Below are 72,089 nucleotides of genomic sequence, written 5' to 3' on the forward strand. Positions count from 1 at the left end.
AATACTATGTTCTGTTGTTCCTTGTTGTTCTAATGAATTTCTCACGCATAATAGTTTTCCCAACTCAAGGGCTTTGTCAGAGTTCCTGTGCAATTAGGAGCATTGCTTTCTGAAGTCCAGGACCTCTATAGTTTCTGGGTTTAGGTCAAAGCTGCCAAAGCCCGTATTTTAGTGTATTAGCACTAAAGTGTATGCACAAGTATTATATATTAGTTATATTAATAAATATTTATATGATGAATATATAACAGTATGGCAAGCATGTGCTTAAGTGCTTTGCTGAATCAAGACCTACATTGGTGTTGCTCCACAGAGTTACTTCAGCTGAGATCTGGCTCCCTGGGTCTAACTGCATGGTGCTCAGACATCTCAAAATGCCCTAAAATAGTTTATCTGTAAGGGTGAGACATATTTAGGTAATGTCTGTTATTCCAGGCTATTCTAGAGATAGAAGTAAATGCTAGATCCTGCTGGGAATCTCCCTTTGTCCAACAGTATAAAGCTATGGAGCAAAACCTTATAACTGTGTCTCAAACCCCATATTGCCATGGGATATCAAGTTTTCAAGTTTTGACATTTTATGTCTGGAAGAGATGTTGCTCCACCACTTAATCTTGCACTGAGCATGCTCAGTGAATCCCTCTATGCCATTCCAGTTGACCTCAATTGCCATCTATAGCAATTAGGCTGAGCAGAATGGACTTAAGTCATAGGAAAGGGCAAGCATTAATGGCTGTATAGTTATGAAATAGGTACTGTGCACTTGCTACAGGTGGGGAACTCTCTTTTTCCTAAGGTTTCCTGGAGTCTGACTTCTCCAGGCTCTCTCAGGCCCTGGATGTCTGAGGGCATGTTCTAAAAGGTCAAGAAGCTTCAGACTGCAGGAATGAATTAATTTCAGTGTTAGGGGAGGAATGATTTAACACAGAGAAGATATTGTATCCTGGTCTCCTGTATTTATAAATATGTATATCCTCAATATCAGATAGCAAAAGCAAAAAGCTTTTTTCTAACAGAGAAACTGCACCCATCCTTCAGAACTCCAGAAAACAACTTTATCCCTGCCTTCAGTCAGACTGTACTCTCAGCCAGTACACTCACTGATTCTGCTGTTTCCCAAAATCCCTTCAACAGCTGTCACTGGCAGAAGGGGGCCTATACTACCTCGCGTGGCTAACACTTTAGAATACCCAGGCTTTAGGACAATCAAGATTTTCATTATTATGATTATTAATTTGTACTGTGGCAGCACTTAGGACCCCCAGTCATGAACAAGGATCCCATTGTTCTAGGTGCTGCATAAACACAGAACAAAAAGATGGTATGAACATGCTACTGTGGTGTCTTAGTGCCCCCAAAATTCATTTTTGGCAAAAAAAAAAAAAAAATTATTGAGGGAGGAGAAAGATTTTTTTAAACGTGTGAGACAGGAAAAAGAAATTCAAAATGAGATGAAAAATTATGTTTCAAATTTTTTAATCAAAACCATCAACAATTACTAAATGATACTAAACTGTTCGTTCTCTTTGGACATTTTTTGTACACATGGACACGCATGCAGTTGACCAACTCTAGCTAAAACTCTTAAATACAGTCAAAATGTCTTTAACCAGCCAAAATAAACAAGCATCCTAGGTCTTGCATGTGTTTTTTCTTTTCCAGTTTTAGCCCCGGCTGACCCTGGGGTACATGGGCTATTTATAACTTCAGCTGTACTCCATAACTGCCCCCTTACCCCATCTGAGGGAAGAAAAAGTGTGGTAACAAAATTAAACTAATATTTTCACATATATGAAGCTACTCATTTAATTTTTATTGAGCTTTGCAATGATATCACTGCGTTGTCTGTTCGTTTTCTTTGATCACTTACTTGCAGTCACTCGCCGTGTTTTACAATAAACCCACACAATACTGTGAGGAGCAGCACCATAACAATCTGGATATAGAATATTTATTTATTTCCCCTTCACATCAGACTGGGCAATGGCTAATTCATTTTTTAAAAAAATGTAACTACTAATAATTTGCACTTATAAAGCACCTTTCAAATCTCAGTGTGCTTTACAAATTAGTTAATTAAATGACCATTACTTATCAAATTACTAAAACTAACACCCCAGCTTCTCAGAGGGGGAAACTCAGACACTGTTTCAGTGACTTGCATGAGTCAATCACTGAGTCACTGGTAAATGTGGGAATATGAAATCCTGATTTCCCCCTCTGAAGTTTGAATCACTTGCATAAACTACCTTTCTCCTGAAGGATATTTAAAAAGAGCAATAGCTAGCCTTTATCATTTGTGACAAATCAAACCTGAGCAGACTGAGGTACATTCAGCACTCTCTGTGAAAGATGTTCTGTTCTCCATTTGGTGACTCCAGTGATAATACCGTGTAGATTAACCAGATGTTTTTCTAGATATTGGCATTAAAATAAAAAGTGAATTGTTGATCCCAAGTTTTCAATAAATCTAACAAGGAAACAAAGGCCAAGTATTGTGTACTATTGTTTGTTTCCACACAATTGCTATTATCATCCATAGCTCTGTTTTGTAATGTACTTGGTTTGAAGGGATTTACGTTTTTTTGATTAGTTCAGTGCTATTGCACTGAATGAAATCATAAGTGGGTCCAGATGAGCCTTGAAGAGGAAAATGGATATTTCTTTGCGCCAGCATGTTTCAAAACATACTGTAAAGATTCTGAATAAAGGAGTAAGCCACTGGGAAACAGGAAGGCTCCTGAGTTCTTATCCTAGTTTATGCTACAGATTCATCATATGACCTCAGTCACATTACTTAACCTCTCTGCATCTCAGTTTACCCAAATGTTGTGACAGTTTCCTGGAGGCTTAATATTTGTAAAGTGCAATAGGATCCCTGGATGGCAGCTGCTGTCTACGTGCTAGAATTATTATGATAATAAATAATATAAAATAAAACTTGTAAATGTGAAACTCAGATAAATAAGGTCCATATACTTTAAAAATATGTTAAAAGGAATTAAAGAAAGTAGGGATCTGAGTCTGCAGACACTTACCAGGTTGTGTGTCTTAAAAACAAACCACAAACCCAAGAACCCAAGTAAATCTGTGTGAAATTGGTTGAGAAACTTCCTCTTGCTCACTCTTGTTTATGACATCAGTACTCGGCCCATTTGGCTTCCTGTTTCTCTTCTTTAATCTGAGATGATTAGCCTAAAATCCCTATCATCTCATAGTGATAAATCTTTAGGATTTTTTTTTTTCAGTTAATACTCTTGCTCTTTTTGCACTTACTTAGGTTGTCCAGTATGTTTTTTTCTTTTATATTACCCTCAATTTGCACCCTCTGCTTTGAATGGTATCATGTACAGGCTCTTGAATAACTTTGTGGCCAGGACCTCTTTCCCTTTTGTAAACTTCTCCTCCAAACCCACCATACAGAATCAGCACTGTCATAAAAATCAAGTGGATAGAAACCTAGCTCTGGATTTTTGGTTTTGGGGAGCTCTTCATCAGTCTGGCCTTGGGTTGGGGTGCCAGGTGGGGATGAATTTGTTTCTCCATCAACTCTGCACATCTCCCTACTGGAGTCTGACTAATTATTATCCAAATGGATGCTAAGTGGAGTTTTTATTGTCTTTTTAAACTAGATCAAATTTTCTTTCTTTCTCTCATTTGCCTGAGCCACATGACATAATGGCTCATATGAAGAAAGTACTAGGATGGAGTCCAAGCATGGCAGAACATTAAACAAATCAGAAATTAATTCTACTTATATTCCCATTTGACTGTGTGCATGTTTGTTCTGTTTATGAGCTAAACTGACAGACAGAAATCATTGAGTCACAGAGGAGAAGACAATATGCAAAATGAAAAACTCAAAAGGAACATTCTAAGGCTGTGAGTTGCATACAATAAATAAATAAATAAAAGCCTACCCAGAAAACAATTTGTAAATTATACACAAACTATTAACTCATGCAGTAATTTGGGCAAAATTTTCAAAAAATACATATATCCTGTATGACTTGGGTTCCAAATGACTTTTAAAAGTTGTATTTTTGGTCAATGCTCACAAATCAAAGTTTATGGTTAATGAGAATATACTGTATGTGGCTGTATGTTTAACAAATGTCTGGGTACTTTCAAAGATATAATAACTATTTAGTCAGATAGCAGCATGTTCTTTGCTTGAAAAATAGCAGGTACTCAGAAAAAGACTCATAAGAAAAGTCTGAATTGCCAATCAAAGTTATTTAGGTATTGTTTATAAATCCGTGAAACAAAGGATCTGCCAGCAATCTAAGCACCTCTTTTCTTCCAAAAGGGAAGCTGTGTTATGTGATAGAATCTTCATATGTATTAAAATGAGTTTAAATAGGTATTTAGAAACATATTCAGCAAACATATTCAACTGAGGCCAGTAACTGCATCTATAACATGCCCCACCCGCTTGTCAATGAACAGCAACATTAAGAATTAACGGTAAAGAAATGTCAATATTTCTGGCAAGCACAACATAAACATTTTGGTTCCTATCGGAAACTAAATAAGCTTATTGGCCTCTGTCTTTGAGGATGCTTAAAGTAAACCCCAAACATCAAAGCTAAAGAATGTTTTTTGCTTTAGCTTAGTCACATTAGTGATCAGCACTTCAAAGGGTGCTGGGTTTCTTAATGTTTAACTTATATTTAATAAATGGAATTGGGAGCTTCAGATTTTGAAGGAAAAATTTAAAATAGTCCAGCAGCATGAATAAGCACAGTAGCTTGGTTAGAAGAAGGTTTTGAGAGGACAAGTTCCAGTCAAGTAGCAAATCCTATTCACCTTACTTCTCTGGGGTTACTAACTTGAATAAGATGAACAAATTTGGCCCCAAGTCCTATAGTATTTAGAGTACTTAAAATATGTATATATTACGGGGGTGCTTACATCCTCTTTCTTTTTTCCATCTAACATAAATGATCCCAGTTTACCTGCTATGTAGGCCCATGATGACAGTTAATAACATTGCAAGGGGATTTAAACATGGGTATGGTATCTCCAGAAAGTCCACATGGGCCTTTGTAATTAATAGCAAGGCCCAGGCACGAGAAGTAGAAGAAATAAAAATATCTTGAGCAGGTTTCTCCCTGAATTTGACATTATCATTATGATAAGGTATAGTCCCAGTATATTTGGTTGACTTGAGTTTCCTGAACCACGTAGCAAGTATGGCATATTCTAGTTGCACCAATAATCAAAAGAGATGAAGTATTCCTAACACAATAGTGCTGGATTCTAAGGAGCAAACAGATCACTCATCTTCTGTATTGTGCTCATTTAAATCTTGAAATTGGAGGCTCACTCATTTTTGACTGCATATTCAAGTTGCCCTCTCATCAGCATGCTGATTTTTGGAGAGATATCCTTGAACTGCAGCCTACCCGCTCTGATCAAGAATGCAAAGACTAAGGATTTTTTTTGTTTGGTTCATCAAAAAGAAAGGGAGAAATGTTTATCTTACCCCACTATGCTGGAAAGTAGGACTAAGCAACTTTGTTGAAATACAGTGTTGGATTTGAAGATGGTTATCAAAGAGACTACTTCTGTAGTTTTTATTTTAAAAGCTTTATACAAAAAGAAGTGAATAAAGATGGCTAAGTGGTTAAACAGCCCAAATAAAGGTAGCTGTCTTAATTGCATGTTCTGATGCAAAACTATGCTTAGTTCCATAGAAATAGAATAAGACAGAGAGAATCTTTACATTTCAGATAAAAGATTACCAGTTACAAAGCCCATTTCGACACTCCTGCTTAAAAGTAAATTAGTTCCGACTGAATTTTTCTCTTTTTGTAATGTGTTCATGCAAATACTGTTCACTAGCTAAGGAATATTACCTTCTGATAGTTTGCCTGTGAACCCTATTCAAAACTGGAGATGATAAATAACTTATTAGAGCAAGCACATCATGGGCGGTGCATAATGGAGGCTGGACAAGGCTAAGCCTCATGCTGCTGGGGGTGGGGGCCATTGAGGATTACTGCATGCTCCCATGGGCCCATGCCCAGGGGCTCCAGCAAATTTGGGGCCCCTGAAAAATCTCCCCCCTCACCATGGCTCTGTGGCTGGAGGAGCTCTCGCTCCCCACTGTGGCCACAGAGCTTTTCTGGTCTTGGGGCTGCAGCAGGGAGGGGAACAGGGGAGTGGGGCCTTGGGGGAAGAGGCGGAGTGGGGGTGGAACAGGAATAGGGCTGCGGAGGAAGGGGAGGAATGGGAGAGGGCTCAGAACTCCACTGCTATGGCCCCAGCAGTGGGAGGGGCTTTGGCGAGCTGACAGAAGCAAGTGGGGCGTGGCCTCAGCCGGAAGAAGCGGGGCTAGCCTCCCCAAGGAGAAGCTTCCCGCGCCGTCCATGAAGCACAGACATTTTTATTCAGGCAAAAATGTCTTCACTGTTTCTTCTTGCTTATCTTCCAGGTTTAGCTGAGGCCTTCTGATGAATCTGCCTTCCTTCCAGCACTTCCATGGGACTCTACTGTTTTTCTTGAACCCTCATTGGGAATCAGTTCCTTCTATTGAGGTCAATAGGACTTAACTTTAAGTTCATGCTTAAGTGCTTTGTTGTACTGGCTCCTTAGGAAGAGCATGGGGGAGAGAAGAGGCTCTGAAGTTGACACCAGTGCAGAGAGCCTATGGGGCAGAGAGGATGATGTAATTGTTGACAGTTATGACGAAAGGGGAGTGAAGGAATTGGGAGGAAAGATGAAGAGTTCAGCGTCTGACATGTTGAGTTTCAGTTTGGCAGCAGGACCTATCTAGAGGCAATTCAAAATAAAAGTGTGATCAAAGGGGGGAGTGATTGGGGTGGAAAGAAATCTGGACCTCATTGATTTAAAGTGATTTAAAGTCTTGAGACAATGGATGAGGTTACCCAAGGGCAGAGTGCTATTATGTGCTTACTGGGCTTTTAAAAAACGTTTCCTTTTATTATTATTTGTATGTGAAATGAAATCATGGATAACCCTGAAACACATGCAGATACACCGTAGAATTCTATTTTCCAAACTGTGGTTCCCAATTCTGATTTTGAATATTCCAAACACCCCATAATTCCTGTTATGTCATTTAAGCTATAGAATGTTTCTAGGGTTTTAGAGAATTAAACTGTCTCCATTAGGGAAGATTTTCCTGTACACACATAAGGGAACATGGGACATAATATTTAGATTTTAGGAAGAAAGCTAAATAGTTGCAAATAATGGTTAATTTTTTTGCATTTTTGCCTTAAACAAAACCCTACAGTAAGAGTACAAGTTCTTTTTAAAATGTGTTTTTTTTACACCAATCCTCTGAAAAGAGTATATAATTTTGAGTTTCGCAAGCCCAGACATCATTGTGAACGCCCAGTGATAAAAGCCATGCTGGATACTGACATAACCGGGTCTACTGTAGTTCATCTTGTGCTGACGCGTTAGCCTGTTGGATTAAAAAAAATCAGATGTTCAGAGCACTTCAGTTAGTAATAAATAGTATTCTGAAGAGTGAGTGTGTGTGTGGTGGGGGGAATTAAACAGGATATGTTTCTTTACCAAGTATTCACATTTTGTTGTGGGGGGGGTTTTAGATTTGCCGCCTCTGTTTAGAACTTGGCCCATCTCTTTATGACATAAATGTAAAAGATAGTATAATTTTTCTTACATTAATTTTAAAGTAACGTTGGGGTGTCACCTTTTCACTGCTGTTTTATTCCCATCATTCCTAGAAGTATTATCTTCCAATGCCTTATATTAATTTTTGTGTCTTGCTAGGTTGTCTTACATGTTTTAGAACAGGTACATAAACAGTTGGTAATAGTATGTCTCATCTGATGCAGGGTTAATTCTCATTAAATGCCAGACTCTAGGGAAATACTGGCTTTCCTAGTTCTCAGCATTTGTAAATCCATATTCACATATTATTTTCTCATTTTAGTTCTTCTGTAATATCCCTTACTGTCTCCCTCACAGTCCTGCTGAATGCTTTTGTCTGGCAAAAGATGCTTTATTTTTTTCTTGAACCCTCATTGGGAATCGGTTCCTTCTATTGAGGTCAATAGGACTTAACTTTAAGTTCATGCTTAAGTGCTTTAATAAAGATTAAAAATAAGCACAATCAAGTAAGGAGTCAGTTGTGGAATTGACTCAAGGCTGTCTTCTGTCTTCATTTACAATCACAGAAATCAGTGGGAGTTCATGGGGAAAAGAAGGGCTGAATGTAGCCCTTAGTAAACATAAATGAGACAGTGGCCCTTGATATGACCATAGTCATTTTCCTTTATATAAACATGAGTGAAAAACCCTGAGTTCCCTGCTGTCCTCTAACATTCTTAAATCTACCAGGGATTGGTAATACCAGAAATGAGCCCAAGCTGCAAAGTTAAGATCCAGATCAAAATTTTCCTGCAGTGCAAGTATTCAGTTCCACATCTGGATCCAAACTTGCCCAAAGTTTGTGGTGTTGGCCATCGGCCATTGCTAGTCTTTTGTAGCATTGATTCCCGTTTCTTTTTTTCTGCATCTGGCAGAAGGGCTCTTAGGAAAGCTGCCACAGTACTTATAAATACAGTACTTATATGAAGCTTATAAATGAAATCTACTTTATCTATTTATAGGTTTACATAAAGTGGATTGGTTTCATTACCCTTCAAAATAAAACTTAAATCTCACTTCAGATATTTATTTATCTGACTGGGAAAGGTGTTCTATTACATTTTCTTGAAAGGCACTATGTGGAGAGAAACTGTGGAGCATTACTCTGTTGCTCTTGTGTGGTCCGGGATGATGTTGGTTTGATGTAAGAAATACACAAGAAGGATTTTGTACAAACACTTGGATCTTCATTGTCTTTTTAACTGACCAACAGCATCTTAGAATACTCATTGAAGCAGTTTATGCAGTTTTGGTGCACTCAGAATACTTTTTGGGTACTGGCATGTGGGCAGATATCTTCAGTTGTCCCACAAGGATTTGTTGTCCTGGTGGCTGGCATGGTGGGGGGTGGGAGAAGAGCAGATCCTGCTGATTAACACCTATGTCTGTCAGTATCTGGGAGGACTCTGGCTGCACTCTGCTTCTTTCTAGGAGTTCATTGGTCCTTGCTGGAGTTGATTATATACTGTTATTGATGTTTGTACAAAGCAATAGTCGAATAGACTCTATTTCAGGAATTTCTAAATAGTAACAAGGATTGTGATTGAAACAGACATATTGATGTACCAACACCTAAATATTGTGCTACGTAGTGCCATCTAGCTAACTTCCAAGATAACTCACATCACCACACTGCTCAGCCTGGACCAAAAACCCATTGTCTGGTCTTGCATTATTGAATATACAAGCGAAAGAACAGCCTAGAGCAGAAGTCACTTTCTCTGCAGAGTACAACAGCCGTTCATTCTTCCCATCAGTCTGGCAGCTGCTGTTTCTGGCACCAAAACAGTTCCACTTACGTCCCTGGAGGTGGAGGGATTGGGGTTAACATGCTGGGCGAATCAGTCTACACAACAAAATTGTCTCTCTAATTCTTTGTTCCCTGAAATAATTCACTTTTTAGTTTAGATCTGTTTTGAATTTCCCATACAGATGGGGTCAGCTCTGGAGTTGCACTTCCCCAAAAGTCTGTGTGTGTTGAGACCTGGCCATTTGTTTTAGCCTCCTGTAGAGAAGAAGGACATGTGCAAAGTTTAGTTTTGATCCAAACTTCCCCAAATTTCAAGATGTTCATATACAAAGTTTTATTTCTGACTTGTCTCTTATTTTTCAGTTTAGTTTTGTTCTATTTTCACTTCTCCTACCTACTGAGATTTCTCTGAACTATCTAGCCTATTTTGGGTTTATGTAGTTTATTACTCTCTCAATTCCCATTCAGTTACTTAATTTCAAGAAAGATTAGATACATAACAATCAGGGAAAGGAATTGCATTCAATTTCTTCTTGTGAATATTAAGTGTAAAGTGCAACTAATATATATATATAAAATAAAGAATGGTAATGTTTTTTATTGTGCAGAATCCTTAAAGCTACCCAGTACTGCACCCCATGTACCTTCTCTTTATTTCTTGGTGGTGAAGGAATAAGCCTTTTCCTTTGCTTGTCTTTGCATTATTCATTAGATCAGAGTGGGAACTTTGCTAGGTGGGGTGGGTGGGGGGGAGAAAAATCTGCAATTGTATTAATTCCAGAGCTCTCCTCATGAGAAGAAAAGGACAAAATTTCACTTCACTACTCAATGTGAAAGTGGAGCAAACCCTACCCCCACCCCCCAAAAAATTGCCTGCAGCTGTTTTTCAGAATTCAAGGCCACACCTGGTTTGAGCATTACAGTTTGTACAGTTATGAACTTCTGACTAAAGGAAAAGGCAATTCATGGGGGAAAACAAATAAACAAACCTGGCTACATCTTTGGGTGTTATTTCTGGCCATATCAGCATTTCACAGGTGCACTAACACTATTCTTGTACTCCCAGGGTAACACGCTGCATGTAAGGATATATAGCAAATGACAGCGCTCGCTCAGGAATCCTGAAGTTAGGAGTTCTAGTTCAGGATGCTTTTGCATATAGTTAGATGCCATTTTGTTACTTAACAGTATCTTTCCATAAAATTAAAGGAGATGGGAGGAAACACAGTAACAATTCAGTGATGATAAAGGAAATAGAAGAAGTACTTGGAGTTATTGACTGGCTGGGAGGAGCACCTTTAGCCAGTAATCCTAACTAGTGATTAATTCCCAGGAAGATTCCTGTGTTGGGGTTATTGTTGCTATTATGAATTAAAAATAAACAAAATAAATCATAAGGGTTGCTTTAGTGAGCTATGCGGTTTCAGTTGCTATTTAGAGAGCATTTACTGAGAACCAATGCCCTGTACATAAGTCAGGCTTGTGTATAGAGTAGGGGATAGAAGTTAGAACTTTTTGACTTTTCTGTTTCCACCTCTGCCATTCTCTTCTGGGGTAGCCTTCTGTAAAACCTAACTTCTATGTCTCAAGCCACCTACCTGTAAAATGGGTATAAAAATGCCCCACGCTCAGGGAATGAAAATTCAGGATTCTAAGGTGCATTGCAACTGTCTGATAAGAGGCACTGCAGTAGGGCAAAATGTTGGTATTAACACAAGTGCTAACTGTGATGGTGGCTTTGTGATTTGAACATGCATTCATTGGGAACTAAACTAAATTCTCAAACTCATCTCTCACAAGTCATAACACTTCAGTTAAAAAGTAATTTTTGGTGATAATGCTGACTGGGCAGGATTCCAGCTGCTCACCTAGAGGAGAAGAGTCACAGTGTCAATTCCCAGATGTACATTAAAGCTTATCTAACGCTGGAATTTCTGATTGCTCTTTGCTCAAGACTCCTGTAGCCTTTGACAATCACTTCAAATAAAACACAGTTCCCTTCAGATCTTGGGTCAAGATAGACAATTAGGGAAATATCTTAGCTTCCAACCTCATAATTGCTATTAGCTCAGCTGAGACAGGCATCCAATGCCTCCTTTGGACTCATATTCCTGTCTTCTCTACAACACCACTGAAGAATTCTCTTTGTTGTCCTCTTTCATGTTTTGTTACTGTTTGGATGTAGTAAGTTGCTTATTATTTAGTCTTTTTAGGCATGTTTAGAGCAATTGTATAAATACCATTTAGTCTTTGGATTTGCGACCTCTTTCATGGACTTCCATCTGCTCATTTCATACGCATTTAGGGCTGGCCCTGGCTACCCTTGTATTTAAACAGCTGGATGAGACTCCCTTTGGAGTCCATCATGGCTGGTTCTTAGCTAGTCTCTGTTCAGGCATTAAATCCCTTGAAGGGGCCTAATGTATTGTTTGTGCAGTAATCTCAGCTCCCGTGGGCCTGGGGAGCAAAATACCAAGATTAAGAATCAAGTATTTTATCCTTGGTCCATGTCTTTTGTTTATAATCAGTGGAAGAGTTTACCCCTAAGCATTTAGGGCCAATGCAGAATGGATGTTATTGACTCAGTGCTACGAAGGTCAATAGGGATGCATTTGCTTATACCAGGTCTGTTTTTGGCCTTGAATGTTCCATTCCAGAAACGTATGCTGCACCCAAATGTATGTGCTGAAACATGGCAAGTGGTAATGTCATATGTAATCTATTATAAGATGAATGGCATGTTGAGAAATGATTCAAGTTGGCTTATGTACAGGACACTAATTCTCCAGCAATGCTCTGTACATGCCAACTGAAACAGTATGCCCCCATTAGAACTCCATACAGACACACACACACACATACATATATATTTCTCTAATAGCAATGATTGAGGTGCAGGGTGTTTCCTGGGGATTAATGACTGGCTGGGATTCACAGCCTGAAGCTGAGCCGAGGGCTATCAACTTCTACCAGCTGGTCATTAATCCACAGGAAATGACCTGTGCCTTGATCATTATTAATTAATTGAAATTTTCCCTGCTACTAGAATTCCAATTACATTTTCTTAAGCTCTCAATAATTATTAACCTTGCATATAACATAATTGTTTATAACGAAACACATAACCCTTAGCGATGTGGAGGGTTTAATGTTAATAACCTTGCATAGTTTATCGAGATGAAGAGCTGCGTTAACTCCCAGAGTTCGGTTTGTAAACTAAAGTTCTGTTTCTAAGTTCAGCAGACTTGTACTATCAAAGTGAGCGTTTCATCCTTCTCCTTTCACAGCCCAGTGTTCCCTCACCAATGATATTTCAGTGATAAAGCTGTATACAGTGCTATGCAGACTGTGACTTTTTTATGTATCCTTTTAAAAGTACAGGTTGCAACCTCTTCCATTGACTCCTGGGAGTGGATGAATAATAAAGAAAGGCATAGGAAATGTCAGAGGAAGGTGCATCCGGGGAGTGTATTTGTCCATCCCTTTCAGGAAGTGACAATCTAGTCCTCTATCATGTCAGTCGGTTTAAACCCATTTGATGTGGCCAGTTTCCTCCAATTCATGGCTGTGTAAGTAGAGTGCTGATAGGCGTGCCTCTTCTAGGTTTCAAAGCCCCTTCTAGGAAAAAAAATTGCCATCATTCTACCATTTCCTGCTATTGTTCTACCTCAAGCTGAAAAAGCTCTGTCTGTAACTGGGAAAAGGCTGGATCCTGGACCTCTTCATTTCCTTTGTCACCTGAATTATTGCCAAAGTGAGAGGGAGGGGACATAATAAACTGTAATATCTTTATTGATAATGGAATTTTACAGAAGGATGTTAAACCTGACAGCCAACTGAATGACAACAATTTGAATATTTCTTTCCATTCATGGAACTGTCGAACATAGAGGGTTACAAAACAGATTTGGAGAAAATGTTGGTATCTTTTAGGTGGTAATGTAACACGTCAGGGTTTAAGGTTATTTCAGTAGCAAACTTGTCAAGACAAATATTTGAAACCCCAACACTTCTCATTCTAATTCTGCTTAGCAGATTGAAAGCACTGATGCACTGCTATGCTTCTGGCAGCCTGTGTGTCTATTACATATTGTAAGAGAAGTACATACTATCATGTTACATAGCAAAAAGGTAAACCTCCATTCCCCATACCAGAGAGAGAGTAGAATCTCCATTTCAGGCCTGCCCTTGTTGTAATGCCAGTTTAAATGGAGACGTTTCATACAGTGTTGTTGTAGCTGTGTCAGTCCCAGGATATTAGAGAGACAAGGTGGGTGAGGTGTGATATCTTTTATTGGACCAACTTCTGTTGGTGAGAGAGACAAGCTTTTGTGCTTACATAGAGCTCTTCTTCAAGGTCTGGGAAACATACACAGAGTGTCACAGCAAAATACAAGGTGGAACAGATTATTTAGCATAAGAAGTTAATGCATACTTCTAGGGACCATTCATGGTGAAGTGGCTCATTAACGCCCCTCCAGTCATAGGGGGGATAGTAAGGGGGGAGAAAGGCAGCCAAGGGACAGGATGGTGGGGCTCACTGGGTTACAGATTGTTCTAATAAGCCATAAATCCAGTGTCTGTATTCAGTCCATGATTTTTAGTGTTTAGCAAAGTTATGAATTTAAGCTGCCAGGCTTGTCTTTTGAAAATGTTGTGCATGTTTCCTTTGAGGGTGATGACTGATAGGTCATATATAGAATGATCGCTTTGTGAAAAGTGTACATTTCATACACTTTATCCCAGCACAGGCATTTAAGCAAGCAAAGGACAGTGAATAAATGTCCATGTGACTATAGTGTTAATAAAATAATCGGAGTTTGGAATCGAACCTGAACTTTCTTAAAGTTTGGGTTTACTCAGAAGGGTGAGTTTGGTACAGGCCATTATAGAAATAAGGGCCAAATGCAAATTTACGCAACGTTTGGGTATATTGGGATCCAAGATTTTGGTTAGGGCCTATCCCTAAGAGTCAGTAAAAATTCTCAGGATTAATACCTCAAAAATTAAAAACAAATAAACAAAAACAACCTCACTAGCTAAAATTTAAATAAACTGTCAAAAGTGAGATGCCAGCCCAGACCTCCAGAGGTGAAATGCATATCCAAACCAGATGTCCAAATGTCACAAGGTTTGGAGGTCTGGTTTGGATAAGCAGCCAAAAGTTTAGACACTCATCCAAAGTTCATGACAATTTATATGAAACTCCTTTGATCTGAAAATCAAGTTAAAAATTTCAGTAGGGCTGTGGCTTGCAAGATTTCAAATACTCTCTAGTTCTGGCAGGCCACACTGAAATACAGTGAGAACAGCCTTTTTCATAGTGGTTATATTTCATTTTTTTTCTACTTTTAGTCCTGATTGAAATTCAAATACACTTTAATTCAAGCTTTTGCTGAAGTTTCAGAATTATTGTTATTTTAAGCTAATTCACTTATCCCTAATTAGTAAACACAATTTATAAGGCTCTCCAAGTTAGGGAATATCTTGATGTTAGTCTCCATTTTCTCTTCATAATGGTTAAATGTGAAGAACAGAAACCCTTTGTCATTTTCCTCTTTTGATTTTTCTTTGTTGCAGGGCATAAACATTGGTTGCTTTACCTACTAAGCTTTAAAATTTCTGTGGGTATTCGGGTTGTTTAACATTTTAAAAGGAGAATTGTGGTGTAGTTCAATATTATAGGTTAATGGTAGAAAGGTAACTTCTAGTTTTGTTAGAGAAATACAAAAGGAAAATGTTCATAGTGGTATCCTGATAAAGCTCTTATCTAAACTAGCCAGCAGGGAGCAGTATCTTTCTTGGCTTCAATTTTGATGTTCAGGATATTTGCTGTCTGTGCTGTAGATCACTTTTTCTTTTGTCAGCCACTTTGCGAACTCTTGGGAACAGACATCCTCACCAACAAATTGTCATTGTGAAAGATGGATTCCATGTTGGCACATCAGCAGAACAGATGGGGATTCAAAACAGAACAAAAGAAAAAAAAATTAGGAAAAAGTTGGCATTGTATTACTTTTTATTCATAGATTTGCTCTGTTCCTTGCTATCAAGAACACTTAGTGGCCTTATAAATTCAGCTACGAAAATCTACATTTAGGCCCCAGTTCTGCCAGTCTCTCAGGCACGTGTCTAACTGTGAGCATGTGAGTAGTCTCATTGACTTAAATAAGAGTACTCACTTGCTTAAATACCTTGTTGAACCAGTAGGTCCTTGCTCTCAGTTTCTGGACTCTTTGGGATCAGTGGCAGGTTTCCCTGTTTGTGGACAGGAGAACTTAGGGTGCAGAAATGAAGAAATTATTTATTTTTTTTTTAAAAAAAGCAAAATAGAATTTTCTAACCCAAATAGAAAGTGAGTGTTAAGATTTGATTTTGGGGTTTTTTTTTATCTGACTGAGTTCATCCATGCTTAACCTTAAAGGGACACCCACTTAAAATTCGTTCTTCTGTCTTCAATAGTTTGTTTTAACATATTATTGTTGTAAGTGACAACTAAAATTAATATAAATGAAATTTTTATGAAACAAATCCTCCTTTTCCCCCATTTGTTTACTTTGTATGTTTGACATTGTATTTTGTATGGGCTCTTTCACCGTTTCTCCTCTGTAGTCAGATCAGTCATTTCCTCCTGTTTGTGTGGACCTTTAAAAATTGACAAAGGGACCCAGGGGCAAAGATAGTGACTGAAACACCATTAATTCATTTTTTTGGAATAGACTAGATTTCAAGATGATTATAATGCTATGAGTTTTTGCTTTTTTATATTTTCTAGTTTCTTTTTAGCAATTTTTGATAATTTAATTCTCATTAATAGCAACTTTTTGTAACTTATATTTGTGATCTATATTAAATCAACATAGAAGAAATCGACCCCATCTTCTCAAATTCTCTCATCCTTTTTTCTTCTCTTCTCTTCTCACTTTCTTCTTTCATTTTATATTTCCCTCTTTTCTTGTTTTTTTCCCTTCTAGCCGCTGAACTTTTCTTGTTTTTACTTTCATTCTCTTTGCACTTCCATTTCCCCCTTTTGTTTTTGCTTTCTCATTTTTATTAAGTCTTTCTCCTGTTCCTGTTTTCCTTTCCCAGTCACTTTTTCTCTGCCTCTCCAGTCGGTGCTACACTTCCTTTGTTCCTTTATCTCATGCAAATTTTAAAGGCTACCTTCTCAGACAAAAAGAAAAGGAGTACTTGTGGCACCTTAGAGACTAACCAATTTATTTGAGCATGAGCTTTCGTGAGCTACAGCTCACTCCATCAGATGCATACCGTGGAAACTGCAGCAGACTTTATATATACACAGAGAATATGAAACAATACCTCCTCCCACCCCACTGTCCTGCTGGTAATAGCTTATCTAAAGTAATCTTCAGGTTAGGCCATTTCCAGCACAAATCCAGGTTTTCTCACCCTCCACCCCCACACACAAATTCACTCTCCTGCTGGTGATGGCCCATCCAAAGTGACAACTCTTTACACAATGTGCATGATAATCAAGTTGGGCCATTTCCTGCACAAATCCAGGTTCTCTCACTCCCTCACCCCCCTCCAAAAACCCACCCCCATACACACACAAACTCACTCTCCTGCTGGTAATAGCTCATCCAAACTGACCACTCTCCAAGTTTAAATCCAAGTTAAACCAGAACATCTGGGGGGGGGGGGGTAGGAAAAAACAAGAGGAAATAGGCTACCTTGCATAATGACTTAGCCACTCCCAGTCTCTATTTAAGCCTAAATTAATAGTATCCAATTTGCAAATGAATTCCAATTCAGCAGTTTCTCGCTGGAGTCTGGATTTGAAGTTTTTTTGTTTTAAGATAGCGACCTTCATGTCTGTGATTGCGTGACCAGAGAGATTGAAGTGTTCTCCGACTGGTTTATGAATGTTATAATTCTTGACATCTGATTTGTGTCCATTTATTCTTTTACGTAGAGACTGTCCAGTTTGACCAATGTACATGGCAGAGGGGCATTGCTGGCACATGATGGCATAAATCACATTGGTGGATGTGCAGGTGAACGAGCCTCTGATAGTGTGGCTGATGTTATTAGGCCCTGTGATGGTGTCCCCTGAATAGATATGTGGGCACAATTGGCAACGGGTTTTGTTGCAAGGATAAGTTCCTGGGTTAGTGGTTCTGTTGTGTGGTATGTGGTTGTTGGTGAGTATTTACTTCAGATTGCGGGGCTGTCTGTAGGCAAGGACTGGCCTGTCTCCCAAGATTTGTGAGAGTGTTGGGTCATCCTTTAGGATAGGTTGTAGATCCTTAATAATGCGTTGGAGGGGTTTTAGTTGGGGGCTGAAGGTGACGGCTAGTGGCGTTCTGTTATTTTCTTTGTTAGGCCTGTCCTGTAGTAGGTAACTTCTGGGAACTCTTCTGGCTCTATCAATCTGTTTCTTTACTTCCGCAGGTGGGTATTGTAGTTGTAAGAAAGCTTGACAGAGATCTTGTAGGTGTTTGTCTCTGTCTGAGGGGTTGGAGCAAATGCGGTTGTATCGCAGAGCTTGGCTGTAGACGATGGACCAGGCTGAGGTTGGTGGTGGGATGGAAATTGTTGAAATCATGGTGGAATTCCTCAAGGGCTTCTTTTCCATGGGTCCAGATGATGAAGATGTCATCAATATAGCGCAAGTAGAGTAGGGGCTTTAGGGGACGAGAGCTGAGGAAGCGTTGTTCTAAATCAGCCATAAAAATGTTGGCATACTGTGGGGCCATGCGGGTACCCATAGCAGTGCCGCTGATCTGAAGGTATACATTGTCCCCAAATGTGAAATAGTTATGGGTAAGGACAAAGTCACAAAGTTCAGCCACCAGGTTAGCCGTGACATTATCGGGGATAGTGTTCCTGACGGCTTGTAGTCCATCTTTGTGTGGAATGTTGGTGTAGAGGGCTTCTACATCCATAGTGGCCAGGATGGTGTTATCAGGAAGATCACCGATGGATTGAAGTTTCCTCAGGAAGTCAGTGGTGTCTCGAAGGTAGCTGGGAGTGCTGGTAGCGTAGGGCCTGAGGTCCAGTCCACACAAGAGATCCACTTCCTGGACACTACAGTGCTAATAAACAATGGTCACATAAACACCACCCTATACCAGAAACCTACTGACCGCTATTCCTACCTGCATGCCTCCAGCTTTCACCCTGACCACACCACACGATCCATCGTCTACAGCCAAGCTCTGCGATACAACCGCATTTGCTCCAACCCCTCAGACAGAGACAAACACCTACAAGATCTCTGTCAAGCTTTCTTACAACTACAATACCCACCTGTGGAAGTAAAGAAACAGATTGATAGAGCCAGAAGAGTTCCCAGAAGTTACCTACTACAGGACAGGCCTAACAAAGAAAATAACAGAACGCCACTAGCCGTCACCTTCAGCCCCCAACTAAAACCCCTCCAACGCATTATTAAGGATCTACAACCTATCCTAAAGGATGACCCAACACTCTCACAAATCTTGGGAGACAGGCCAGTCCTTGCCTACAGACAGCCCCGCAATCTGAAGTAAATACTCACCAACAACCACATACCACACAACAGAACCACTAACCCAGGAACTTATCCTTGCAACAAAGCCCGTTGCCAATTGTGCCCACATATCTATTCAGGGGACACCATCACAGGGCCTAATAACATCAGCCACACTATCAGAGGCTCATTCACCTGCACATCCACCAATGTGATTTATGCCATCATGTGCCAGCAATGCCCCTCTGCCATGTACATTGGTCAAACTGGACAGTCTCTACGTAAAAGAATAAATGGACACAAATCAGATGTCAAGAATTATAACATTCATAAACCAGTCGGAGAACACTTCAATCTCTCTGGTCACGCAATCACAGACATGAAGGTCGCTATCTTAAAACAAAAAAACTTCAAATCCAGACTCCAGCGAGAAACTGCTGAATTGGAATTCATTTGCAAATTGGATACTATTAATTTAGGCTTAAATAGAGACTGGGAGTGGCTAAGTCATTATGCAAGGTAGCCTATTTCCTCTTGTTTTTTCCTACCCCCCCCCCAGATGTTCTGGTTTAACTTGGATTTAAACTTGGAGAGTGGTCAGTTTGGATGAGCTATTACCAGCAGGAGAGTGAGTTTGTGTGTGTATGGGGGTGGGTTTTTGGAGGGGGGTGAGGGAGTGAGAGAACCTGGATTTGTGCAGGAAATGGCCCAACTTGATTATCATGCACATTGTGTAAAGAGTTGTCACTTTGGATGGGCCATCACCAGCAGGAGAGTGAATTTGTGTGGGGGGGTGGAGGGTGAGAAAACCTGGATTTGTGCTGGAAATGGCCTAACCTGAAGATTACTTTAGATAAGCTATTACCAGCAGGACAGTGGGGTGGGAGGAGGTATTGTTTCATATTCTCTGTGTATATATAAAGTCTGCTGCAGTTTCCACGGTATGCATCTGATGAAGTGAGCTGTAGCTCACGAAAGCTCATGCTCAAATAAATTGGTTAGTCTCTAAGGTGCCACAAGTACTCCTTTTCTTTTTGCGAATACAGACTAACACGGCTGTTACTCTGAAACTTCTCAGACAAAGATTCAATTGTTTCTGACCATTAAGAAGCCATGGGAGGGAGCGGAGGGGCAGGAAACTGAAGTTCCCCACGTAGAATTTCCAGGTAGTTAGCCATTGGATGGGATGTTTTTTGCTATTTTCCTTATTTATGTGTTTGTTTATTTTGAGATGGGGTAATGGGAAAGGTGAATTCTGGGAATCTGCAAGAAAGGGGATTCTTTAGTGCTGCTGGCCCTTCTACACTGCTCTTCTGCTACCTCTTTCACTTGTAGGAGGTAGGGATGGGTTGAGAAATCTCTGCAGGGGAGGGAAATATTAAAGCAGTAGCTCTCAACCTTTCCAGATATGGTACCCCTTTCAGGAGTCTGATTTGTCCTGTGTACCCCCAAGTTTCACCTCACTTAAAAGCTACTTGCTTACAAAATCAGACATCAAAATACAAAACTGTCATAGCACACTATTAGTGAAAAAATGCTTACTTTCTCATTTTTACCACATACTTGTAAAATAAATCAATTGGAATATAAATATTGTACTTATATTTCAGAATATAGAACAGTATAAACAAGTCATTGTCTGTATGAAATTTTAGTTTGTATTGACTTTGCTAGTGCATTTTATGTAGCCTGTTGTAAAACTAGGCAAATATCTAGATGAGTTGATGTACCCCCTGGAAGACCTCTGTGTATCCCTAGGGGTATACGTACCTCTGGTTGAGAACTACTGTGTTAGAGGATCCAGATTGAGGTGTCTGTGCAGGAGGGGAAAAGACACATTAGGAGCTGGCACAGAAGAGACACAGAACTCTGAGTCTCTGGGGCCTCAGTGGGAGAAGAGGAAAGACACTATTGGGAAGGGATTACTGCAGGGAACAGGAAAAAATTTGGAGTGGGCTCCTCAGGGAAAAGTTTGGGCTGAGTTCTGTGTTCGGAAATACCTTCCATATTACGGGTGCTACTAGAAATAAATAATAATGAATAAAAAATCTTTGAGAAGTTGCGTTGAGGAAAGAAGTAGCAAGGGGTAGCAAGGTATTATAAGTCAGAGGCACCAACTTCCTGAGTTCCCGGGGGGGGGGTGCTTGACCCCTGCTCTGCCCCAGGCCATGCCCCCACTCCACCCCTTACCCCAATTCCCCCACCCTTGCCCCGCCTCTTCCTGCCCCTTCATCTACCCCTCTCCTCCCCTGCCAGCATCTCCTGCACGCTGCTGAACAACTGATCGCGGGCATGAGGCGCTGGGGGGAGGGGGAGGAGCTGATCCACGGGGCCACCAGTGGGTGCTGAGCACCAACTATTTTTTTTTCCCCGTGGGTGCTCCAGCCCCGGAGCACCCACGGAGTCGGCGCCGATGCTCTAGCAGTTTACAAAAAAGCTCACTCTCAAGAGAGGGGTCTAGTTGTTTGGGTGAACCAGGTTCAGAGGCAGGAACGTGCGAGCATTGTCTGAAGAAGTTAGGCCTGCCTATCTCACTGTCTGGGGAAAGGTAGGACATTAAGTAGGATAGGCATGTTGGTTTAAAATCCTTTTTATCTTTGTTCCTACTGTTAAAATAAACAATACTTTGGATATACCAAACCAAATACCATTTGGCATATCAGAGGAGGCCCTCTGATAGTTTTATAATTGAATCTTTTACATGCGCATACCACTCTCAAAAGGGGTGGAGTGTCCATGAACAGCTTTGCCCTCACACGAGCAGCCTGTGTAGGCATATTAGGGGAAGCCTGCTTCTTGTATTATGGAATGCGAGTCAGAGGGCCTGTGTTCTCTGGAGGGACTGTTATTTATGGGATACTAGGAAAACAGGGTTTAATAAAGTTGCATTGGTTCAACTTAACCTGCATTCAGCGGCTGAGCTGTGAGTTCTCTGCAGAGCAGCAGCTGGCAGTTTGAACTGTGGAACTTGGTCTGAAGGTCCCAGGAGCCCTGGATTTTGCAGACACAAACCTAGCGCAGTGGTGGACCCAGTGGAAAGAGGAGTCTGAGCAGTACGAGGAGGAGAACGACATGCAGGAGGACGATAACAAGAGGAGAGCCAAACTGTTGTTTTATCCTGTTGGGGAACAAGGCAGAGAGATCTGCATCACTCTGAAACGCACCATTGCCACAAGCCTCACAGCAGGCCTAGGAGCCCTGGGGACCTATTGCTCCCCAAAGCAGAATGAAATGGTGGAGCACCACAGGTGTTTCACTAGAGACCAATGAGAAGAGAAGAGAATTCTTAGAGCCAATGCAAAGATCTCTGTGTTACAGCCTCACACACCCTGGCTGCTACATGCAATTTCAGGGACTTCACAGACTCCCTAACTTGGGACAGGCTAATCTACAGCACTTGGTACAGGAGTGAAAGTAACTTAAAGGACTTACTGGTACGCCGGAGTCCTGAGCAGGGGGCGTGGCCTTTAAATACCCCAGTCCTTTAAATCAAGAATTAAAGGCCCCTGGGCTCCAGCTGCAGCTGGGAGCACCGGGCCCTTTAAATCACCCCTGGAGCAACCAGCTGCAAAAGAAGCTGGGAGCCCCGGGGCTCAGGGGCAATTTAAAGGGCGCAGGGCTCCGGCTGATGCTACCTCAGCGGAGCTCCGAGCCCTTTAAATCGCTGACGGGGCTCCGGCAGCGGGGCTCGGAAGGCGATTTAAAGGGCTTGGGGCTCCGGGCACTGCAGGAAGCCCCGGGCGCTTTAAATCACCAGCTTGGGAAAGCTGGTCCATTTGGGCACGGCATATCAGCTTACTTTCACCTCTGACTTGGTACCACCACCAGCAGGAGCAGCTTCTGGGAAGGCGATATATTTGTGTCTGCATCTGTAATTTTCACTCCATGCATCTGAAGAAGTGGGGTTTTTACTCACGAAAGCTTATGCTCAAATAAATCTGTTAGTCTTTAAGGTGTCACCGGACTCATTGTTGTTTTTGAAATTAGACAGATGCTTACACATGGGGCATGTAGCGGGAGCCTCAAGGGAAAGGTGCAAGTCCTAAGAGGCACCACAAAACCAGAAGTGCGTGCAGTGAGACAACAGCAAAGGGGAGCAGGTGGCCAGGGTTCCATAACCATAGTGAGATGCATTTACCGTGGGAGACAGCATGAGCGGGTAAAGGAGACGTGTTCTGCACTAGGACAGCATTGTAAAGAATCTGGGAAGTTGAACCATTTTAGCAGTGTGTGCAAGAGCAGAGGAAGGCCTCTTACAGATTGAGTCAGACTTGTGCAAGGTGGGAAGGGCACATCAGACAGAAGTGATGACATCATGACTCTCTCGTTGAGTCTGAGTGTTTAGCAGGTTCAGGCTATTGGGAGAGGAAAGCAACACAGGGCAGTGCCAACCTCTATGCATATAACAGTGGTAATGGGGAAATGCCATGTGCAATTTCAGCTGGATAGGAGGGCCTCCTATAATGTGATTTCTCTGGGTGAATTGGATTCGAACATACCCATTACAAAGAGCAGTAGCAATCTAATAATGTACAATGAGAGCATAATGCAGTCTATAGGAAAATGTGACCTCATAGTACCTCACCTGAGAAGTTGTCCACGATCCACTGCTCACAATTGATGACATCTTGCCAGAACATTCCAAAGCCAGAATCTTTATGGTCTGTGATGTGAGGACAGGTATAGGCACAAAAGCCTGGATAAAGAGTCTAGCATGCTGACAACTTAGATGGCACGCATGCCAATGTGCAAAAGCCCTGCACTAGAGGAGTTCCAGAGAGGACTCACCCAAGTGCTGGAAGGACTGTCCGTGACCTATCCATAACTTTTACTAAAATATGCATGACAAAATGGGGAGCTGCAGGCTCCCCACACCACTCAGGGGGCCTGAATCGGAGGTGCAGGCTCCAAGCTCGGAGTACCGCCACCTATGGTGCTCAAAGCCCCCAGGTTCCCCCTCCGCCCACGGTGGCTCTCTGCTCCAGGGCATCCTGGCTACTCCACAGTAGCTCGCCCGGCCGCCCATGGTGGCGCCGTGCTCCAGGGCGCCCGTGGCAGCTGGGAGCTGCAGGGTGGCCCTGCTGTCCACAGTGGCCAGGAGCTGCAGAGCACCCCACTGCCCGTGGTGGCTGGGAGTTCCCAGGAGCCCTGCTGCCTACGGCGGCCAGGAGTTCAGGTCTTCCCACCACTGGGAGCTCAGGGCACCCCTGCCTCCCCCCCTGCAGTGGCCTGGGAGCTGTAGGGTACCCTTGCTGCCCTCTGTGGCTGGGAGCTTGGGCCCCCGCAGTTCCCAGAGGTGGCGGGGGACCCTAAAGCTCCCAAGTGCCAGGGGCTCAAGTTACAGAGGTGTCTGGAAGTCACTGATTCCGTAACTTCTGTGACCTCTGTGACAAAATCGTAGCCCTAGTTATGATAGAGAAGCTGAACCAGACCCATGACAAGAACTATAAGCTTTTCTACAGTGATGCAGGAACAAGAACATAAAACTGAACCTAGACAAAATACAACCCAAACATCATTAGATGACACACATTGGATATCTACTCACAGCAGAGGGACGAAAAGTAGATCCCAACAAGATCAAGGCAGTCAGAGACATGCCAGCTTCAATGGATGTGAAAGAAGTACAGCACTTCATAGGAATAATTATTTTCTGTCCAAGTTCTATCCACACCTGTGATGGAACCATACATCAGCCCTCAAGAAAGGATGCTGAGCGGCACTGGACAGGTCCAGTCCAAGCATTTGATACACTGAAACAAATGATAATGGATGCCCCTGTCCTGATGTATTACCAGCAGGAGAGCCACTGACACTCCAGTGGGATGCATTGGAGAAAGGACTGGGAGTAGTGCTTTTCCAGGAACAGCCTGTCACTTATGCCAGCAGAGCCCTGTCAGAGACTGAACAGGGCACATCTAAATAGAAAAAAAACTTCTGGCTGTGGTATTTGGAGTGAAGCGATTCCATTTGTACACCTATGGCCACCCAGTAATAGTGCAGTCAGGCTACAAACCTCTAGAGACATTCATGGCAAAGCCCCTTCTTAGTGCTCCAAAGAGATTTCAGCATATGTTGATGCACCTACAGCGCTACCAGGTAGAGATCAGATACTGGCCAGGACTATTCGTAGTGTTAACTAACACCCTGAGCAGGGTGTATGGACCCAGCACCAACGAGTTGGGGGGGAGGGGATCAGGGTGTTGAATCCATGAACATGCTGCACTATTGCCCAGTTTCAGCAGTGAAACTGATGGAAATCAAGGAGGCTACGGAAAAAGATATTGCAGGATATTGAACCAGTATGGTGGCCAGAAGGCAGAAGCCAAGACCAGTAGGAGCAGAACCATATTTTCAAATTAAAGATGAGCTGAGTGTGCAGGATGGAATCCTATTTTGAGGAGAGAGAGCTGTTGTCCCTGCCTCATTATGTAGCGATGTCTTGCAAAAAATGCCTCACACCAGGGCATTGCTAGCTGTCTTAGACAGGCTTGTTTACTGGCTGGGCATGAATACGCAGCTCCATTCGTTGATAGAAGTGTGTTACACCTGCTGGTCATGCCACATGAGCTGCTCACCCGACCATGGGAAAAGGTGGGAAAAGACTTTTTTACCTTCAGTGAAAAGCAATGCTTGATTATGGTGGACTGCTGTGCACATTTTGGGGAGATCGATGCTCTGTTTGTGCAGTTGGTGCAAGAAGCAAGTCAATGTTTTGGGAGATCGATGCTCTGATTGTTTGTGCAGACTGGTACAAGAAGCAAGTCAATGTTTAGCAAATTCAAGGCCCACTTTGTGACAGATGACATTCCGGACACTATACTCACTGACAATGCACCCCAATTTATTGGATGGGGTGGGGGGGAATTAAGAAGAATTCAAGGAATGTGTGTGCAAATGGGAGTTTTATCACCACATCTTCTCCTCAGCATACCCACTGAGTAATGATGTTAGGTGGAACTAGTCAAAACAGCTAAGAGACTGTTAACAAGGCTGTTTCTTGTGGTTTGGACCTTTTATTAGCATTTTTGGCATATGGGAATACCCCATTACGGGGTTGCCAAAATGGTCCAGTGCAGGCACTGGTGGGATGAAGAACCAAAACCCTGCTACCAGTGAGGGGAGACCTGTTGTAGCCAAGCAAATGGAGATACTGTTGAGAGATGGCCAACAATCAGAGAAAGCAAGCACAAGAGCACGACATGTCAGCCAACGGCTTGCTGGCCTTGGAGACCTGCACTCCTGTGAGGATCCAGCCATTAGAGAGACACCATAAAGAGTGGACTGAAGGAGTTGTGAGGGGTGCAGTTGCACCAAGGTCACAAGAGATGACTACACAAGAGGGACAAGTGATCTGAAGGAACAGGAGGCACTTATGAGTCAGCAGACAACATCCAGAGAGAGCCTACAGAGATACAGAACTCATCACAGAATGGAGAGACAGAGACCTTCTGGAGGCCAACCCCACAGGGAGGGAGGAGACTCCACAGATAATTTACTGGAGTCTGAGATAAAGTGACAGGGAGACAGAGACAGGTCACTTCAAGTGTGGTCGCCTGTTGACATCAAACTATCTCCAAGACAATGTCATCTGCTGAGTCTGTGATAATGATGAGATGCTATCTTGACTATGTTCTAGCAACCTCTGGCCGAAAGGACATGGGACGGGGGTCTAGGCATCAATTATTATTTTTCAATGTTTATGTTAAAATGTTTGTAGAACAGGGAAGATGAACTGTGATCAGTGGAACTGGAGTCAGAGGGCCCATGTTTGCTGGAGGGATTTTTATGGACAGGATACCAGGAAAACAGGGAATGTGAGGCATTGGGCTGGAAGCAACATAGCTGCATGGATGGAGCAGTGCCCACAGTTTAACAAAATTCCACTGGTTTAATTTGGCCTAATCATTCTAAACATCCTCAACGGTGAAGCACAGTTATATTACATAGGCCAAAGACAATTTTCATGTTAGCTGTTTTCTACCCTTTGGCTTCCGATTTCTTGGATACCAGCTGCATTCAGGGAAAGAAAACCTACAAATCTTCAAGATGATTTATCATGGAGTGGTTGTGAATTTGGTTTTAATTTGTTTAATTGGCATCAGTGCCCGGCACCCTTTGTGTTTTAAGTCCTTGTTATCTTAGACATTTTTTCTTTACTTTCAGAGGATGCTAATTTACATGCAGCTTGGGAGTATTTCAACAGTCTGCTAAAATGTAGCCAACACACGTTGTGCAAGATTGGAGTCACTTTCATTGTTTTTGGAAAGCAAAACATATCCTCCAGCTGCAATGGACACCCCTTGATTTCCTCTCTCATCCACATTTCTTTGTCAGACTGAATATGGTAACTGCACAAATGCTGTGAGAAAGAGGAATGAAAAATGTAATGTCTTTATTTTGAGAGACAAGGTGGGTGAGATAATATCTTGTATTGGACTAACTTCTGTTGGTGAAAGAGGCCTTTGAGCTATACAGAGCTGTTCTTCAGCTCTGGAAAAGGTTATCAGAGGGTATGTCTACACTGCAGCTAAACACCTGCAGCTGGCCCTGTCAGCTGACTCAGGTTTGCAGCGATCCAGCTATGTGACTGTGATGGGTTGGATCACAGAAACCCCCTTGGGGCTGCCAACTGATGTGCCAAGACTACTTCTGCCCCTGCTTTCCCTGCCAGCTTGGGACTCCAGCACCCTATCTGAGCCAGACACGCCAGTCTGCTCCAACACAGACCCAGGGTCTGAACCACATGCCCTAAAGCTGCAGACTTAACTGAAAGCAAGTTAAGAAGTGTTCCTGTCTTTAACACTCAGATGCCCAACTCCCAATGGGGTCCAAACCCCAAATAAATCTGAGAGTGAGTTTGTGTGTGGGGGGGCGGAGGGTGAGAAAACCTGGATTTGTGCTGGAAATGGCCCAACTTGATGATCACTTTAGATAAGCTATTACCAGCAGGAGAGTGGGGTGGGAGGGGGTATTGTTTCATGGTCTCTGTGTATATAATGTCTTCTGTAGTTTCCACAGTATGCATCCGATGAAGTGAACTGTAGCTCACGAAAGCTCATGCTCAAATAAATTGGTTAGTCTCTAAGGTGCCACAAGCACTCCTTTTCTGTTTTACCCTGTGTAAAGCTTATACAGGGTAAACTCATAAATAGTTTGCCCTCTATAACACTGATAGAGAGATATTCACAACTGTTTGCTCCCCACCCCCAAGGTATTAATACATACTCTGGGTTAATTAATAAGTAAAAAGTGATTTTATTAAATACTGAAAGTAGGATTTAAGTGGTTCCAAGTAGTAACAGACAGAACAAAGTGAATTACCAAGCACAGTAAAATAGAACACGCATGTCTATGTCTGAGAAAACTGAATACAGATAAAAACCTCACCCTCAGAGGAATCCAGTAAGCTTCCTTTTACAGACTAGTCGCCTTCTAGTCTGGGTCCAGCAATCACTCACACCCCCTGTAGTTAATATCCTTTGTTCCAGTTTCTTTCAGGTATCCTTGGGGGTGGAGAGGCTATCTCTTTAGCCAGCTGAAGACAAAATGTAGGGGTCTTCCAGGGGTTTAAATAGACTTTCTCTGGTGGGTGGACAGCCATCACTTCCCCTGTGTAGAATCCCAACTACAATATGGAGTTAGGAGTCACATGGGCCAGTCACATGTCCATGCATGACTCAGAACTTGCAGGTAGCAGCCATGGGTCACATGCCACCTTGAACGTTCTCAAGTAGACTTCTTGTGTGGATTGGAGCATTCCAAGATCCATTGTCCCTTAAGTGCTTCTTGAATGGGCACTTAATTTGCAAATTCCTTTCTCAAGAAAGTGACCAAATGCTTTACAAAGGCTACTTAAAAATCAAGCCAGTACATAGTCAATATTCATAACTTTGAATACAAAAATGATACACAAAAAAGAAGCTTACAAGAAGTGGAAGATTGGACAAATGACCAGGAAAGAGTATAAAAATATTGCTTGGGGATGCAGGAGTGAAATCAGGAAGGCCAAATCATACCTGGAGTTGCAGCTAGCAAGAGATGTTAAAAGTAACAAGAAGGGTTTCTTCAGGTATGTTAGCAAAAAGAAGAAAGTCAAGGAAAGTGTGGGCCCCTTACTGAATGAGGGAGGCAACCTAGTGACAGAGGATGTGGAAAAAGCTAATGTACTCAATTCTTTTTTTGCCTCTGTCTTCACGAACAAGGTCAGCTCCCAGACTACTGCACTGGGCAGCACAGCATGGGGATGAGGTGACCAGCCCTCTGTGGAGAAAGAAGAGGTTCAGAAGTATTTAGAAAAGCTGGACGAGCACAAGTCCATGGGGCCGGATGCACTGCATCCGAGAGTGCTAAAGGAGTTGGCAGATGTGATTGCAGAGCCATTGGCCATTATGTTTGAAAACTCATGGCGATCGGGGGAAGTCCCGGACGACTGGAAAAAGGCTAATGTAGTGCCCATCTTTAAAAAAGGGAAGAAGGAGGATCCTGGGAACTACAGGCCAGTCAGCCTCACCTCAGTCCCTGGAAAAATCATGGAGCAGGTCCTCAAGGAATCAATTCTGAAGCACTTAGAGGAAAGGAAGGTGATCAGGAACAGTCAGCATGGATTCACCAAGGGCAAGTCATGCCTGACTAATCTAATTGCCTTCTATGATGAGATAACTGGCTCTGTGGATGAGGGGAAAGCGGTGGACATGTTGTTCCTTGACTTTAGCAAAGCTTTTGATATGGTCTCGCACAGTATTCTTGCCAGCAAGTTAAAGAAGTATGAGCTGGATGAATGGACTGTAAGGTGGATAGAAAGCTGACTAGATCGTTGGGCTCAACGGGTAGTGATCAATGGCTACATGTCTAGTTGGCAGCCGGTATCAAGTGGTGTGCCCCAAGGGTCGTTCCTGGGGCCGGTTTTGTTCAATATCTTCATAAATGATCTGGAGGATGGTGTGGATTGCACCCTCAGCAAGTTTGCAGATGACACTAAACTGGGAGGAGTGGTAGATATGCTGGAGGAGAGGGATAGGATACAGAGGGCCCTAGGCAAATTAGAGGATTGGGCCAAAAGAAATCTGATGAGGTTCAACAAGGACAAGTGCAGAGTCCTGCACTTAGGACGGAAGAATCCCATGCACCGCTACAGACTAGGGACCGAATGGCTCAGCAGCAGTTCTGCAGAAAAGGACCTAGGGGTTATAGTGGACGAGAAGCTGGATATGAGTCAACAGTGTGCAGTTGTTGCCAAGAAGGCCAATGGCATTTTGGGATGTATACGTAGGGGCATTGCCAGCAGATCGAGGGACATGATCATTCCCCTCTATTCGACATTGGTGAGGCCTCATCTGGAGTACTGTGTCCAGTTGTGGGCCCCACACTACAAGAAGGATGTGGAAAAATTGGAAAGAGTCCAGGAGAGGGCAACAAAATTGATTAGGGGACTGGAACACATGACTTATGAGGAGAGGCTGAGGGAACTGGTATTGTTTAGTCTGTGGAAGAGAAGAATGAGGGGGGATTTGATAGCTGCTTTCAACTACCTGAAAGGGGGTTTCAAAGGGGATGGCTCTAGACTGTTCTCAGTGGTAGCAGATGACAGAACAAGGAGTAATGGTCTCAAGTTGCAGTGGGGAAGGTTTAGGTTGGATATTAGGAAAAACTTTTTCACTAGGAGGGTGGTGAAACACTGGAATGCATTCCCTAGGGAGGTGGTGGAATCTCCTTCCTTAGATAATTTTAAGGTCAGGCTTGACAAAGCCCTAGCTGGGATGATTTAGTTGGGGATTGGTCCTGCTTTGAGCAGGGGGTTGGACTAGATGACCTCCTGAGGTCCCTTCCAGTCCTGATATTCTATGATTCTATGATTCATGCATACAAATAGATGAATAGATTCAGTAGATCATAACCTTTACAGAGATATGTTACATGGCATATGTAGCACAAAATATATTCCAGTTATGTCATAAATCTATCAGAGGGTATGTCTACATATAAGCATATTTCATTAGAGCCTTATGGGGGGCACTATCACAGTGACTGTTTAATTGTGGTGTAGATGTTTAGGCTTGGGCTCTAGCCCAGGATCCCAGAGCCCATGCTGAGCCCTGGGACCCTGTGAAGGGGGAGAGTCCTATAGCTCAGGCTCTATCCCAAGTCCAACCGTCTAGACTGCAATTAAATAGCTCCATAGCCTGAGGTCCGTGAGCCTGAGTCAGCTGGCATGGAACAGCTGGAGGTGTTTGATTGCAGTGTAGACATACCAGGGAGTCACAGCTGAATACCAAGTGGAACAGATTATGTAGCATAAGGGGTAAACGCATGTTGCAAGAAACCATTTAAGATGAAGTGGGTAAATTACACATCTGCAGTCATAGCATAAAGAAGGGTTAGTGGGTCACAGATTGTTGTGATGAGTCATTAAACCTGTATCTCTGTTGTATCCATGATTTTTAGAGTCTAGCAGAGTTATCAATTTAAGCTCCCAGGCTCATCTTTTGTGCAGGTTTCTTTTTGAGGACAAAGGTTGAGAAGTTAGATATGGAGTGATCACTTTATGAAAAGTGCTCACTCATGGTTGATACAGTGTTTTTTCTTTTGTCATCTTTCTGTGAGAGTTTATTCAGAAGTGTAGCAATTGCATGGTTTCACCCACCTGATTGTTGTTGGGGCATTTGATCCACTGGATGAGGTATACCACATGTTTTGATAGGCATGTGTAGGCCCATGGATCTTGAAAGGTGTGTTGGGGGGCATTGATCATTGTAGTAGTGGGGTACAATGATCAATTTTGCACTGTTGTTCTGGCAGAGTCTGGTGCCACTTTGAGTTGTTGGGTCCAGGTCTACAGGGAGCTTGCTTCTAATGATGAGCTTGGAGAGGTTGAGGGATAGTTTGAAAGCCAGAAGAGGGGGGCTGGGAAAGATTTCTTTCAGGATGTGGTCCCCATCAAGTATGGATTGTAATTGTTTAGTGATTTCCCATAGGGGTTCCAGTATGGGGTGGTCGGTGGCAACTACAGTTGTGCACTCTCTGGGTTGTTTTTCCCCCCTGTATTGGAGCAGGTTCTCTCGGGGGTTTTGGGTGGCCCGTTCAATGATGTGATCTACTTCTCTGGTAGAGTGTCCTTGTCTGGTGAAAGTGGTTTTAAGTGTGTTAAGGTATGTATCTTGGTCTTTCTGAATGGAGCATATACTGCAGTATCTGAGTGCCTGCCTGTAGATAAGATTTCTTAGTGCGTCTGGAGTGGCTACTGGATCTGTGGAGGTAAGTTTGGTGATCTATGGGTTTCTTGTATATAGTTGTCTGTAAGGTTCCATTGCTGAAGCTGACTGTGGTGTTCAGGAAGTTGATGCTTATATGGGAGAATTCTAGAGAGATTTTGGGTCGGTGGGCGCTAGTCATTGAAGTTGTGGTAGAAACCTTTGAGAGTGTTTAGGTTGTCTGTCCAGAGGATAGAAACATCATTGAGGTATCTTAGGTATATTATTGGTTTTGTGGTGTTCTTTTTCCAGAAATTCCTCCTTAAGGTGACCCATAAATAAATTGGCATATTGGGGAACCTGCCTAGTACCCAGGGCTGTTCCTAACCTTTTCTAGACCTGAAGAAGAGCTTGTTGTAGCTCAAAAACCTCTCTGTTTCATCAACCAAAGTTGTTCCAGTAAAAGATGTTACTTCATGCATCTTGTGTCTTCATATTCTGGCACCTACACTGCTACAGCAACACTGTCTTTAGTTGAATTTTTTCATAAAATATGATGGGCCAATTTCTCTAGTGATGTAAATTTGATGTCTCCATTGAAATCAATGGAATTGCTCCATTGCACAAACAATTTAATCCTGCTGCCTTTTTCTCTAAATATATTCAGTAAAAAGTAGTTGTTATCATCTCATTTAACATTTAAATACTGTCATTAGCAGCAGAATTCTTGAATCTTTCCAACATACTGTATAAATTACTGCCTGAAAGTCATTTTTGATTCTATAGAGACAAGGACCAAAATTTATCCATGGCATAAATGGGCACAGTTCCCACTGAAGTCTCTGCTAGCTGTTCCTGCTTACACCAGCCCTGAATTTGGTCCATGACTCTTTAGTTTAGACTTATACTCTAATTAAGCTAACAGCAGCAGCCATAGCATGTGCTCAATACAAGAAAACTCAGAGGAGCTGCTGGGAGAAAACTATCGATAGCTTTTCACAATGGGAGGAAGAAGTGATAACATTCCTGTTTGCAACCAGATGTATGGTCATTGCTTTTGATAGATAACTTCAACTGCAACGTCTCCCCCAGTAGCTCTCTACAGGCAAAAGACCATGGCCATTTTCTCAGAGAATCATTCGGGATTCACACTATTTTCTGCAATTTTATTGAAACTTTCCTAAAGAAACTATTTCCACAATATCCTGGTAGAGAAATGAAGCTCACGTATATTCCGTAAACCAAAGAAATCTCCTGGACTCTGACAATAGTTTATTTGGCTACAGCGGAACATCAAACCCTTAATATGGCAATAGAGGAATGGGTGACAAGCATATCCACACATCTGGGTGGGAAGTGAAAGATTTTTACACTTTATTATGAACAGGTTTTAAAATTCAGATTTCAAATACATAGATTTACTGAATACAATGATGGTCAGCAATTTTAAACTACAACAAAATATGTATGATATTGCTTGTTTACTTCTCTCATCAAAAATAAAAGATGTTGTTTTTAAAAAGTTACTCGCATTACGGGCCACATTTTTAACATTGTCTCAAACTTTGCCGCTGCAGCTAGTGATGGATGCAAAATTATGGTCCTTTAATTGTTATTTAATTGTCACAGACCTTCTGACCGCCACCACAGACTAGGCAGTTGGACATTTAAATGCTATAAATTGCTCCAGTAAATATTTGTTATTGCATAATCAGAGGCTGGTTCACTTGTCCCAAGAAATGTGTTCACGGTTAAGAGTGTAGAATGAAATCCTTTTGTTAGATGAGCTCTTATTCCTGTTGCTGATGCAGCAAATTTCCAGATTTTGACTGCTCCAGCATTTGCTTTTGGGAGGGAAATAAATTCTGACTAACCAAAGAAACAAGAAGTTTCTGCAGGAACATGAACATGAAGATCCTGCATCTTGGCAGGAGGTTAGAATAGTTGACCCGTGCAGTCCTTCTAACCCTATGGTTATATGATTCTAAGTTCTGGCTTAAGACGTGAGTGAACATCTGCTTGAATCTAGTTAGCTAAGTCCAACAGCAGGGAAAGCCATTGCCCATCAGCCAGGTCTCCCTACAAACGGTATATCTATATTTAATTTATCTACCTTGTAAATATTGTCTCGGTTATTTTATATTGAAATGTCACTTCCACCGTTATCATATTAGAACGTTGTTGGTATTGATTTGATTCTTCAATGAGGTGGTTTGGAGGTGATAAAGGGTTAATTTACCTTTTTTTATTTCAAATATTGTTTGGTCCCAAGTGAAATTACCGGTAGTTTAGTTGTTTTGATTTGTAATTAATATGTTCCAAAAAAAACCCCACTTGATCTTGGGCTCTCTTGCCTTTGCCAGACATTGAAAATAATCAAATCAAAAGTAAACCAAACCAGATAATAATCAACACAAATGCATCAGTGCTTCTATCCCATCCATAGTGTCTAGGTTTATGCACATCACAAGCTATCAGACTGTAAACGTTAACTTCAACTTCCTGCCAAAAATGAAAAATCATATAATGTAAATTACACTTTAAAGCACAGAAGAATCTTTCTTGATTATATGACTCAAATAGTTGCTTCCATCTCATTTTTGTCTGTAAAATAAATATGATAAAAATCAATGTGTAGAATGAAAACTACAGGCAAAATGCTGGCCCCACTGAAGCCGGTGGTAAAACTCTCATTGATTTCACCCTTTGTTTTGGATACTAATTAAGCCTTTTTAAATTAAATTAAGCCTTTTCTAATTATGTATTAAGGCACCAATATGTTTCAGGCCCCCTAAGGAAAGGCACAAATCTAAAAGACATTGGAATTGCACAGAAAGGTCCTTTCAGCCCCAGGAAACACGTCTTTTGTTAAAGAAAACAAAAAGAACTATTTCAAAAAGTATTTTTTAAAAAATGAGTTGATCACAACAGTCATGAGAGATTGATGAGTTAAGTGGGGATTTTGATCTGGGTATTTCAAGACTGAACATACTGTATTATAGACAATTATAATAGCAAACAAGCCTGTTAACAGGCATATGTTCTTAAATGTTAAGTAGAAAATGAACATTAGAACAAAGGAGGCCTTTAAATAAACATATCTTGGGTCAAACTTTCAGCCCAAAGTGCAGCAGTTTCACTTGTAAATTTTAGCATTTGCATACCCACTAACTTTTGCATGTGCAATTGGGTAAATCTGCATCTAACTGCCTGCTTTCATGTGGATTTCCCCAATTTGTGCACAGAAAGTCTGTTTGGGAGATCAAAGCCAGACTTCAAAGAAACACATGGGATATGTACATTACTCTAGATACATCTAATGTATATGTGATGAAAATGAGATTGATTTTTTAATAATTTTAAGAGATAAAGGGCCACAGACCTCTGCCTCTCTCCCTTTAATGGTAGCAAGCAGACATGGGCGGGCACAGAATGGAGAGTATGTTGTAACCTCTTCAAGACTGTTGTGCAGATGCACTGGGCTACACTGCCTAGGGGTCCCTTGAAGAAGTCCTGGCTGAATCAAACAGAATTCCTCAGAATTCGGACTCCAAATGCTGTGTAGCTTGTCAGGCCCTGACTGTGCATAGGGAAGAATCACTGCCACTATAAAGTGCTGTGTGCGTGCTGCTGCAGCTCTTGGCAAAGGAGGCGGTTTGGTTGGGAGCTGTGCACTTGCTGAGTGTGGTGCAAAGTGTACCGTGCTCAGAATTAGTGCCTGCCCCCACGACCGTTCCTATATGGGGAAGGCTTTGGTTGCGAGACTGAAGATGTGGCATGCCTGACGCTACGGTAAAATGTAAGCAAGTAAAATCCATTTATTCAGGTCTGAGTCTTGGTGAAATTGTAGCAGAAGTTTTGGAAGCCTTCTTGAGCCATCGCTAACTTTGAGCACTCATCAGCTGCCCTCCCAGTGACCTGCTGCACACCGTCTATCCATCTCCTCACTGGTAGTCCCCTACTACGATGACTTACTACCATTCCTTCCATGCTAAAGTCTCAAGGTTATTTCCATCCTTATGACTGATGTGACCAAGGACATAAATTTGCTCCTGGTGATTTCTGGCAGGGGGGTCTGCTTCTTTCCAATAATATTTCTGACATAAGCATTTGTCTGCTTTGATGCTGAGCGCTTCTCTCTATTATGGTAATAAAACAATGATCATGATCACTATTAAGTGGGCAGGAATACGGTATGCTGCCCCACTGGAATGGGATGCAGAGGTAGAAATACCATATTGTTTAGCAGCAGATATTCTTAAACTGTATTGCTGATGGGCTCCGGAGCGAGTCCTACTGTACTGCTCCCAACTGTGGTTTGAAGCATCATGGGTGGGACTGAAAAAAGGGAGCATTTGGCTTTTGAAGTGAGATGGGGGAAGAAATCTGAGAAAAAAGAATCAGCTGAGGAGTAGGAGAGAGAGAGAGATTTTATGGAAAATGTAAAATGTTTAAACATTTAATCTGCATGACGCAAGGATTTGTCACACTGCGGTGAGACAGAACAAAGCTGTAATTGAAGCTGTTAAAAATGAAGAGTCACACAGTGGTTACTGCTTGACAGATAGAATTTGATCCAATTTAGCCGCCGAAAAGAATATTCCATACTAAACCCAGAGTAGATGTGGCAGTTCAGCTTTTGGATTAAATTATCCTTGCTGATGCATCTGCAAACTGCATCTCTACATGTTATCTTGGCCATTACACCCCAAGAAAGATTCACTGGTGGGCAGTGTTCCCGCTAATGTGCGGAATAAATGTTATGTGCACTGTGGTAATATGCAGATGTGCGCCACCAGTAGAAACAAAAAACCTAGATATAATATATATTTTTAAAAAAGTTACTCCAGCCAGGACAGGTGGGGCATTTTAGAGCTTGCTACTCAAAGAATTAAATGTAAGTGTAAGAGAGAAATAAAAATTATGAAATGCATAGACCAGTCAAAACGCTAAAATAACACACTTTGAAAGAATAAAATTACAGAGAATATATATGCATTGCAGGAAGTACTAAGAAGTAACAACAATGATAATACAAGTGTGTGTGTGTCTGTGTGAGAGAGAGAGAGAGTGTGTGTGTGACTGACAGACTGACTGTGTGCTGGCTGCTGGGGAAATTTCTGAGATGCTGTGTCCTCTCTTTAAGACATTCACTGAAAGCTCTCTTGCTCCTGAGCCATGTCCCCTCTCACCCGCTCTGTGCAGATGGGGTATAAGGGCAGGGGGGAGCGGGAGAGACAGAGAGAGTGTCTGTGTGTGTGAGACACAGAGACTGAGATTGTGTGTGCTGGCTGCTGAGGAAGTTTCTGAGAGATGCCGTGCTCTCTCTCTTTAAGGCACTCACTCACTGCCTGGAAGGCTCCTTCAGACCTCAGAGCTTCTGCAAGTCCTGAGCCCTGTCCCCTCTCCTCTGCTCTGTGGAGATGGGGTGCAGGGAAAGGGGGACACCCTCACACCAGCACCCTCCACAGTCAGCAGGAGGGTCCCAGGAGCAGCTGCAGGAGCAACGTGGCTGCAAAGCAGCCTGCGGTGGGGGGAAGGAGCATGCATGGCTCTGCTAATCAAGTGCAGGGCACTTGAATCTCTCCTGCACGGCCACCCAACTGCGCAGCTTAGAGAGTTCATGGCTGGTGGGGTAGGGCAGACGGTTTTTCTTCTGCTGTGTCCCTCAAGGGTTCTGCCTGCTGGAAGCAGCTATATCCTTCTCCTGGGTTCCATGCAGGCCTATCTGATGGAGACTGCTGAGAGGATGTGCTAATCAGCTGCCCTGGGCATACTAAACCTTACTTAGAACAGCAAGCTATTTTACAGTTGTTGGCAGAACACACTGTGGGTCCCTTGGAAAATGGGAAGTAGTAAGAACCTTGCAAAAAGCTCTGTATAATGTCATAGAAAATTATACTATGCTGATAGTGGTGTGTCATGGTTTTCTGTTACTTGGGTGGATGTTTGATCATCCTCTAGAACTTAATACAGAGTTATATCCCTGCTGTAGGATACTTTCAAACATCTGTAGAAATCTCTAAAATTCAGATAGGTTTTTAGAATAATTTCCATTCAACTCTATCAGGTTAAATTCCATAAGCCTTTTCCACGGGGTCTCAAGCAGAGACCCTAGAGTGAATCTGGTTCCTTGATCACATCATATCAGTCATGTACATTCACTACACAGTACATGCACATTGAAATTGTTACAGTGTATTTTGTAGTTTAAAGCAAATATTTGGATAGTATTTTACAAATCTGTGACGATTTTGACTAATCAGTTTAAAGAGTTTAACTTTATGCTATCTTGACTGGAAAAAGGCTAATGCAGTGCCCATCTTTAAAAAAGGGAAGAAGGAGGATCCTAGGAACTACAGGCCAGTCAGCCTCACCTCAGTCCCTGGAAAAATCATGGAGCAGGTCCTCAAGAAATCAATTCTGAAGCATTTAGAGGAGAGGAAAGTGATCAGGAACAGTCAACATGGATTCACCAAGGGCAAGTCATGCCTGACTAATCTAATTGCCTTCTGTGACGAGATAACTGGCTCTGTGGATGAGGGGAAAGCGGTGGACATGTTGTTCCTTGACTTTAGCAAAGCTTTTGATATGGTCTCGCACAGTATTCTTGCCAGCAAGTTAAAGTAGTATGGGCAGGATGAATGGACTGTAAGGTGGATAGAAAGCTGGCTAGATCGTTGGGCTCAACAGGTAGTGGTCAATGGCTCCATATCTAGTTGGCAGCTGGTATCAAGCGGAGTGCCCCAAGGGTCGTTCCTGGGGCCGGTTTTGTTCAATATCTTCATAAATGATCTGGAGGATGGTGTGGATTGCACCCTCAGCAAGTTTGCAGATGACACTAAACTGGGAGGAGTGGTAGATATGCTGGAGGAGAGGGATAGGATACAGAGGGCCCTAGGCAAATTAGAGGATTGGGCCAAAAGAAATCTGATGAGGTTCAACAAGGACAAGTGCAGAGTCCTGCACTTAGGACGGAAGAATCCCATGCACCGCCACAGACTAGGGACTGAATGGCTAGGCAGCAGTTCTGCAGAAAAGGACCTGGGGTTACAGTGGATGAGAAGCTGGATATGAGTCAACAGTGTTCCCTTGTTGTCAAGAAGACTAATGGCATTTTAGGCTGTATAAGTAGGGGCATTGCCAGCAGATCGAGGGACATGATCATTCCCCTCTATTCGACATTGGTGAGGCCTCATCTGGAGTACTGTGTCCAGTCTGGGGCCACGTACTGCAAGGATGTGGAAAAATTGGAAAGAGTCCAGCAGAGGGCAACAAAAATGATTAGGGGGCTGGAGCACATGACTTATGAAGAGAGGCTGAGGGAACTGGGATTGTTTAGTCTGTAGAAGAGAAAAATGAGGGGGGATTTGATAGCTTCTTTCAACGACCTGAAGGTGGGTTCCAAAGAGGATGGATCTAGACTGTTCTCAGTGACAGAACAAGGAGTAATGGTCTCAAGTTGCAGTGGGGGAGGTTTAGGTTGAATGTTAGGAAAAACTTTTTCACTAGGAGGGTGGTGAAGCACTGGAATGGGTTACCCAAGAAGGTGATGGAATCTCCTTCCTTAGAGGTTTTCCAGGTCAGGCTTGACAAAGCTCTGGCTGGGATGATTTAGTTGGGGATTGGTCCTGCTTTGAGCAGGGGATTGGACTAGATGACCTCCTGAGGTCCCTTCCAACCCTGATAGTCTATGATTCTATTCTAGGATTCTATGATCTTTATTGTATTTCTCTGAAACTGACAAATGTGGAAAGTAACACTGAAAAATACAAAGTATGGATAATTGTCTAATCTTTAATTTGTAGTGATCTTAAACGCTACTAATAACAATAGTAAGTGAAACTTTTGATATGTAAATTGACATGTAAGTTCATAATCAAAGAAGCAACCAAATGTTCCTACCTCACTTCCATCTTTATTCTAGTTCTTGATGTCTGCATCTGCCATTTTCATGTTCTAACAAGATACCGGCTAACCTGGAAATGGCACTAATTTGCTCAATGATTATTTCTGAGAAACTTGATTAAAACAATGAAATGTGTCTTGGCACTATGGATCTTGCAGATGCAGTCATTGGTTAAATTTTCAGTTTAAGGAAATTTGAGGCAGCATCTCAGTCTCCAGTAGTAAAATTCTTATGTCAGTGGAAGCCAAGTACTCAGAACGATAGGATCAAGGGAGAAATATGGAAATCAAGCATTCAAGCATTAATCAAAGTATTTTTATTAGTAAATTGAAACTTGCTGTAGATAATTATTTCTTCAGGTTACTTGAACTTTGAAGTTGTTTATAAAAAGGCAAATTCAAGAGACATTTCGAAATAGGGTAAGAGTGCTGCTGCATACAAAACCACAAGGAGTCAGCGCAAATTGGCTAATTGTTCAGTGCCAAGGTGTTCTGAAAAATGTTGCAAACAGAATATTAGTTATATTTTGTTTTAACTTCTTTGTAAAACTGTTAGATGCGTGCTTGCTTATTTATTTATTTATTTAGGGACGGGGAGACTGTTTGACAAAATAAGAAGCAGATGCAATTATAGTGCCTAATCCAAAGTCAGTAAAATTTTCCATTGACTTTTATGGGCTTTGGATCAGGCCTTGGATTCATAAATACAGTGAAGCAGAATAACTGAATCCTGAAGTATAAGGCACAGGAGAGGCTCATACATTGCATTCAAGCAGATCCATCTGGAATGTTTCCCCTCAAAGTTTGGCTCTGGTTTGATGGTCACTTATTTCAGCTCATTTGAAGTACTAAATAGTTTAAGTAAATATGATTTTAATGAATGTTGATAAGAGAAAGGAGATTGAATTTGGGATTTGTAGTTTCAATTCTGAAATTAGTCATTTAAATGCCTCAGCTTTACTAGGAATGACAGTGATTTTGCTTTAGCAAATGCAACAGATAGCTGCTAATGTAAAAAGTTTAGCAGTGCATGGTCAAAGATTTGCAGCTCAGTTTGGGTTATGAACAGTCTGAGTGCATTTCACACTAAACTACTTGTTACAAAATCCATTTTTGAGGGTCTGGTCTTTTGGAGCTCTTTAATTTTTAGTTTGAATTACAATTTAAGCCATTAGTTCCACAAAGACAGGTTTCAGAGTAGCAGCCGTGTTAGTCGGTATCCGTAAAAAGAAAAGGAGTACTTGTGGCACCTTAGAGACTAACAAATTTATTAGAGTATAAGCGTTCGTGAGCTACAGCTCACTTCATCGGATGCACAAAGGCTGAGCTGTGCTTGCATTCTAATGATTAAAGAGGGAAAAGGTGTTAACAGTGTGATTCAAAGAGATACTATATGCAGAGTACTAATTAACATCTCTGTGCTAAGCAAAAGTCTTAAATGAACAACTCCTCATTTAACATCTAGAAATGATCTATTCCAAGTTGTTTTAGGCGTAAATGGTCAGGCTTCTGCCTTTTAGCAATACAGCGCTTGTTCTTTTACAACTTCTAGTAGAAAACAGAAATGTGGAAACAGGTGAACTTCTCCACATAACCCTGATTAATAGATCGAAAACGTGAAAGGCCAGCATGGTATATAAAATTCAAATATGGTTAATAACATCTGTGGGTGAGGTAAACTTTTCAAACCACATTTAAAATAAAAACAAGATGCAGTTTTGCCAACTCTTGTGATTTTATAGAGGGTCTCATGATATTGGGTGTTTTTCTTAAAGCTCCAGTTACTGGAGTCCAGTGATTAGGTAGGAATCTCATCTTTTATTATAAAGGTATGTTTCAGGCCCTTACATGTATGGAGAAAAGCTTGAAAACACAAGTTGAATGCAATCTAAAGGTTCGAAAACCAGAAGGCAAAGGAAAAGAACCCCCAAATTATTATTTTTTAAAAACTGACGATATTTAAGCCAAACCCATGATTTTTGGGAGTCTGGATCATGATTTAATGCTTGAGGCTGTCAATCCTGCAAGAGGATGTTAATTATGATGCATTAAAAGTGTAAGCATTTATCAGAATTAAAAAACACACTTTTCCCTCCAATACCTATCAAGAAAACAGAAGGGAGAGCTAAAACAAGATAAACTGTAGATTACTAGATTTATCTAGTTGAGATCTAGTACAAAGGACCAATGTTTAGTTGATTAAACTCTAAATGTAAAAGTTATTGGCATGTAAAATAGGAACACTGCAATGGCACACTGATTAAATGACTGATGGAGATAGATTCTTTTTTCAAATGAAAGTCATGGAGCTTGATCACACAAACTCAAATGATCCTGAGAAGACCTGTCAATGGAGAATGATGATGAAGTCACAGTGTACCCCGCTGTGATTAACAGAAATAGATAATGAAAATTGCAGGAGATCAGGCCACTTTGGATAATTAATGCAAAATGTGAAAAATTGCTGGTGATGGGCCTGATTCTCATCTCACTTAAAGCAATTTAGCACCACTGACTTTCCTAGTGTACTCAAGGCTTAAAAAGGTGAGAGTGGTGCAAGCTTCAGATTTGCAATATTATTGAATGTCACAGAGTGGCTGGCCCCTTTAAGCGAAATGGGTCCAGCTCCCCTGTGCCACCCAGGGATGTCCCAGGTTGACCTGATTAAGAGGGTGAGGTGGTAGGGCTGATAAATCAGAGAAAGATAGCTGTGACTGGGGAAGAAGTCCTTGGGGGGAATTGCAGGAGTTCCCTGGGAAGGGTGAGGGCTGCAGAAGGGTGAGTTTGTAGATCTGCCTGAGTCAGAAAGCCAGGGTGGGGAGGCTGAAGAGGGCTTAGGGCTAGGAGAACAGTGGACAGGCTAGCCTGGTGACCTTCCTGAGCAGGAGAGCCAGTGCCAAGAGGCTGAAAAGGGCTGAGGGCACAGAGGTGCTAGCTTGCTGACCTTTCCCAGTCAGAGGCTTGGATACCGGGAAGAAGCCTGGGAAGGACTTGAGCTGAAAGAGCTGGGGTGGCTGTTTTTGATGAAAGAGCAAGTAGGGACCAGAGGAAAGCCCAGATGTGGCAGAAGATGCCAGAGCTGTGGCCTGTGGTGTGTCTTTGGACTGTGGTTTAGGATATTTATGGATGATGTGCACTGTGTGGGGGGTAATTGGACCATGTTTTGGGGGTTTAAGGACTATTTGCGCTATGCGGGATAATAAACTGACCCCACATAGGGGTAATATCAGACAGAAGAGACCTTGTGGTGGAGTCTTTAAGGAGCCTAAAAGAGGAAATGGGAGTGGTGACTCTGGCATTATTGCACCCAGCAGCAAAGGGGCGCTCAGGTGCAAGGGGGAACCTTGACATTATCCCTTTTTTTTCTTCATTGTACAGTTCTGCTATACAGTGCCCTTCACATCAGGCTGCAGCTCCAATGACAGAGCCACTCCATTTTCGTGCCTCCTTATCCTCACCTCCTTTGGATTTTATTTTTCATTTTGCTTGTAAAAAGAGAAATGTGCAGTCCTAGTGGGCTTATATCCTGATCTCTGAAAGGTATGGTTGCAAATCCCTTCGAATTACATTCAAAATGACAAGAGCTCCTGGTTAGAGAGTTTCGGCTAACACCACACACCAGTTGGCTTGATCTCAGTTCCCACTGGTCTCACCAGTGAGTGGACTTTTTGGTACTATTTCCTGTGCATACAGGTGGCAAAATTTTGGCCCTGATTCGGATGGGATAGGTTTTACAGTGTCAGAAACTACACTCATTACCTGGCATTGTAGTAACTCAGGTGACACAAAATAAAAATGACTCAGACCAATTAATTTCCATCGCTGTTTAGCTATGGCCTAGATACAAATGAACAATCAAGGTAACTTGTTACCGTACGTTTCTGTAGCTGACACTTGTTTTGAAGCTGATCCAACGGCTTTGCCAGGCAGTGTCTGCAATCTAGCTATCATGATTAGAGCACCGTGTTTGTCATGGATGTCACGGTTTCCATTACTTCCTGCAACCTCTGTGACTTCTGCAGCAGCCAGTGTGGCTGATCCTGGGGCCAGCTGCTCAGGCGGCCCTGGGGACAGCCACACCGGCCGATGCTGGGATGGCTCTACAGCCAGCCACTTGGGTGGCCCCACAGCCAGCCTCACCAGCCGCTGCTGGAGTGGTCCCGGTCCTGGGCCCAGCCGCACCAGCTACTGCTCTGGCGGCCCTGGGCAGCTGGCCCCAGGGATTGTCCAAGTAGCAGCTGATGTGGCTAACTCTGGGGACTGCCTGAGCAGCGATCCCGGGGCGGCCAGAGCTGCTGCAGCTCAGTGGCTCCCAGCAGTGGTCCCGGGATGGCTGAAGCAGTCACTGCCCCCCGCCACCCCAGGCCTTCCCCCACAGTGGCAGCCGGAGCAGCTGCTGACCCCCCCTGAAGATTTCCCCTGTAGCTTGTGCCACAGGTTCCCTCCCTGCAGCTGGTGCTGCAGGCCCCCCACCCTGGGGAGAACTCCCCTAAGATTCATTCAGAGGTATTTATGGTATAAGTCATGGACAGGTCACAAGCCGTGAATATTTTGTTTCTTGCCCGTGACCTGTCCATGACTGGTACTAAAAATACCCGTGATTAAATCGTAGTCTTAATCATGATGTGTTTTTTTTCTTCTCTCTCATGCCTACTTTCTCTGGATTCAGTGGCCTTGTTGTATTCCACACTTCATTTTAAATTTAACTTCATTTATGACTATTTTATCACCACTCCACAGTACATTCTAAAAGATACCAGTAGGAATTGCATCCGACTAGTATAGAAGAATCCTAATGAAGACTGTAAATCAGCGCTGGGGCTTGCCAACAGAAGTTACAGAGAAGCATCTTGCCTTTGTGACAGCAAAGGGCAGGCAGGATACACCCCTTTATTCCAAGATGCTGGAATCCCTGGCTGGTCACTGTTTTGGTACAAACTCCTTCAGCTTTCTGCCTAATCATAACACCATTTCCTTATTATTCTGGAGTCTTGTGAATGCTGTGTGGTAGTGGTGTAGTACTACTTTCTAGCTGCTTTTGGCAACAAGTCACTTAAGTAATGTGGTTTAGTGTTCCATTCTGTGCATCTGATGGAAGAATAGGCTCACACTGTATTTTATGTGCATTTTCATCTGTTTTTTTGGGTGCATTTTGGAGCTGACATACATTAAGACTAACATTTTCAGAAAGTTTGGATACTTGTTTTTGCATGGAAAACTACTTAGCTGGTGGGTTCACATGAGGTAGTTTTCAATGAAAATGCTCATATTTGCACCCACATTTCAATTGCGGGAACAGTTTTCTGTGGCATAAAATGCATCTTTTTGGTTAGTGCAACATATTTTAAAATTCCATTTAATCTATGATATGTGAAAGACTAATGCTCCAATTAGTATAGATCAGGGGTGGCCAAACCTACTGACCCTCCGCGCCGCATATGACAGTCTTCAGACGTTTGAGATCCAGGACGTGCCTGCCAAGGCTTGGGGCTTCAGCTTTGCAGGAAGGGGAGTCTTGGGGCTCCAGCCCCATGGGAGGTGCCTCTTGGGACTCCAGCCCTAATTCTGCTGAAGCCCTGAGTTTGGGTAGATGTGCCCAGTTGCAGTAAAGCCCCAGGACTCCCCTCCCTGCTGGGCAGAAGCCCCAAGCAGTCTGGTAGGTGGAGAATGGAGCAAGGAATATGAGGAGCTTTGGGAGCTGCACTTTAACTGTTGAAGAGCCGCATAAGGCCTGTGAGCTGCAGTTTGGCCATCCTTGGTATAGATAGATGTGCCATCCATCTGACGACGGCTTTACAGGCAGTAACTAAAATGATTGATGCACAGCAGAACCCATTTTGGATGCTCTACCGACAGCAATAGTAAAATGCATAAGTCATGCTTTGAAATAGGGAACATCTGGCAATGGATTTATGACTGAAAATTTACTTGCATGCAAACATCTCATTTTTTTCATCTTTAAATTACATTTATGATTTCTAAGACATACATCCATTACCACTTGGCTGTTTCTCCCATTGATTTTCTCAAATTAATGGTGCCATCAGCATGTAAATGCACACCAGCAATTCTGCTGATGTTATAAGAACTAAGACAAAAGCAATACACTAGGGGTTATTTTTTTTAAATGCTTCATGGAACAATATACATTACCCTGCTTTGTAATGTGTTTAGTGTAGGTCATTCAAGGAGATAGTTGACTAATCTGTTCAATCTTGAATTGTATATCCTGCTAAAAGTTGCATAGTTTATTCCTGCAGCATATTTCAGATGGTCTTGTGAAAATGGAGTGGTAATATTTTAAATAAATTGAAACTACAGATGAGGCAAACCAAACTCCCCTATCCAAATGTGTTTTTTGAAATCTGAATCCAGATCTGAATTGTCAGGCTTGAGCCTTTCACCCATCCCCTGTAACTGAATCAATTATAATGTACTTGTCGCAGCCTGGTTCCATCCCACTGTCTGGGAAGACACTAGTCTGCCATGATTGGATCCAATAGTTTAATTCATCATGCTTCTAATCCCCCTGGGTGTAGGTAGTGACTGGTCACTGTTCCCAGCTCTGGGTCTTGTAGATGCACTCCCATGTGCAAACCCTATATCTGACACCCTTCCTGGCCAGTTGGATCCCACAGCTTGCCCACCTTGAACCAATGTCTCCTCTCTCTGAAGGCCCCGGAGTCCACCTGGCTGTGGAAACTCCAGTTTCCTAGCTTCACTCTTCAGGAACAACATAGCAGTAAAGGGACACAGACACTGTTCCCTCTAAGCTGTGCGTGTGTGTGCGTGCACATGGCGAAACACCGCATGCACAAAAATTTGCACAGAAGCACAAAAATTTGCACAGAAGAAATTTTTTGCGCACAAGGCCTGTCAAAAATTAGAGGGAACATGAGACACAGGCTTAGCAAAGGAATTGTGAACACACATACTTTACTCTTAACAGTGCACAAAGGAGTTACAGATCTATGGAAAACATCAAGCTCCTGAACACGGTCTCCGTGGTCTGATCCCACAACCTCATGGAGGCATAGAAATGTAGGGCTAGAAGATATCATCCAGTTCAGCCCCTGCACTGTGGCAGGATGAAGTGAAACTAGACCATCTGTGACATTCCCCAGGGTGCAACCTGGACTGCTGAACTGCTGTGTTCCCTAACTTTCCAGCCTGGGATGTCTCTTACACTGTTTTACTGTCAGAACAGCCATTCCTGTTCTGCTCATGCACAGCCACTAGCATATAAAATCACTCCGAGATGTTTACATGAATGCTCTCCCAGCAATTTGTGAATACCTGCATATCCCCAGCCCCCGCCTTGCACCCCAGAAATGTAATATCCAATGCACTACTGAACAGTGTAAGCTCATAGATAATTCATCATACCAACATTGGGAATGAGTGTATGCACCAGCCTTGCTGTCTCGAGAGGAGTTCCCCAAGCACTTCAGTCCCTATACACACTGGATTAGATAAAATAATAAGATAAATTTATTAACTAGATGAAGATAGAACTTGTGATTTACAAGTGATAAAGCATGAAAGTCAGAATTGGTTACAAAAGAAATAAAAGGACAAGCACACAAGCTAATTCCTAAACTTTACCAAGGCTAATGGGTTTAAAAGCAAAAAAGGTTTCTCTCACCCAAAAGCTTTAAGCCGTCTGTACTGGCTGGAAATATCTCCAGGCCAGAACCACTCCCCCCAGTTCAATGATGCTTCCTTTTGTCTTTCAAGAGTTCTTGCTGCCATGAGGAGAGATGGGGGAAGAGAGGTGATTTGTGTGGTGTGAGTTCTCCATTCTTATACCTTTCCCCCCCTCTGCTGCGTTATCCTCTGCTGTGTATAGACAAAATAGTCCCCTGGGAACTGGAGATTTGACACATCCTTCAGGTGGATTGTAAATTTGTTGTTTACACCTTCTGTGTAGGTGAAGAGAAAAGGAGTACTTGCGGCACCTTAGCACATCTGATGAAGTGAGCTGTAGCTCATGAAAGCTTATGCTCAAATAAATTTGTTAGTCTCTAAGGTGCCACAAGTACTCCTTTTCTTTTTATGTAGGTGAAGTTTGAGCTGTCTTGGAGATGACATGTAAATTCTTTGTTTACAGTCTCCCCTGCTGGCAAGTGGTTGCTTCAGCAGTTAATAGTTTTAACTCCTGTGGACAATCCTTTGTTGTCTCTGAGGAACTAGGCTGTTGGCATTCCACAGAATGACAACATATTTCATTAAAAAACATATAGTAAAATCTCATAGCTTTACACACTGTGTTGATGATACACACATTTTAACAGGACGATGATGTTCAGTAGATTGAGTTTTCAAATGATACCCCCCCACAAGGAATACTTTGTGCAAATATGTATAATAACCATGTAAAAGTGGTTAGTATGGGGGTATTGGGGATCACATGGAGTACAGGATGTCACACTATCCCTGACAGGTGTTTGTCCAACTTGTTTTTAAAAGCTTCCAAAGAGGAAGACTCCACAACCTCCCTTGGAAACGTATTCCAGAGCTTAACTACTCTTATAGTTAGGAAGTTTTCCCTAATATCTAACCTAAATCTCCCTTGCTGCAGATTAAACTGATTACTTCTTTTCCTATCTTCAGTGGACATGAAGAACAATTGGCCACGGTCCTCTTTACAACAGCCCTTAATATATTTGAAGACTGTTATCAGGTCCCCGCTCAGTCTTATTTTCTCAAGACTAAACATGCCCAGTTTTTTTAACCTTTTCTGACAGGTCAGATTTTCTAAACTGTTTATCATTTTTGTTGCTCTCTTCTGGACTCTTACCACTTTGTCCACGTTTTTCCGAAATTGTGGTGTCCAGAATTGGACACAGTACTCCAGCTGGGGCCTCACCAGTGTCAAGTAAAGTGGGACAATTATGTCCTTTGTCTTACATACAACACTCCTATTAATACACCCCAGAATCATATTAGCCTTTTTTGCAGCTCCATCTCATTGACGACTCCTATTCAGTTTATGGTCAACTGTAACCCTAGATCCTTTTTAGCAGTACTATCACCTAGACAGTTATTCCCCATTTTGTAGTTGGATCTTGGGTGGGTTTGGTCCAAGTCCTCTGGACAGAAAATCTGGCCACCTTGTTTCTGACCCTCCTGGCTTAGAGAAGTACACCTTTTAAAACTGACCCTGTCCCCAGTTTCCCCATGTGCTTCAAGGTCAGGGGAGGTCCAGCCTTTCCCCTTTCCCCAATCCCCCCACTTTCTCATTGGCTGCGGTGTAGAAAGACATTCAAAGTTAATGGCCTTGTTGGTAGAAAACCCATTGGTCCAGTAGAGAAGAGTTGATGGCCCTTGTTTACTCTGTCCCTGCTTCTCAGACTCAGACCTTGTCTACACTAGAACTTTGGTATAATTTATGTCGCACAGGGTGTGAAAAATCCACGCCCCTGAGCAACTTAAGTTATACCGACCTAAAGGCCAGTGCAGACAGTGCTACGTTGGTGGAAGAGCTTCTTCTGCCGACCTAGCTACCACTTCTCGTGAGAGGTGGAGTGTCAAGATTCCTTCCCCACTCTGAACTCTAGGGTACAGATGTGGGGACCTGCATGAAAAACCTCCTAAGCTTATCTTTACCAGCTTAGGTCAAAACTTCCCCAAGGTACAAACTATTCCACCCTTTGTCCTTGGATTGGCCGCTACCACCACCAAACTAATACTGGTTACTGGGGAAGAGTTGTTTGGACACGTCTTTCCCCCCAAAATACTTCCCAAAACCTTGCACCCCACTTCCTGGACAAGGTTTGGTAAAAAGCCTCATCAATTTTCCTAGGTGACTACAGACCCAGACCCTTGGATCTTAAGAACAATGAACAATCCTCCCAACACTTGCACCCCCCCCTTTCCTGGGAAATGTTGGATAAAAAGCCTCACCAATTTGCATAGGTGACCACAGACCCAAACCCTTGGATCTGAGAACAATGAAAAAGCATTCAGTTTTCTTACAAGAAGACTTTTAATAAAAATAGAAGTAAATAGAAATAAAGAAATCCCCCCTGTAAAATCAGGATGGTAGATACCTTACAGGGAATTAGATTCAAAACATAGAGAACCCTTCTAGGCAAAACTTTAAGTTATAAAAAAGATACACAGACAGAAATAGTTATTCTATTCAGCACAGTTCTTTTCTCAGCCATTTAAAGAAATCATAATCTAACACGTACCTAGCTAGATTACTTATTAAAAGTTCTAAGACTCCATTGCTGGTCTATCCCCGGCAAAGACAGAATATAGACAGACCCACAGACCCTTTGTTTCTCTCCCTCCTCCCAGCTTTTGAAAGTATCTTGTCTCCTCATTGGTCATTTTGGTCAGGTGCCAGCGAGGTTACCTTTAGCTTCTTAACCCTTTACAGGTGAGAGGAACTTTCCCCGGCCAGGAGGGATTTCAAAGGGGTTTACCCTTCCCTTTATATTTATGACATGGAGTAATTAAGGTGACGGCAGAGCTCTCTCCCATTGGCTTAGAGCATCTTCACCAGAAGCACTACAGAGGTGCAGCTGCAGTGTTTTTAGTGTAGCTGTCGCCTTTGTCTGTCCAGTAGGTGTTGAGCCTCGGCTGCAAAATGGGTGTTGTCTCAAACTGTCACAGTAATATTATGCACATCTTTTGCTGTTTGATGCAGTATTAGGCCCTATTTCTGCAAAAGGGAACTCCATAGGTGCAGGGAACCAGTAGGGCAAGATCGGGGCACTAGTTTCTGGCATAAGACAATATTTTGCAAACAAATCAGATGTTAACTACTGATTTTGGTTTTAATAAAAGCACGCTGCACAAAATACTGCAAAACCAGTATCACCATGTTTTTCTCATTATAGGCCTTAATTCAGAAAATCACTTATGCATGTTCTTAAGTATATGCCTATTCAAGACAGCACTTAAGCACATGATGTCAAATGGACTGAAGCATATGTTTAGAGTTAAGCGTAGATTTAAGTGCTATACTCAGTAGGGATTCTTTCCTGAATCAGGTCCATAGAGACAGAACAAAACCCAAGCTCTACTCTGGGTTGTGCTTCTCTGTGATGCTAGAAGCACTGTGTCAGTGGGCCTGATCTAAAGCCCAGTGAAGTCAGTACAAGCCTATTCAAGTCAATGTAGACTTCCACTCACTTGCCTGGGTTTCGGATCAGGCACTCCTTTGCACCACTGTAAAGTCAATTTGAGTTTTGCCATTGAATTGTTTGGGAGCAGCATGATCGTTAGTGAGGAGCAGTGCCTTTGGGCACTCCCGTTGAGTCTCTTGGCCCCTTACTGAGGGTCATGGCTTAAACTGACAATTTTAGTCCCAAACCTTTTGGATGATCCAACCTTCTCCCTGCAAACCCCATAGGACTGGGTTTCAAACTTCCACCAATAGATTAGCATAATGGGTTCTTTCCCTTGCATGCTGGGTGGATCTTAACAGGATTTTAAGGCAGTGTCTGCACCCTGTTGGGAGTCAAACAATCTCCATTTTGTTTACAAACTGTGGTGCTGAGAGATAATGAATATCTTACTTTCTCACTACTTGAAATGAAGTGGTTTGTGTGCGTATGTTATTTGAAGCAGAAATCCATGCTCTTCAGTTCACGGTAGTTTTCTATCACAAATTAAAATTACATGTCCGATAGGAAATTGAAATATCTTACATGTAAAAGTTACACAAACAAAACCTTTTTTCCTGACTAAACTAAACAATGACTAATTGAAAATTTGGCCAGGAAAATTATTTTGCCATTGGCTTGTTTTTAACTGTATGTTTTTAGTTTCACTCTACTTCCAAGCAAAATCTCTGCCTCTATAAAGCCTCATGCTGTGAATTCAATAGAAAATCTCACGTTGGCTTGAATGGTCTTTGCCTTGGGCCCTTTGTTCTCTCTGTTGGGAAACTAAGCATTGCTGATCCCTTGGATAAGGTTCAAATGACAAAAAGGTGTCACAAAGTTGGAGCTTACCCTTTGATCTTCAATTTCCAGCTCTTGTGAGATGGACATACATGTTTTGTTTTTTCTAAGTAAAAAGCTGGGAAAACAAAACAAAATGAGAGAGTTGCATTTATTGGAAAACCGAACAAAACTGCACATGCAAAAAGTAACTGAATATCAGTGAATGAAATCAGAAGCAAACATCCTGTTTTCACCTTATGTGGAAATGTTAACACATTTCTGGTGGTGCATGTGCAGCTGATGTATTGACTCAGTCCTGTTGGAGGTGTGTGAGTTTAAACACATTTCCTGTTTTCCTCCTCAGTTTCCTTATTTTAGCTCAGATGGTACTGCCAGTTTAAATCAGATAATATGGTAAAAGATCTGCTAGCTAACCTGGTACTAGAGTCACATGACTTATTTGAAGCTAGTGTAAAATGAAATTCCAAATAACGCTAAAATTGACGGTGTAATACCCTAGTAATTCTTCAGAGCAGCCAACTAGAGCAGCCCTTGATTGGTTCACAGTAAAGCACAACTGGAATTTTGAATGTTAGTGATTTAAGGTGTTTATAAAGTGAAAACAGTAAACCATTCATGCCCAAAGTGCTACTTCTGCAGCTGTACCATATTTATTGGCAGCTTGAAGATACATTTTATATTTAGTTTGATTTATAGGTCTAGCACCTCACAAATGGTAGGAATTTTCCACTGGCAACAGCACAATGAATGGAAAGGACAAAATGATGCAAAGAATTTTGATCACGTTTCATGTACTCCCATTTCTGTTTCTATACTCAAACACTTTCCTCTTTCTCAGAGGCTTGTTTTCCTCTTCACTGCTGCTATGAACTTACAAGAGTATCTTTCCAATTACGTTTCCTCTTGTAGGATAAAAGAATTATTTCTACCATGCAAGATCCTCTAGGAAAGGGTATAGCTTCCAGAGATAACAGTTTAAAAAAACTTTGCAGTTATAGAAACATGAACAGTAAATATGTATGAGATCAAATTTTAATGATTGTGTTTTCAAACTAATATTGGTGCAACTTCACAGCTGGCATAACCTTGGATGACTCCCTAATCTATCCATATTGAGCTAGACAAAGTAGGTGAGATAATATCTTTTAATGGACCAACTTCTGTTGGTGGAATATACAAGCTCACAAGGTTTTTCTTCTGGTCTGGAGAAAGGAAATCAGAGTATCTAAATACAAGTTGGGACAGATTGTTAAACAAAGTGGTTAATGCATGCTGTAGGACAGTGGTTTTCTGCTGGGAATCTGCGGCCTCCTGGGGAGTCACCAACCAGTTTTAGGGGATCTGTAAAGCAGGGCTGGCATTAGACTGGCTGGGGTCAAGGGCAGAATGTTCGGGCCCCGATGCCCCATGGTTGAAGCCTGGAGCCCTGGCACCCAGTGGGACAGGAGCCCTGGTGCCCCACGGGGCAGAAGCCCTGAGCTTCCCCACCCCAAGGGGCTAAAGCTTGGAATCCCATGGGACAGAAGATGATGTGCATGTTTCCTTTGAGAATGAATACTAAAGAGGTCAGATATGGAGTGATCAAGTGGCCCGTGAAAAGTGTTCACCCTTGCGTGAGATAGTGGATGGCTCCCCAACCTCTTCATGGGCCACCTTGAGGAACAATTTCTGGAAAAATCCATCACAAAACCAATGTTGTACTAAGATACATCAATGATATTTTCATCCTCTGCTCTGACAACCTAAACTCCCTCAGAGATTTTCATCACAACTTCAACAACTACCTCCTATACATGAGTTTCTCTCTGGAATACTCCCATACCAGCATTGACTTCCTGGACATCACAATTAGCTTCAACAATGGAACCCTACAAATGAGTGTATACAAAAAATCCACGGATCACCACGCTTACCTCCACAGATCCAGCAATGACTCCAGACACACCAAAAAAAATGTTATCTACAGCTAGACTGAACTTGCTCTAAAGAGAAAGTCCAGGATACACACCTTAACATACTTAAAACCACCTTCACTAAACAGAGACACTCCACCAGAGAAGGAGATGGCATCAGGAAAAGGGCCACCCAAATACCCTGAGAGAACCTGCTTCAATATGGGGGGGAAAACCCCTCTGACTGCACACCCCTAGTTGTTACCTGCCACCCCAGACTGGAACCAATATGGGTTATCATTAAACACTTACAACCTCTACTCAATAGGGACCTCATCTTGAAAGAAATCTTTCCTGATTCCCCCCTTTCTGGCCTTCAAGCAACCCCCAACCTCGGCAAGCTAATTATCAGAAGCAAGCTCCCACAAACGAGGTCACTCCAACTCAAAGTGGCACCAGACCCTGCCAGAACAACAGATGCAAAACAAGTAGACATATCTTCACTTCTACAATGGTCAATACCTCCTCACCCCCTTTCAAGATCCATGGGTCTTATGCATGCTGTGACTGAAAGCACCCCTATATTAACATGCTACACACTATTGTAATAATCTTTGTAGAAAATATGACTTGTGAGGTATCATTTGAAAACTGGTAACTCACTGGTGAATAATACCATGGTGAAATGTATGTAGCAACATTATATGTAAAGTTATGAAATTTCCCTCTATACTGTTCTTAGCATATGTTCAAAACCACAGAGCTCTGTCCAGGCAGAACTATCCTGAACAAGGAAATATGTATACCTTAATTGACATATAGGTAGTAAGCAGAGTCATTGAGACAGCAGGGAGAGGAGACGGCAGGAGACAAAGCAAATTTGCATTTCAGCAAACATGGGTCAGAAGAAAGAACATGGAACCTCCTTCACCACCAGACTCCATGTCGCCTTCTTTACTGTTTGAATAAACTTTGTTTTGAGAGATAGCCCTCAAAAGAATCCACTTCAAAGGTTGACTGGCTATAAAAGATAGGGGAAGAAAACCCCAAGTGCACACGTGTGTGTGTGTGTGCTCTCTCCCTCACACTCACACACACCAGCCCTTTGATTTTGCAGGGAGTTCCTGACCTGAGAGTTTGGTCAGCAACATTGCTGGGAACCTGTGGTAAGGATTTCACCTTGAACTAAGTCTACATTGTTAAGTTTTAGCTACTAGAAAGCATTTTACATTTATTTCTCTTGTAACCATTTCTGACTTTAATACCTTATACTTGTACTCACTTAAAACCCATCTCTTTGTAGTTACAATTGTTTTATTTTTAATCTAAACTAATCCAGTGTTGTGTTTAAACTGAACTATTTGGTAACTCCAGTTCAAGTAACAAATTGTTGAATATTGACCCTTTACAGGGGAAACAACTTTAATATCTGAACTCCCCAGGAGAGGGTACGACAGTGCTGAACACACATTTTGGGAAAACCCAGGACTGGGAGTGTGTTGGGGTCACACTATAAGTAGTAACCTTTAGACTGGTGGAAGCCAGAGTGTGACTGGAGTATTGCTGACAGGCTGCTGGGGTCAGAGCTGCTGGGACAAGCCTACAGCTGTACGTAGACATTCAGGATGAGAGCTACATGCAGTCAGGCTGTTTGTGAGCAGCCCAGGTTGGGAACTACAACAGCAAAGTATTGTGAGGCACCCAAAGTTGTGGGGCAGGTGGTGATGCAACCCCTCACTGGTCTGGATTGCACCCTGGAATGTGACACATGCCTATCACAGCATGTGGTGTACCTCATCCAGTGCACTGTGGAAGTATAACATTGTATAAGGGGACATGCTGGATACATTGTATATGAGAGGGCATGCCAAACATGTTACAAGTATCTGAGGGAGCACACTGTAGGGACAGTTAGCTTTTGAATGGAGAAGCAATTAAGATAGAGCCAGCACGTCTAAGAAGCAGGCATCAGAATGGAAGGTGTGAAGGGCAATTAGTTAAGTTAACTGGAAGCTGTTAAAGGAGATTGTTAAGGGTGGCAGGTAATTGAAGATACGTGACTTGTCTCAGGGATCTCGATGGGTGGTGACTAAAATCTTTTTCTTCTTTTGTCTGTAACTTCTCTGTAACTTGTTCTCCAAAAAACTGTATAAATTAAAAGACACAAGCCCCACTCGGGGGGCTCACTTCTAAATGTATTAGCAGAGCAGCTTTGCTAATAAAACAGAGTGGTCTGATAAATTGTGAGTCTGAGTCAAACTTTGACAGCACTAAATGCTCCACTAAGAGCTATGTGGGTGAAACCAGACAATCACTATGGTCTCGAATGAATTCACACAGAAATATGATAAAAGACAAAAACATCCCATCAGCTATGGTGGGTGAACACTTTTCACAAAGTGATCACTCTATATGTCACCTATCAGTCCTCATCTTCAAAGGGAACCTGCACAACACCTTCAAAAGATGAGCTTGGGAGCTTAAATTCATAACTCTGCTAGACTGTATAAATCATAGTCTTAATAAACACACTGGATTCATGGCCTAGTACAACAATCTGTAACCCACTAGCCCCTCTTTTTTTCTTATTACTGCAAGAATGTGTTAATGGGCCATTTCACTTTAGATGGTCTCTTACAATATGTGTTAATTACTTACGCTAAATAGTCTGTTTCCTCTTGTATTTAGCTGTGACACTCTTAGTCCTTTTCCCAGAAAAGCTTGTCTTTTTCACCAACAGAAGTTGGTCCAATAAAAGATATTACCTCACCCCATTTGTCTCTCTAATATCCTGGGACCAACATGGCTTCAACAACACTGCAAGCAACTTAGATTGTCATAAATTTGTTTTTTTGGATGGATTACTTATGAATTTCAAAATGTTTGTGTTCAAAATATAATTGATATGTTACTTTCTTTTGGGAGTATTTATTAATTATATTTTTATTGTCACTGCTGGGCATTCTGAAATAATTTTTATTGCTCAGTCAAACCTATGTGAAGATTTTCTGTTCAAAAGTAAAGTTTTTTTAGGCATTTATGAACTTTAACATTTAAAATATTTTTTTCCAAGCTGTTTGGTATATCACTAGAGACAAGGGTTTAAACAGATTTAAGTAATCCTTATGATTTATTAATTATTTTCCCTATAAAAATGGCTTTTAGGGTCCAGTTTCAACATAAGGAGTTAGGAATGTTCACTATCTGCAATGTCTACAACTTTAGAATCATATGCTGGTACCGCCAAAAGTACGGCAAATAAGCAGTTAATTACCTGTATCAAAAAACAAATAAACAAAAAAACCCCAACAACCTTTTTTCATCATCCAGTAAAACCAAAGATGAATTCATAATCAGGACCAGCCAATTCCAGCAAGACTCAGAAATGAAAAGATTGCTCTGTTAATTTATGCAACAAATTCTCCATTTTGTCTTGTTCAGAACACACATTACATTGACATGGGTCAGTCATTACAGCTAGGTTACAATATACTCAGAAGAGCAGACATTGCTGGAAGGTTGCTGGATACAGTATGTGAGAAGGAAATTGAACAGTGCAAAACTTTGACGGGGAATTTGTAGTCTGAAACTTGATGGGTGAAGTAACATACAGAGCAATCCAGTAGTATTTGCTTGTATGAAAATAGAAGAGAGAGGTTTGTTTATCTTACAGAAACAATTTATACATTAGGAAATGCCCATGCAGCAGAATATTTAAAGCTATAACAAACGAGGAACAAAAATGCAAGTGTCAAGTCTGTAACTTTGTTACAGACAATGCTGCAAATGTAGCAAAGAGGAGAACAAATCTAGAAGATAATGAAGGGAACCTGAAACTTATAACATATGGGTTTGCTGCTCATTTGATGCATCTTTTAGCCAAAGACATAAGTACAAGTCCAAAAATAAAGGAAAATGTTGAAATTGCAAAATACTTTCACAACAACCATTTCAGCTTCACTGAAGAGAGCAGGAGGTCCAAACTAATTTGTCCCCAAGATATACAAAAGGAATTCAGTGGTTGACTGTTTTAAGAACTGGCCTATTCTGATAAAAATTTGCAGTGTTGTCAACTCTCATGATTTTGTCACGAGTCTCATGATAATTGTTGTTTTCCTTAAAGCCCCAGCTCCTGGAGTCAAGAGGGTATCTGATGATTTCAGCCAGGGCCAGCTCTACCTTTTTTTGCCACCCCAAGCAGTGAAGCAAAGGAAAAAAACAAAGCGGCCTCCGAAGTGCCGCCAAAGAGGAAAAAAGGAGGAAGCTGCTGCCGAAGGGCTGCCGAGAATCTGAGCGCCGCCCCAAGAGCAGCCGAAAAGCTGCCCCTTCAGATTTGCCGCCCCAGGCACCTGCTTCCTTAGCTGGTGCCTAGAGCCGGCCCTGATTTCAGCCTTTGTTCATAAAGAAAAAAGCATTTCTAGCCCTTGTGGCTGTGGACAAAGCATCAAAATGCGACCCCAGTGCACCTAAAGGCTCAAAAAGCAGAAGACAAAAAGGACGCCACATTTATTGTTTTTACATAATCTCATAATTTTGAAGCCAATGTAATGATTTTTTGGTGAGCCTGACTCATGATTTTTGGACATCTGGGGCTGGGAATACTGCAATTTGTGACAAAAATCATGATACAAGAGATGAAAGTATCACAGCCAAAGTAGTCATCAGACCAAAGAGAAATGCAGAAAAAATGCTGAATATACTGAAGCCTATTTCCGTAGCATTGGACAAACTACAGAAAGATTTCTGCTGTATTGCTGATGCTGTTGAAATTTCGAATGAACTTCAAGATACACTGAAGAAAGAAATACCCAACAGCAAAGTTAAATTGCAGACAGTAAAGAAAGTGGATGGATCAAGCACTTATTCCTCCTAATTTTGTTGCCAGTATTCTCAACCCAAATTACGAGGGTAGATGCCTAATTGCTGAAGAAGATAATGCTATGACATGGGCATCTAATAATCATCCATCAATCATGCCAACCATAATAAATTTGAGTGCTGAAAGCGAACCATTCAAGTAGTACATGTTTGCTGATGACATTTCAAAGGAAGTCACACCATTGAACGGATGGAAGTTGCTAGCTAAGCACCTGGAAACAGAGTTTATTGAAGTGCTAACCCAGCTTTTGACAGAAGTAGCCTCTTCTGCAGGCACAGAAAGAATATTTTCTTCATTTGGACTACTTCATTCAAAGTTGAGAAATTGATTGGGAGTTGAAAAAGCAGGAAAACTTGTTTTTCTCTCCCAGTCTATCAATAAAAACGAGGAGGAAGGGAATGAGATATACCAGTTTTCAAAGTTTGAAGGACAGCCTAAGTAATTTAGGAGACTGTCTCATTTTCAAGAGACTTAGATGAGTAGGAACTGAAATGCCACTCAATTTTTCTAAGGTCGTGTCTAACCTTACAAGCTGTGCTGCGGTAAGATTGCTCATGTAGCTGTGTTATGCCAAAGGGAGAGAGCGTCTCCCGATGACATAGTGTTGTTCACAAGAACACTTATGCCAGCAAAACTTATGTTGCTGAAGAGTGTGTTTTTTCCATACCCTCAAGTGACAAAAGTTTTGCCAACATAAGTGCTAGTGTAGAGGTGGCCTCAGGCATTTTTCCAGGCTGAGCTGAAATAATCTGTTTCGTTCACTGATTACAGTTAAGCATTTAATTTTAAATGTGAAACATGTTTTGATAAGAGAAGTTTGTATCTAAAATATTTAAGGTTGTTTTGTTTAATAAAAATAAAATTTATATGCTGTTTTATGTGCTGAATTCAATTCCAGTTACCATCCTAAGGCAGGTTGACACAAATCATGAGGAAAAAGGTAATTATCTAGGAAATAAGCAACATATCATTCATCATCATTTTCTAACATACTAAAAATGTTCAATTAATAAGAATCTGAAAATAGTAAGCTATATAATTGCTTAAATAAAGCATATGTTGTAGTACGTCCTCAGTCCTAGGTAACAAAAAGATGTACCAAATCTAGTGTAAAGATTCTATTGAGTGGTAAATACACATGTTGTAATGGTTATATCAACCAATGAGAAAATAACTGAAATACAAATGGAAAAGTTGATTGAAATCAATTATTTAAATCAAGGCTTTCCCCATGATGATTAAAATCATCATTTAAATCCTCTCGATTTAAACCAATCCACCAATCTCCTCTAGACACTAAAAAACATGGACTCAACAGAGACACTGTTTTATATTCCTCCCTCCCTGCTACCCCTTAATTGCCCACTTCATTTTAAGTGGTCTCCTATAGCATGTATTTACCCCTTACACTTAACAATCTGTCTCCACTTTGGTTTCCTTCCCCACATCTGAAGAAGAGCTCTGTGAAGCTCAAAAGCATGTACCTTCCACCAACAGAAGTTGGTTCAGTATATTACCTCACCCACCTTGTGTCTCTCCTATCCTGTGACCAACAGTGCAAGCAACATTGAAAACATATTGATCTAGTCATTTCTGCACAAAGAGCTCAGTTGTACGTCCTTGAGAAATATGTTATGTTGAAGAAAGGGTGTATGGCCTACTTCGTAGTATCTGGAGGTTCCATTATATGTTTAATGGCACAGATCCTCAGCTTGTGTGATTTAGTTTATCTTCCTCAATGGCGCTTCATGATTTGTCTCAGTATATTGGTCAGATCTTTTCCAGTGTATCTCACATAGGTATTGTGATGGGTTGGATCACAGAAACCCCCTTGGGGCAGCCAACTGATGTGCCAAGACTACTTCTGCCCCTGCCTTCCTTGCCAGCTTGGGACTCCAGAACCCTGCCTGGCTGTGCCAGACACGCTTGCTGGCCAGAAACACAGACCGAGGTCTGAACCACGTCCCACAAACTGCAAGCTTAATTAAAAGCAGCTTAAGAAGTGTTCCTGTTTCTAACACTCAGATGCCCAACTTCCAATAGGGTCCAAACCCCAAATAAATCTGTTTTACCTTGTATAAAGCTTATACAGGGTAAACTCATAAATTGTTCGCCCTCTATAACACTGATAGAGAGAGATGCACAGCTGTTTGCCCCCTATCCCCCAGGTATTAATATATACTCTGCGTTAATTAATAAGTAAAAAGTGATTTTATTAAATACAGAAAGTAGAATTTAAGTGGTTCCAAGTAATAGCAAACAGAACAAAGTGAATTACCAAACAAAATAAAATAGAACCCGCAAGTCTGTGTCTAATACAGTAAGAAAAGTGAATACAGATAAAACCTCACCCTTAGAGGAGTTCCAGTAAGCTTCCTTTTACAGACTAGTCTCCTTCTAGTCTGGGTCCAGCAATCACTCACACCGCCTGTAGTTACTGTCCTTTGTTCCAGTTTCTTTCAGGTATCCTTGGAGGTGGAGAGGCTATCTCTTTAGCCAGCGGAAGACAAAATGGAGGGGTCTCTCTGGGGTTTAAATAGACTTTGTCTGGTGGGTGGCACCCCTCCCTCCCCCTGTGTAGAATCCCAGATACAAGATGGAGTTTTGGAGTCACATGGGCCAGTCACATGTCCATGCATGACTCAGAACTTACAGGTAGCAGCCATGGGTCACGTGCCACCTTGAATGTCCTCAAGTAGACTTCTTGTGTGGATTGGAGCAATCCAAGATCCATTGTCCCTTAAGTGCTTCTTGATTGGGCACTTAATTTGCAAATTCCTTTCTCAAGAAGCTGACCAAATGCTTTACAAAGGCTACTGAAAAATCAAGCCAGTACACAGCCAATATTCATAACTTTGAATACAAAAATGATACATGCATACAAATAAGATGAATAGATGCAGTAGATCATAACCTTTACAGAGATATGTTACATGGCATATGTAGCATAAAACATATTCCAGTTATGTCATATATATATTCATAAGCATATTTCCACAAAGCCTTATGGGGGGCACCATCACAGGTATAACACCAGTTGAGGATCTGGCACAATGTGAGTTGTGAGTTTTTCTTTTGTTGAACCACAACTGGGGTTGGTTCAGATCTAAGCCCCATGTTGAAGGAAGAAGGGGTCAAGCTAGATGGTTCCATTTTTCGCCCATCTTCATTAGTAATTTATAATCAATGGGAGCAAACAGCAGAAACTGATTTTCAGTTAGAGGAACATTAGTAATACTAGAAAAGTTAATGATCTGCGTCAGCAACGTCTGCACTACCGCTGTTTGATTATTTATAGTTTTAAAGACACTGTATTGCTGCTAAGCAATCTGTGGACTACTTTTGTATAAGTTTGCATGGGCCATTTAGTTCAGTCAACTCATGTTTTCCATAACAGACACGTTTATCCCCAGACAGACATGACACCACTACTTTCATAGCTTATAGCCATTCTTTTATTGGACCTATATAACACTTGGCATCTAATGCCAAAACTAGGACTATTGTTGCTTTGGAGACACTCTCTGACAGGAAGGGGAGTCCTCTTAAAATATTTTTTTGTGTGACTGTGATTCATGGACCCTCCTGGTGTTTTAAAACCAGCTGATGAAAATTGCGACCCATCTTTGTGAAATAGTTCTGGTGTATATACGGTGTAACTGCCTGATTATCAGCAGATTTTCACTTTGTCATGCCTTTTTCCCCACCAGAAATAAATCCCCCTGTTTATAATAGAATTATGAGTACTCTCATGCAGCACTGACATAGGGAAAACATTAATAACATGTTTACAGGTCACATAACCTGAAGGGAATGGGAATTTTGCGTGCATCAGGACTGAAGGATCAGGCCTTGTTTCTGTTTTCATTCAGCAGGGTTAGAAATCTATCCATTTTCTTAGCATTACCAAGCAGGGTTTCAATACAGGTTTCCTTAGCAAATTCATTCAAAGTTAATTTTTGTAGTCTTCAAGAATTTCCATTGTATTGGCTGAGGTATATAGTAACAGAAACTACAAGTAAAGTGGTGAGAGGTTGGGAAAATGCTCTGCAAGATGGCAGTCACAATTAAACTTCAGGAACTAACTTCTACTTAAATTGTGAATTATTATGAATCAAGCAAACAGGTTTCTCCCATTAAAAATAAAGATTGAAAATTCAGCACAAATATTGCATTTTGAAGTCCTTCAAAGCCTAAAAGAAAGAAAGAAACAAACAAAAACAGTGGATAGCAAATACTTGTGAGATCTAAAATGTCTACACTGAAATGACTTTTCTCTGAGCTTCTACATCTTAACATTTGAGACACAGTGGCATATTATTCCAAAAAATAACATCATGATCTATTTTGAAGGAAAATAAACACATTTAATACATAAAAACCAACTGATTTAGTTTCGTCAAAAGACAGCTGGTGTTTTCAAAAACATCAGCAATTTCCTTTCTTTAATAATATTTTCCCCATCGGTAGCTGTATTCATATGCAGAGCATTTACAGCCATTAACTTTACTATTGATAATCAAATCTAAGGATGCATGGGATTATAAAAATCCTAATTCATGATGATTATAAATCAAGGCTGAGTTTTCATTTGGCCACAAATCAACCTTTTTTAACGTGCAAAAAGGAACCTGCATCTATGTTTGTGCTTGCAAATGGTTCATTGAGACAATCCAGTCTGTTAGCCTGTGCAATGTGGGTGTGCTTGTGCATTTATGCATGTGTAAAGTCAAAAGCCATGGGTGAAAATTAGGCCTCTGATATTCAATAACCTCCTATGTAAGGGCTCAGTCTTGCAAACACTTATTACACGCTTACTCTTTCGTACTAGGGATGAATCCAGTGAGGATTCAGGTTTAAACAGGAGGAAAATGTTTTCAGCCTGAGTGAAGAGGGCAGTTCTGAGTGTAACCTTTTGAAAGTTGTGTATATTTGTGATATAAGATCAGATGAGTTAAAACAAAACAAAACAGTGGCGTTATTCTTTAAAAATATATGGACATCTGTTTTCATTCCATACCCAGGGAATCCAGCAGGAGACAACCTAGTAAGTGTTAGTCTTTGTGCAGAGAAGAACTTCAATGAGAAGAAAATAAATATCAGTCTATGCTGATGAGAAAAGTGGAAACCTTCCATAGCTGCCATGTTCTGAAAACTCAGCAATGGCTGTCAGTTTGCGGCGGTGATAGTGTTTCTAAGTGCTGCACTGTGACTGAAGAGCTACATTAAACTATTTCCCTGTATTTAAACAATTAGGTTTTTTCCCACTGCAAACAGGGCCACTTTCCTGGCCACTGTAAATTTTATGCCAGTTATTTAACATTCAGCAGTGTTAGCAAGATTTTAAAGCATGAAATCTAAATGTACTACCAAGCAAAGATTTTCCATCTTTGTCGTTAAAATGGAATAGAACATTTCACACTCTATGCACTTTTCTGCTCCGGTCTTAGCCTTGATTACAGAATATTCACTTGGATGATGTAGAGCGTCTACCTCCTAAATATCAGCTGAGTGCATTTTTTACATGGATGACTTTCAGTTTAGTCAGAAGTTAGGACACAGACCTCACAAACATTTTTCTGACCACTAAATACCAGAAAATGTGTTTGGTTGATATTCAACTTCTTATGTGTGTCTAGATAACAAGAAAAGAACATTATTTCATCTGTTTTATATTATAAGGATGGAGTGGAACTGTTTGGATTAGCTGACAGGAGCATAAAACAATTGGGGATATAAAACTACTTTAGAAAGAAAAAATCTGATGAAAAGTCTTTGGCCCATATCTCCTGCACTCTCTGCCATACTTGCCTGGGGGCAGGGAGAAGTGGTTTTTAGCCACTTTGTGGTTCCTAAGGCCTGGATCAACCCATTTTCCTACTGACTGCCCGTGTGCCTCTATCCATGTGGTTAGGTATCAGCTGGGTACAATGGTTCCTTGGGCACATGTCCATGTCAGCCTTATGCCACCTGCATAGTGTCCTACTAGGGAATTTTCAGGAAGCTATTCAACTGGCTTTCTGGTTGCTTTGAGCTTGCTGACAAGAATGGCATCCAAGAACTTTGTGTTGCTGGTAGAATGAAACAGTTTCCAAAACAACTTTACTGAACAATAAAGTAAAATTCCAGGTACTTCACCAGAAACAAATCCAACAGAGAGATCAGATGTTTAGTAAGAGTATTTAAATCTCCCTGATTTAATGCAAATATTTCATTCTATCTGCCATAAATGAGAGAGTAGCTATCTGATTTTTTAAACACAGAGGGTAAAATTCTGCCTTCAGTAACACCCATGAAATCATAGTGAGGTCAAAGTATGAGCCTGGGAAGGAGCAAGCCATCTTTTGGTTCTCCCAGTTCTGGGCTGATCTAGGGGCCAGTGCAGCCCTTTGAATAGTTTAGGAAGCCAATAAGGGCTGCTTAAGTTACAGCAGCATAGCCTTCTCTGTTCTTGGCTAGCAGTGCTGAGAGGAATCCCTGCAGTGCCATGTGTTGTGACTCCACTCCCAGCATGTCCCTGCTGCCCCTTACCCTACTTGGTTTGTAGTAGGCACTTTTTAGGGCAGCAGAAGGTGCCCTTGAGCTAAGCCTTGCTAGGGGAAATTCTCCCTGGCCAGACTGAGGGCTCTCCGACATGGCTACAGCAGTATAAAAAGACCACAGCAGAGGGGACAATCCCTCCCAACAGATGTAACTGAGTAGAATTATTATATTTAATATTTATGTTGTCATAGCGCCTCAGGCAGGCCCTATTGTGTTACACTGTGTTGTTAAGCTGAAGGTTGTGTGAAACCTTGTTGTAGCTGGTGGGTATAACAGCTGTCCTTCATTCAGGATAAGTGTAAGAAGCGGGTAAGCTCCTTTTTGGAGTAAGATAACTGAAACTATAGGCGGCACCAGGCCACATGCAAGACCAGTCAGAAGCTGAGCTACGTAGGTGGAGCCTTTCACTGGGGATGAATGCGAATGCATGAGTCCAGGGATTGATTGATTGATTGATTGTGTGTGTGTGAGAGAGAGAGTGAGAGAGAAAAGACTGCAGAAAGATATTTTTGGGTCGAATGCTGGCTGGAGAAAGAAGGCAGGAATACTGAGCAAGGAAACAATCTCATGCTCTAAGGTGCCACAAGTACTCCTAATCTCATGCTGAGTGGTTCATAGGTGTTCAGGAAAACAGAACTTTGTGTAGGTTCTTTGCAAATAAACAGGATTACATCAAAGAAATACCTGACTCTAATCCATCTCTCTTCCTAACAGAAACAACTTACAAGACCCCAAATATTGGCTAACTGCTCAGGTCAAAAGGAGTAATATTGTGGTAAATGGCATTTCCTGCCCCAGAGAGCTTAGAGTTTGGCCCTGTAACTTTAGGTAGAAAAGAAAAATCAGAATGAGAGAAAATGAAGCAGAAAAGCCATTTGGTCTTCTTGTCCTTCACCCAACTGTGCAAGGTTCTTGTTTACAGTATATTTGCTAGTGCTTTGGACAGTCTAAATCAAAAAGGTGTACTTTGTCCATTTCCTGTCTTATATCAGAAACATTTTTAAGCAACCATGATCTCAGAAATACTGAAATTTCCTACCCCATCAGCTCCCACAACACCACCATCTGGTATGATGTTAATCACAAGTTTTAAAAGTATGTGCTTCTTCCAAAAATATAGATGACTAACTGTGCTTTACAGTTCAAAAAAATGGACAAACAAACAAGTAGATATATACGTTATTGAGAAGGATAGAGAGAAACCTTATACAGAGTCAGTGTGAACGTAAGCTTCTAATGGTCCTGCCACAGTTCCCTGGAGTTATAAACTGCAGTCTAACAGGTTCCACAACACATGAGAAGTTTCACAGCTGCACACAAGTGGACAATTTTCTTTGGATATGTCTCTACTTAAAATGTTATAATGGCACAGCTACAGCTGTGCTGCAGTAATGCTTCAGTGTAGATACTACCTATACCAAAGGGAGGAATTCTCTCTTTGGCATAGGTAATCCACCTCCCCTAGGTTCTTCCATCAACCTAGCTCTGTTTACATGGGGGCTTAGGTTGGGTTGGCTACGCCGCTCAGGGGTGTGGATTTTTCACACCCATGAGCAATGTAGTTTTGCTGACCTAATTTTCTAGTGAAGGCCAGGCCTAAAGCTAATGGCTATTATGCAACCACAGCCGTGTTTCTCTGTGTTTATCTACAAAATAGACTGATCTTTACAAGCATTCAACATCCTACGCAAATCATCCTCCTCTTCACTTAAGTTATACAACTTTATGTCTTTTGGATCAACATCAAAAATTATCACTCAGGAGCAAACCCAGCAAATGAGCAGTTGAGTACAGATGTAGCAGAGGGATCTTCAGTGAAACACCAGTACCAGCCTCCACTGTACAACATCAAAAATCTACTTATAAATGGGGAAAAGATAAGAGTGCTACAACTCCTTGGGTCTAACAGAATAAGTGCAGCTCCACAGAGGGAAATGTGGTAATTATAGGCAGAAGCTAATTAAAACAAGTAATAAAATGAACAACATGTTCCTTTTAAAATGTAGATGGAAATTGTGTAGGAATGGTGTGAAACTGGTTAGGGATGGTGTTCTGAGTTTTTCCTCTTAATCCTGGTAGCTAGCAATTGATTTGTGGAATGTCTACTTGCTGCTGGTTCTTTGTAGTAACTTATGCTTATTATTTTACCCAAAGTCCTTCTCTCAAAATTTTTCAACCAGCATGGCTGAGACCTTCCTTTCATATGATCATACCCACTGGCAATTTGTCATCCCTAGAAATATTAGACTTAGTCCTTTGTCCTTCACCTGTAAATATGGTCCCGTCTCTGTTCACTTCTTCCTGTTAATTTCTTCTCCTGCAGTCCCCATACTCTCTGTTAGAATTGGACACAGTATGCAAATAGACTTCCATTGTAAGACACAATACACAGTGGTCAGTCAGGGAAATAAGGTGTCTCCCACCTGTTGTCTGGTCAAGGCATGTCATGTCTGGGTGACCACCCTTTAATTTCAAGGCTTTAAAAACATAATTTCCAATGTACATACATCTCCTTATATACTATCTGCACATACATTTCACAAAGATTATGATGACCAAGTGTGACTCTGGCTTTCAGTAGACACCTCACATATGACACTCTTTGGTATACTAGTATGTAAATACCAGACACAGGGGATCCCTGTAACCATTATGCACCCATGTGCCCTCTGCCAGTTTGCATCAAGAGGTTCTTGGGTCAAAGGTTCTAACCATGTTTCTGCCACAGATTTGCTGCGTTGCACGAGTCATAGTTTTGGTTTCCCTGGAAAATGAAGATAACACCAACTGAAGCAGGGTGTTGGGAGGCATAATTCATTAATGTCTGTTAACATTAGTGCTGGGAGATCAGGCTGCTATTATAGTGAAGAGTACTATTACAAATGCTAATACAAATAAAATAATATCAACCCTCTGACTTGTATTTTCAGCTGGTGAACATCAGCGTTAATACCTCCATTGACTTCACAGGAGCTACAGGGATTTGCAACAGCTGAGGAACTGGTCCTACTCAACACCTCAGAATTGTGAATCTATTATTTGGGAGGTACTTTGCATGTTTTAATATTGCGTTTATGGTCCTGTCTTTGAAGTAATTACACGACTATGGTGTTTCAGTGTTGAGTGTGGCTATTACGTAGCTCCTTAAAACAATTTAAAAGCAAATATTTTGATGCAGCTGTATTTTGGCAGAAATATCTATTGGAAAATATGAGCTTTGATTATTCTACAGTTTTCTTTTTACTAAACAATTCATGCATTAACTGTATGTGATGTGAATCATATGTTCCCCTCAAACCAACTGACAGCAGCTTTAAAAAAGGAATTATAATGGTAGTAAATTACTGTTGGCAAGTCATTTTGAAATTACATGGAGGAGACATGGAAAACTAAAGAACAGGTTATTGTGACTTGTTTTGAAACATCACTTTGATTTCAGAACATTCTGTTTGCCAGAAGGTTCTTTAATACAATGATTTTTGTCTTCTTGAGAGAGATTTTTTGTTTTTGTTTTTTAGATGGTGGAAGATTTGTAGGTGTTTGTCCTATTTCTAGTTAGGCTAATTGGTTAGGAAGAATGGTATCACATTTCTGTAACGCTAATTAAAAAAATCCTTTTTCTCTGTCAAGAAACAGGTCTGTTCATATCTTGGGGGTATGGATTAGATTGAATATGCCTTATTGCATTATGAAAATCATAAAAAACTCTTACATCATATTAATTAGCTAAATATAATTATTGTTCCTTGTTTCATTAAAGAAATGTCATCTTCTAAGTGCTTGTGGACTTAATTATATTTTAAGTATCTAAACACTTTCTGTGTAATAAACTGTTCTCATGCATCTTTTGGCGCGTGTAAAACATTATTCCCCTGAAGCTCAGGTACCCAAGTCTTAGAATCAGAGTCTCCTATAAATACTTTAGGAGCAAGGGAAAGGTGAAGGAATGTGTAGGTCTCTACTTAGCAAGGAAGGAGAGCTAATAATGGATGACATCAAGAAGGCCAAGATGTTCAATGCCTATTTTCCTTCAGTCTTCACTAAAAAGGTTAATTGTGACTAGATGCTTAACACAATTAATATTAACAACAAGGGGGAAGGAACATAAGCCAGAATATAGGGAAAGATGTATTCAAGTCAGCACAGCCTGATGAAATTCATTCTAGGGTACATACTGAACTAGCGGAAGCTATCTTTGAAAACTTATGGAGGAATTATGAGGTTCCAGAGGCCTGGAGATATAGTACCCTTCTTTAAAAAGGGAAACAAAGAGTACCCAGGGAATTATAGTCCAGTCAGTCTAACTTTGATACCTGGAAAGATACTGGAACACATTTTTAAATGAGCAATTTGTATGCACTTAGACGATAATAGGGTTGTAAGTTATAGCCAACATAGTTTTGTCAAGAACGAATTATGCCTAGCTAACCTAATGTACTTCAATGCTGGGGTTACTGAACTAGTGAATAGGAGGAAGCAGCAGATGTGGTATTTTGAGTTTTAGTAAAGCTTTTGACACAGTCCCACATGACATTCTTATAAGTAAGCTAGAGAAACATGATCTACATGAAATTACTATAAGGTGGGTGCATAACTACCCAAAAAACTACTCAAAGTGTAGTTATCAATAGTTCACTTTCAAACTGGGAGTATGCATATAGTACGGTCCCTCGTAGGTCCAGTACTAGTCAATATTTTAATTAATGACTTGGATAATGGAGTGTGATTATAATATCTGCAAATGATACCAAGAGGAGAGGAACTGCAAACACTTTAGAGGATGGTATTAGAATCCAAAAGTGACCTTGAGAAATTGGATGAAATTCAATCAAGACAAGTGCAAAAGTACTTCACTTGAGGAAAAATTAAATACCAACTACAAAATGAGGAATTATTGGGTAGGCAGTAGTACTGCAAACAAGTATCTGTGGATTACAGTGTATCACAAATTGAATATCAACCTACATTGTAATGCAGTTGTGAAAAAGAGTAATATCATTCTAATGTATATTAACAGGGAGTGTCGTATGTAAGACACAGGAGGTAAATGTCCCACTCTCCTTGGTACACTGAGGCCCCAAATGGAGTACGGTGTCCAGCTTTGGGTGCCAGGCTTAATGAAAAATATGTACAAATTGGAGAGAGTCTAGAGAAGAGGAACAAAAGTGATAAAAAAATTTAGAATACCTGTCCTATGAGGAAAGGTTAAAAAAATTCAGAATATTTACTTTTGAGAAAAGAAGACTGACAAGGGACCTGATAACAGATTTCATATATATTAAAGGCTTCTATAAAGAGGACAGTGTTCAATTGTTCTCCATGTCCCCTGAAGGTAGAAATAAGTAACTTAGTCAGCAGCAAGGGAGATTTAGGTTAGATGTTAGAAATGTTTTCCAAATTATGAGGATAGTTAACTTCTGGAATAAGCTTCCAAGAGAGGCTGTGGAATCCCTATCATTGGAGGTTTTAAAGAGCAGGTTAGATTTAAGAACTATCAGAGATGGTCTAGGTTTACTTGGTCCTGTCTCAGTGCGAGGGGCTGGACTAGATGACACCTCCCACTTCCAGACCTACTTTTCTATGATGGTGGTAGACACTGCACACACATACACACTATGAATAGACAGTTTGTGGCCCTAAAGAAATTAGATTCTAATAGAACCTTAACTCTAGGGATGAAAATGTTCTTCAATAATTCAGTGCATGCTAGAAAGAAGACTCTTTCAGTTTGACTCCAAGGAAAATGTATGGACATTATTTCTGGATGCTAGAAAGAAGACTCAGTTTGACTCCAAGAAAAATGTATGGACATTATTTCTGGATGCTCCTTTTTCTTTCTTTCTGATACTTGCTCAAATCACCCTTCAATCACCCTGGCATCTGCTGGGAGAGCAATAATACAGCAGTACACAGACAATCCAGGAAGTTTTTGGAAAGTGCTGGGGACAACTTCCTGGTGCAAGTGCTGGAGGAACCAACTAGCGGCCTTGCTCCTCTTGACCCGCTGCTCAGAAACAGGGAAGAATTGGTAGGGGAAGTAGAAGTGGCTGGCAACCTGGGCAGCAGTGACCATGAGATGGTTGAGTTCAGGATCCTTAAAAAAAGAGGAAAGGAGAGTAGCAAAATATGGACCCTGGACTTTAGAAAAGCAGACTTTGACTCCCTTAGGGAACTGATGGGCAGGATCACCCGGGAGGCTAATATGAGTGGGAAAGGAGTCCAGGAAAGCTGGCTATATTTTAAAGAAGCTTTACTGAGGGTGCAGGAACAAACCATCCTGATGTGCAGAAAGAATAGCACATATGGCAGGTAACCAGCTTGGCTTATGTCAAGGTTCCTCCTCCACTCTGAACTCTAGGGTACAGATGTGGGGACCTGCATGAAAACCTCCTAAGCTTACTTTTACCAGCTTAGGTTAAAACTTCCCCAAGGTACAAATTAATTTTATCCTTTGTCCTTGGAATATCCACTGCCACCACCAAACTCTAACTGGGTTTACTGGGAAATGTAGTTTGGACACGTCTTTCCCCCCAAAATCCTCCCAAACCCTTGCACCCCACTTCCTGGGAAAGGTTTGGTAAAAATCCTCACCAGTTTGCATAGGTGACCACAGACCCAAACCCTTAGATCTGAGAACAATGAAAAAGCATTCCGTTTTCTTACAAGAAGACTTTTAATAGAAATAGAAGTAAATAGAAGTAAAGGAATCACCCCTGTAAAATCAGGATGGTAGATACCTTACAGGGTAATTAGATTCAAAACATAGAGAATCCCTCTAGGCAAAACCGTAAGTTACAAAAAGACACACAGACAGAAATAGTCATTCTATTCAGCACAATTCTTTTCTCAGCCATTTAAAGAAATCATAATCTAATGCATAC

The sequence above is a fragment of the Eretmochelys imbricata genome, chromosome 11 (genome assembly GCF_965152235.1).
Source record: "Eretmochelys imbricata isolate rEreImb1 chromosome 11, rEreImb1.hap1, whole genome shotgun sequence".
Taxonomy (NCBI): Eukaryota; Metazoa; Chordata; order Testudines; family Cheloniidae; genus Eretmochelys; species Eretmochelys imbricata.